General features: G+C 43.2%; 1 protein-coding gene across 1 annotated transcript; it reads right to left on the bottom strand.

Moving 5' to 3' along the window:
- Positions 1-40,533: 40,533 nt before the first annotated feature.
- Positions 40,534-60,673, bottom strand: NYX (nyctalopin). The gene is made up of 2 exons (XM_047843246.1): positions 60,607-60,673; positions 40,534-43,546 (listed from the first exon to the last, which is right to left on the bottom strand). Exons 1-2 carry the CDS (start codon positions 60,671-60,673, stop codon positions 42,150-42,152), a joined length of 1,464 nt encoding a protein of 487 aa, XP_047699202.1. The 3' UTR covers positions 40,534-42,149.
- Between the last annotated feature and the right edge of the window lie 11,416 nt (positions 60,674-72,089).

Genomic DNA, 72,089 nt, shown 5'->3' with positions numbered 1-72,089 from the left:
TTGGTTAAGCAGGCGACTTTGGCTCAGGTCATGATCTCACAGTTCACAGGTTCGAGACCCGCATTGGGCTCTGTGCTGACAACTCAGAGCCTGGAGCCTGATTAGGATTCTGTGTCTCCCTCTCTGTCTCTGCCTCTCCCCCACTCATACTCTGTCTCTCGCTCTCTGTCTCAAAACTAAACGAACATGTAAAAATTAAAAAAAAAGAAAACATTAATGGTAAAAGGATGCCATTCTCAACTGTAACAAGATGTTAAAAACCAACAAAATCCATGGGATGTATATGAAAAGAAAGAAAACAAAGTTGCACTGAGAATATATAAGACTTGCATAAACAGACAAATATTCTTGGATAAAAGAACTAAATATTTTAATGGCATCAGGTTTTTCCAAATTAGCATGTAGGTTTAATATAATACCAAATCAAAATCAAATCATTTTTTGACCTTTATGAAATGACTATTCATTGAGAAGAACAGTGATTTTTATAGTAATTTTAATTAAGGGAAATACTTGGGAAACAAGAGTAAATGAAAGATGAGTAGCCCCTCCAGATTTTGATCTTTTCTAATGCCAAGACAACTAAGACATCACACACCAAAATTAGTTTCAGACAAACAGTTCAATATAAAAATGAAAGGACAGGCAATGAAAATACAGAAGTAGTCAGTAAAACTCTGGAAGAGAGTAACTTTTTAAGTTTACAAAAGACAAAGAAGTCACAAAGCAACTGAAAGATGTGATCTCATTAAAACATACATTTTTATATGAACAAATTATAGACCACAAATTCACAATGACATTTTGTAATAAAGAGGACATACAAAGAGTTAATTATATAATGAACTTACAAAACTGGTTAAAAATACTAACGTCCCAGGGGCGCCTGGGTGGCTCAGTCGGTTGAGTGTCCGACTTCGGCTCAGGTCATGATCTCACAGCTCGTGAGTTCGAGCCCCGTGTCGGGCTCTGTGCTGACAGCCCAGAGCCTGGAGCCTGTTTCTGCTTCTGTGTCTCCCTCTCTCTCTGCCCCTAACCCACTCACATTCTGTCTCTGTCTCTCTCAAAAATAAATAAACATTAAAAAAAAAATACTAACATCCCAGTGTATAACAAAGGACATTTAATTGACTCTAGGTAAAAGTACTATTAAAAAACAAACATTGGGGCGCCTGGCTGGCTCAGTCCAAAGAGCATACGACTCTTGATCTCAGTGTTGTGAGTTCGATGTGATGTGAATTCCCCATGTTAGGTGTTGAAATTACTAAATAATTAAATAAAAACTTTTTTTAAAACACTGAAAATTATCTCAATGATCAAGGAAATACAAGTTAATTTTTTTTAATTTATTTCTTTTAGCTGTAAAATCTCCATCTATTTTTTTCTTTGTTTTTTATTTTTTAAAATTTCCATCCAAGTTAGTTAGCATATAGTGCAACAATGATTTCAGGAGTAGATTCCTTAGTGCCCCTTCCCCATTTAGCCCATCCCCCCCTCCCCCAACCCCTCCCATAACCCTCAGTTTGTTCTCCATATTTATGAGTCTCTTCTGTTTTGCCCCCTCCCTGTTTTTGTTATTTTTGTTTCCCTTCCCTTATGTTCATCTGTTTTGTCTCTTAAAGTCCTCATACGAGTGAAGTCATATGATTTTTGTCTTTCTCTGACTAATTTCACTTAGCATAATGCCCTCCAGTTCCATCCACGTAGTTGCAAATGACAAGATTTCATTCTTTTTGATTGCCGAGTAATACTCCATTGTATGTATGTGTGTGTATATATATATATATATATATGTACATATATGTGTATATGTATATATATATATATATATATACACACACACACACCACATCTTTATCCATTCATCCATCGATGGACATTTGGGCTCTTTCCATACTTTGGCTATTATTGATGGTGCTGCTATAAACATGGGGGTGCATGTGCCCCTTGGAAACAGCACACCTGTATCCTTTGGATAAATACCTAGTTAGTGCAATTGCTGGGTGGTAGGGCAGTTCTATTTTTAGTTTTTTGAGGAACCTCCATACTGTTTTCCAGAGTGGCTGTACCAGCTTGCATTCCCATTAAAATTTTTTTTAATCTTGAGATGTTAGGGGTGCGTGGGTGGCTCAGTAGGTTAAGCCTCTGACTATTTCAGCTCTGGTCTTAATCTCATAGTCTGTGAGTTTGGGCCCTTTATTGGGCTCTGCACTCACAGCACAGAACCTGCTTAGGATTCTCTCTCCCTCTCTCTCTGCCCTTTCCCTGCTTCCGTGTACTCCCTCTCCCTTTCAAAATAAACTTTTAAAAAAATCTTGAGATGTTAAATGAGTGCTTAACTGCTTGAAAAAAATCTTGAGATGTTATATTTACTTATTAATTAGCAGACTTTAAAAATATAATACCCAAAGCTAATGTGTGTTGATGAAACTAGCATTTTTTTGATGTTCATTGATTTTTTAGAGAGTATACAAGTAGGGGAGGGGCAGAGAGAGAGGGGGCAGAGGATCTGCAGTGGGCCCTGTGCTGACAGCAGAGAGCCCAATGCGGGGCCAAACTCATGAACCATGAGATCATGACCTGAGCCGAAGTTGGACACATAACTGACTGAGCCACCCATGTACCCCAAAACTAACATTTTCAACCATTTCTCAGAGCACTGTAAATAATTTAGTGACATTTACCAAAAACCATATAAATTAAAGTTCATATTTTTCATACAATTACATTTCTCTGTACCAGTTTTCACAAAAAAAAAAATCTAAAAATAATAAAGGCAATCGGTGACATTTACTGAGTAGTTACTCTCATGTTCAAGCACTAAATGCTTTGAATGCCTTATTGTACCTCCTTCCTCAGGCATCTGAGAGTTCTTCCTCATAAACAAATATCCCCAAATTCAAATAGCAGTCGCATTATGAAGGTCAGATAATAAATGAATTTTTCTTTATTTTGCAATTTTACTTGATATGTAAGTTTTTTTTTTTAACATCTCTCAAACTCATTCCCTTGCTCCCTTAGCTCAGGTGATGGTTGGAGCCACATACCAAGGACAATTTCATGGCTCGGTCTCCACATCTATACACTGTGTTCCCCTCCTGCACCCCACCCCAACCCGTGTGGAACTGGGTGGCATGCGGTAGTAACAGAGCCAGTCCAGGCCGTGTTTCTTGGGCACCTGGCTTAACCCCGCATGCTCAGTTTATGCGAGGAGCGCACATAACTGCTGGGAAGCTATTTAGCCACCTTCTTCCTCCCTGAAAGCCCTCCTCATTACCCTTCCTCAACCTCACTACACTTGGGCCTAACACATATGCTCCTGGTGGTCCTAGACTATTTCATTTTATTTTTTTTTATATTTATTTTTGAGAGAGAGAGAAAGAGAGCACAAGCAGGGGAGGGGCAGAGAGAGAGGGAGACACAGAATCCAAAGCAGCCTCCAAGCTCCGACCTGTCAACATAGACCCAACGCAGGGCTCAAACTCACAAACCACGAGGGCATGACCTGAGCCGAAGTGGGCCGCTCAACAGACTGAGCCACCCAGGCGCCCCTTGTCCCAGACTATTTTATGAAATAAAAAAACACAGATGACTTGTGTTTCATAGTTTACGGTAATGTCTACATGATTACATGTATAAGGATTACAGCTACCATTGCTCAAGTGAAGCTAAGGTAGATAGAATCTATTCACGGGTTTTTTTTAAGTGAATGAGCTGAGCAAAAGCTGAGCATTTTGCAAATGGCTGTCTGATGTGCTCATATTAGAGGATGCAGCATGGCAGTAGCTAAAGGCTAGGAAGTCGCACTTGCCCTCTGACTAGGCCTGGCCACCGCCATCAGGCCCTGATTCCTAGAGAGCCTCCCACCCAGCTGCAAAGGCAGCTTTCTCCAGCTTTCTCCAGACAGACCTGGAGGTTCAGATAGTGGCAAAGAGGGGAAAAGAGGCAGCACAGAAGTCAAAAGACACCTCGTAACAGGGCATGAAATTCAGTCAGAATAATTTATTCCCCTAATAAGCATTGGATTTCTGCCCGAGCACTCAAGCTGCCAGCTTCAGCTCTCTGCACTACATGGGTCATTGGTCTAAAGAAACTACAATGGAAGGGTCGTACCAGGTCAAAAAGAACAAACATCTTACGCAGAGGGTTGCCCAACCAGAAAATAGAACATATTAGAGAGCTTAATTGAAGTAATAATGACAGTGTGCAGGGAGAGACAGACAGACCCAGGCAATGAAACACAGATCTCAGATCCACAAGTATGTGAAAAATTGAATGCGATGCAGACAGGACTTCAGTGCAGTGGCGAAACCACGGACTATTCTATTGGATTATCCATATGGAAAACACTTCAATTAGATCCATACCTCATCATATATAAACAATAACATGCTTGATGGCTAAACAACATGTGAAAAGCAAATCTTCAAAAAAATACCATAGGGGCGCCTGGGTGGCTCAGTTGTTTGGGCATCTGACTCTCTCTCAAAAACAAAAAAATAAAAAATACTATATAAAGAGGCATCTAGCTGACTCAGTTGAAAGAGTGTGCAACTCTCAATCTCAGGGTTGTGAGTTCAAGCCCCATGTTGGGCATAGAGATTACTAAAATAAATAAAAACATTAAAAAATACTATATATAAATATATATAATATTATATATGTGTATGTGTGTGTTTGTATATGTATAAAATATTTTACAACCTCAGGCTAAGGAAGGATTTCTTAAAACTCAAAATGTATAAACCATTAAAGAAAAGTATTAATAGGGGAACCTGGGTGGCTCAGTCAGTTAAGTGTCCGACTCTTGATTTCAGCTCAGGTCATGATCTCCCAGTTCGTGGGTTCAAGCCCCACATTAGGCTCTGTGCTGACAGCTCAGAGCCTGGAGTCTGCTTCAGATTCTGTGTCTCCCTCTCTCTCTCTCTCTCTGCCCCTCCCCCACTCACGCTCTGTCTTTCCCTCTCTCTGTCAAAAATAAACAAACATTAAAAAATTTGTTTTCATCAAGTAGTTTAGCAGATACAATGTCTGACAACACAAAATAGCTAGGCACAGGAGAAAATAGGTAAACAGATGAATACATCTGGGTAAACAGATAACAATGATGTTTTGGGAACCTGGGAAGATGGCGGAGTAGGAGAACCCTAAGCTCACTTCATCCCAAGGACACACTTAAATAACAGCCACATCAGTGCATCCGGCCCAGAAAACGACCTGAACACTGGCAGAACTGACTCTCCACTGTTAATTGTAGAGAGGAGGCCACATTGAAGAATGTAGGAGGGGCAGACATGCTGTTGGGAACCAAACTCAAGCTGGACTAACCACAAATGGGAGGGATACCCCAAGTACAGAGAAGGAAGAGGAATCTATCCCACAGCAGACACCCCAGACATGGGGGACCCACAGTGGGAAGACAAATCCTCATAATATTTGGCTTTGAAACCCAATGGGCCTTAACTTTGAGGGGTTTTTTTAATGTTTATTTTTTTATTTGTGAGAGAAAAAGAGCATAAGCATGTGAGAGCCATAGAGAGAAGGAGAGAGAGAATCCCAAGCAGGTTCCATGATGTCAGCGCAGAGCCCAACATGGGGCTCAAAGTCATCAACTGCGAGGTCATGACCTGAGCGGAAGTCAGATGCTCAATTGACTAAGCCACCCAGGCGCCCCGTACCTTTGAGAGTTTTTATAATCAGTGGGATTTAACTCTTTAAAAACCAGCAAGCTTGGGGTGCCTGGGTGGCTAGTTGGTTGAGCGTCCAACTCTTGGATTCAGCTCAGGCCACAATCTCACGGTTTGTGTTCAAGCCCCACATCGGGGTCTGTGCTGACAGCATGGAGTCTGCTTGGGATTCTCTCTCTTCCTCTCTCTCTGCCCTCCCCTCCCTCCCCTCCCAAAATAAATTAAAAAAATTTTTTTTAATCAGTAGGCTCAGCTCTAGGAGGTGGGGATGGATAGGAAACTGAGTCCCTGCCCTTAAAGAGACAGCACAATAAACAGTCCCACTAAAATACAACATAGAAGCAGCAGTTTGAAAAGTGAGTGCCTAAGATGTATGTATGGGAAGGAGATTTATTTGCTAATCTCAGAACATGCACTGGAAGGGCAGGGATCTCTTGGAGATTTCTCTAAAAATGAGGGAGCTGGCAGGTGCCATTTCTCTCCCCTCCTCCCCAGGCCTAGATAGAGGGACACCTGCAGGAACCAGCACGAACACTCACCACCTATCTTGCTAATGCTGCATGCTCCATACCTTCCCTGCACTCTCCTGCAGACTTGCCCCACCCAACCCACCACACTCCACCAGGAGTCCCTCCAAAGTGGCTCCTGTCACATCTCATTCTGCAAGCAACCCTGACAGTGACCAGCAACCATTCCAACATGACTCCTGCCCTTTGGAGAGGGGGAGATAATCACACACACACACACACACACACACACACACACACACACCATTTAAGCTGCAGCCCCAGCAGCAGGCAAGGAAAAGTCATCTGATCTGAATGCCAGCCCAGCTCACCAACAAAAACCTCACAGGGAGCAGCAGCACAAGAAGACAGCCCTGTAGTTCAGGGTCACTCCAACCTCAACAGATGAGCTGGTTTGACTACAGGTCTACCCCCCCCCCAAAAAAGCCTCTCAGGGAACAATGCAAGTAAGGCACCCTGCAGGGCAGTGTGACTGCAGTTCTGGCACACTAAGGGCAGGCATCTAGTCTGACCCAAATCAAGCCCAAGGTGGTCCCAGACTGGCCCACCAACACCACAGGGACCAAACACTGCCTACAATAGGCAAAGAGACCCATTGTAGCCAACTGGACTGAAGGCAAAGCGGCTCAGCCATAACAGCAGGACACATGTGACACACATAACAGACACCCCTGAAGTGCCACGCTCTGGTCCCCCAAGCAGGGGACACTGCACTTCAGGGCACTATAGGACCTCTGACTTCATAAGCCACTACTTTCAAGAACGGCAGACATAGCTGACTTTCCTAACACAGACAGACACACAGAGTTAGACAAACTGAGGAGACACATTGGGAATGTGTCCCAAATGAAAGAACAGGACAGAACCACAATAAAAGAGCTAAATGAAACAGAGATAAGCAAAATGTCTGATAAAGAATTCAAAGTAATATAGTCATAAAGATAGTCACGGGACTTGACAGAAGAGTGGAGGACCTCGGTAGAGACCCTTGACAAAGTGGTAGGAAACATAAAAAAGAACCAATCAGAGATAAATAACTCAATAGCTAAAATTTAAAACACACTGACGGGGGGTGGGGGGAGGCATCTGGCTGGCTCAGTTAGTGGACCATGCAACTCTTGATCTCAGGGTCAGGAGTTTGAGTCCATGTTGGGTGTAGAGATTCCTTAAAAATAAAATCTTTAAAAAAAACACACACTCGAAGGAATCAATAGTGCATAAGAGGAGACAGAAGATGGATCAGCAACCTGGAGAACAGAGTAATGGTAAAGCAACCAAGCTGAACAGCAAAAATCAAAAACAATTTAAAAAATGAGAATAGGTTAAGGGAACTCAGTGACATCAGCAAGCATAACAACATTCACATTATAAGGATCCCAGAAGGTGAAGAGAGAGAAAAGGGGGCAGAAAATTTATTTGAAGAAATAATAGGTGAAAACTCCCTAATCTGGAGAAGAAAACAGACATCCAGATCCAGGATGGACAGAGAATCCCCAACAAGATGAGCCCAAGGAGATCCACACTGAGATACATAATAATTAAAATGGTAAAAAGTGGTGATAAAGAGAGAATTTTTAAAGCAACAAGAGAAAAGAAAACAGTTTCATGAAAGGGAAACCCCGTAAAGCTATCAGTTGATTTTTCAGAAGAAGAAATATCAACTTCCAGAAGGGAATAGCATGATATATTCAAAGTGCTGAAAGGAAAAAAACCCACAGAATACTTTATCTAGCAGGGCTAGCATTCAGAAGAAAAGGAGAGATAGAGTTTCCCAGACAAACAAAAGTTAAAGAATTTCATCACCACTAAGCCAGCCATTTAAGAAAAGTCAAAGGGAGGGGCACCTGGGTGGCTCAGTTGGTTGAGTCCAACTTCAGCTCAGGTCATGATCTCACAGTTTGTGGGTTCCAGCCCTGGGACAGGCTCTGTGCTGACAGCTCAGAGCCTGGAACCTGCTTCAGATTCTGTGTCTCCCTCTCTCTCTGCCCCTCCCCCACTGACACTCTGTCTCTGTCTCTCTCTCTCTCTCTCTCAAAATAAATAAACATTAAAAAATGTTTTAAAAAAGAAATGTTAAAGGGAAGCCTTTGAGTGGAAAGTAAAGGCCATAATCATGGGTAAGAAAATTAGGAAAGGAAAGGAAAAAACTTCACAGTTAAATACAAACATAATAAAAGCAGTAGGTTAATCACTTATAAAACCAGTATGGAGATTAAAGCACAAAAGCAGTAAAATCAATTATATCTAGTCAACGTGGTGGGGGGTAGGGGATGCCTGGGTGGCTCAGTCAGTTAAGCATCCAACTTTTGATTTCAGCTCAGGTCATAATCTCACAGTTCGTGAGTTTGAGCCCCATATCGGGCTCCACACTGACAGTGTGGAGCCTGTTTACAATTTTCTCTGCCTCTCTCTCTCTCTCTCTCTCTCTCTCAAAATAAATAAATAAACTTAAAAAAAATCAGTCAAGGTATTCACAAAATAAAATGATATAAAGTATGACATATACATAAAACATAACAAGGGAGAATAAAAATTTAGGCCTTGTAGAATAGGTTCAAACTTAAGTGATCGACTTAATATAGGCTGCTATAAGCATAGGATGTTACATACAAACCTAATGGTAATCACAAATCAAAAACCTATAATAGATATGGAAAAAATAAAAAGGAAGGAATCCAAGTATACCACTAAAGAAAGCCGTCAGACCACATGCAAAGACAGGAACACAAGAAAAGAACAGAGAACAACTGCAAAAACAACCACAGAACAAGTAGGAAAATGACAATAAGCACACACCTATCAATAATTGATTTGAATGTAAATGGACTAATTGCTCTGATCAAAAGACATAGGGTGACAGAATGGATAAAAAGCAAGACCCGTGTATATGCTGCCTATAAGAGACTCACTTGATACCTAAACACACATGCAGATTACAGTAAAGGAATGAAAAGCATTTATCATGTAAATGGAAGCAAAAAGACAGCTGGGGTAGCAATACTTATATCAAACAAAACAGACTTTAAAACAAAGACTATAACAAGAGACAAAGGAGGACACTACATAATCATAAAGGGAACAATCCAAGAAGATATACCAATTATAAATGCTTATGCACCCAACATGAAAGCACCCAAATACATAAAGTGACTAGTTACAGACATAAAGAAAGAACTTGATAGTAATACAATAATAGCAGAGGACTTTAACACCCCATTTACATCAATGGACAGATCATCCAGTCAAAAAAAAATCAACAAGGAAATAGTGGCATTGAATGACACATTGGACCAGGTGTATATAACAAATATATTCAGAACATTTCATCCAAAAACAATGGAATACACATTCTTCTCAGGGGCACGTGGAACACACTCCAGAATACATCACACAGTAGGCCACAAAACAAGTCTCAACAAATTCAAAAAGACTGAAGTTATATCATGCATCTTTTCCAACCACAAATCTATGAAACTAGAAATCAACCACAAGAAAAAAAAACTGGAAAGACCACAAATACATGGGAGTTAAATAACATGCTACTAAACAATGAATAGGTCAACCAAGACATCAAAGAGGAAATTAAAAAAATACATGGAGACAAATGAAAATGAAAACACAATGGTCCAAAATCTATGGGATGCAGCAAAAGCTGTTCCTAAATGGAAGAGTATAGCAATACAAGCATACCTCATGAAGCAAGAAAAATCTCAAACAACTTAGCCTTACACCTAAAGGAGCTAGAAAAAAGAAAGAACAAACAAAATAGAAAACCACTAGAAGGAAGGACCCAATAAAGACTGGAGCAGAAATAGAGACTAAAAAAACACAATAGAACAGATCAATGAAACCAGGAGTTGGTTCTTAAAAGATCAATAAAATTGATAAAACTTTAGCCAGACTCATGAGAGAGAGAGAGAGAGAGAGAGAGAGAGAGAGAGAGAGAGACTAAACAAAATGAGAGGAAATGAAGGCTAAATAACACCACAAAAATACAATAGATTAAAAGAGAATATTATGAAACTGTATATGCCAACAAATGGGACAATCTAAAAGAAACGGATAAATTCCAAGAAACATATAACCTTCCAAAACTGAATAAGAAAGAAATACAAAATTTGAATAGACCAATTACTAACAATGAAATGGAATCAGTAATTAAAAAAAAAAAAAAACACTCAACAAACAAAAGTCCAGGATCAGATGGCTTCACAGCCATTGAATTCTACCAAAAATTTAAAGAAGAGTTAATACCTATTCTTCTCAAACTATTCAAAAAAATAAAAGAAGAAGGCAACATTCCAAATTCATTCTACAAGGCCAGCATTAGCTGATACCACAACCAGATAAAGACACTATAGGTCAATATCTCTGATGAACATAGATGCAAAAATCCTCCACAAAATACTAGCAAACCAAATTGAACAATACATTTTAAAAAGTCATTCACCATAATCAAGTGGGATTTATTCCAGGGATGTAAGAGGGGTTCAATATTTGTAAATCAATCAATATGATACATCATATTAACAAGAGAAAAGGTTTAGAAAATGATTATTTCAAGAGATGCAGAAAAAGCATTTGACAGAGTACAATATCCATTCATGATAAAAACTTTCAATGAAGTAGGTTTAGAAGCAACATACCTCAACATAATAAAGGCCATATATGAAAAACCCACAGGTAACATCACACTTAATGGTGAAAAACTGAGGACTTTTCCTCTAAGATCAAGAACAAGACAAGGATGTCAACTCTCACCTCTTTTATTCAACATAGTACTGAAGTCCTAGCCACAGCAAGAAATAAAAGGCATCCAAACTGGTAAGAAAGAAGTAAAACTTGCACTATTTTCAGATGACATGATACTATATATAGAAAACCATGGGGCGCCTGGGTGGCGCAGTCGTTAAGCGTCCGACTTCAGCCAGGTCACGATCTCGCGGTCCGTGAGTTCGAGCCCCGCGTCGGGCTCTGGGCTGATGGCTCAGAGACTGGAGCCTGTTTCCGATTCTGTGTCTCCCTCTCTCTCTGCCCCTCCCCCGTTCATGCTCTGTCTCTCTCTGTCCCAAAAATAAATAAACGTTGAAAAAAAATTTTTTTTTAAAAAAGAAAACCCTGTAGACCACCAAAAAAACTACTAGAACTGATAAATGAATTCAGTAAAATCACAGGATACAAAATCAATGTAAAGAAATCTGTTGCATTCCTATACACTAAAAATGAAGCAGCATAAAGTGAAATTAAGAAAACAATTTCATTTACAATTACAAAAACAATAAAATATCCAGGAATAAACCAAAGAGGTGAAAGATCTGTACTCAAAAGCCCGCATCAGGCTCTGTACTGACAGCTCAGAGCCTGGAGCCTGCTTCGGATTCTGTGTCTTCCTCTCTCTCTGCCCCTCCTCTGCTCACGCTGTCTGTCTGTCTGTCTGTCTGTCTGTCTGTCTCTCTCTCTCTCAGAAATAAAAATAAACGTTAAAAAAAAGAAATTCAAGTTGACACAAAGAAATGGAAAGAAATTCCATGTTCATGGGCTGGAAAAACAAATATTGTTAAAATGTCTATACTACCTGAAGTAATCTACATATTTAATGCAATCCCTACTGAAATACCTATAGCATTTTTCACAGAACTAGAATCAACAATCCTAAAATTTGTATGGATTCACAAAAGACCATGAATAGCGAAAACAATCTTGAAAAGAAAAGCAAAGGTGCCTGGCTGGCTCAGTCAATAAAGCATGTGACTCCTGATCTTGGGGTTGTAAGTTTGAACCCCACATTGGATGTATATATTACTTTAAAATATCAAAAAGAAAAAGAAAAGCAAAATTTGAAGTATCACAATTCCAGATTTCAAGTTATATTACAAAGTGCTAGTAATTAAAACAGTATGGTAGTGGCATAAAAAGAGATACATAGATCAATGGAATAGACTAGAAAACCCAGGAATAAGCCCCCAGATATATGGTCAATTAATCTTTGACAAAGGAGGAATGGATATACAATGGGAAAAAGACAATCTCTTCCACAATTGATGTTGAGAAAACTGGACAGCTACATGCAAAAGAATGAAACTGGACCACTTTCTTACACACACAAACTCAAAATGGATTAAAAACCTAAATATGAGACCTGAAAACATAAAAATCCTTGATGAGACCATAGGCAGTAATTTCTCTGACATCAACCACAGCAACATTTTTCTAGATATGTCTCTTGAGGCAAGAAAAATAAAAGCAAAAATAAACTATTGGGACTACATCAAAATGAAAAGTTTCTGCACAGCAAAGGAAATAATCAACAAAACTAAAAAGTAACCTTTTACCTTTAGAAGATATTTGCATGTGACCTATCTGATAAAAAGTTAGTATCCAAAATATATAAAGAACTTATACAACTCAACACTCAAAAATCAAATAGTCCAATTAAAAAATGGGCAGAGGATATGAATAGACATTTCTCCGAAGAAGACATACAGATGGCCAACAGACGCATGAAAAGATGCTCAACATCATTCATCATCAGAGAAATGCAAAACAAAACTTACTGAGATATCACCTCACACCTGTCAGAATGGCTAAAATCAACACCACAAGAAACAACAGATGTTGGGGAGGATGTAAAGAGAAAGGAACCCTCTTGCACTGTTGGTAGGAATGCAAACTGGTGCAGCACTGTGGAAAACAGTATGGAGTCTCCTTAAAAAAATAAAAACAGAAATACCCTACAGTCCAATAATTGTGCTACTGGGCATTTACCAAAAAAAATAAAAAAACACTAATTCAAAGGAATACATGAACCCCTATGTTTATTGCAGCATTATTTACAATAGCCAAGCTATGAAAGCAACCCAAGTGTCCATCAACTGATGAATGGATAAAGAAGAAGTGGCATAGATACACAATGGAATATTATTCAGCCATCAAAAAGAATGAAATCTTGCCATTTGCAACAACATGGATGGAACCAGAGTATATAATGTTAAGTGAAATAAGCCAGTCAGATAAAGACAAATACTATATGATTTTACTCATGTGGAATTTAATAAACAAAACAAACAAGCAAAGAAAAAATAGAGAAACCAAGAAACAGACTCTTGACTATAGAGAACAAACTGATGGTTACCAATGGGGGGGGGGGGGAGGGAGGGTAAAACAGGTGATGGGGATTAAGGAGTACATTTGTCATGATGAGCACTGGGTGTTGTACCCAAGTGTTGAATCACTCTGTTGTACACCTGAAACTAATATAATACTGTGTTAACTAGCTGGAATTAAAATAAAAACTTAAAAAAAAAAAAGAATAAGAGTGTGTTAACTTCTGGGGCACCTGAGTGGCTCAGTTGGTTAAGCATCCAACTCTTGGTTTCAGCTCAGGTCATGATCTTGTAGTTCATGGGTTTGAGCCCCATGTTGGGTTCTGTGCTGACAGTGCAGAGCCTGCTTGGGATTCTCTCTCTCCCCTCTGTCTCTGCCCCTACCTCACTCACACTCTCTCTCCCCCCAAAATAAATAAACTTAAAAAAAAATTTTTTTAAGCATTACTAGAGGGGGGCCTGGCTGGCTCAGTTGAGTGTACAATTCTTGATCTCCAGGTTGTGAGTTCAAGCCCCACATTGAGTGTAGAGATTACTTAAAAATAAAATATTTTTTTAAAGAAAACAAAATAAAAGCATTATTAGAGAGCATTTCATCATGATAAAAAAAGGTTCCATTTACCAGGGAGATACAGCAATTCTATACTGGCAATCACCTAATAACCTAGCTTCCAAGAAAAAAAATTGACACAACATCAAGGAGTAATAGACAAATAAATATAATAATGGTCTATTTTAACATGCCTCTCTCAGTAATGATAGACAAGCAGACAAAAAAATCAGTAGGAATATACAAGATTTGAACAACATCAAACATCTAGGAATAAGTCTCACAAAAGACACGCAAGACTCCTATGTAGTTTATAGTTTATAAAACATTGAAAATCTTGAAAGAAGATCTAAATAAAAGCAGAAATATATGATAGTCATGGGTGGGATGATGCAATATTGTAAAGATGTAAACTCTCCCCCCAAACTGGTCTACAGATTCAATACAATCTAATTCAACATTCCAACAAGATTTTCTGTGTTTTGTTTTGTTTGTGGAACTCAAGCCAATTATAAAAGCTACGTGGAAATTCCAAGGACCTAGAATAGTCAAGACAATATTGAAAGAGAAGAACAAGGTGTGAGGACTTCCTTGAACAGCTTTGAAGACTTACCATAAGGCTATAGTAAGTAAACTAGTGTGGTATTGGCACAAAGATAGATATATAGACCAATGGAATGAAACAGAAATCCCAGAAGCAATCCCAACATATTTGGACACTGGCAGAGCTGTGGGCAGTGGGTGAAAGGACAGTCTTTTCAATAAATAATGGAGGACATTCAGATAACCATGTAAAAAAAAAAATCTTAATTTGTACTTGACATCATACACACAAATCAACTCTGGTCAGAGTATAGATCTAAATGTGAAAAGGCATGTAAGTGATGAATCACTAAATTCTAGTTCTGAAACCATTATTACACTGTATGTTAACTTGGATTTAAATACAATTTAATAAAATAAAATAAATATGAAAAGGCAAAATAATAGAGCTTCCACAAAATAGCATTCTAGAATATCCTCAGAATGTAGGGTAGGAAATGATTTAAACAGGACGCAAGAAGTACAAACCATAAAGAAAGAGACGGATAAATTAGACTATTCAGTTTAGGATCATAAGAATGAATTAAGACTATCAAAAGATAGGATTACAGCTGAAAAGGTAAGCCACAGAATGGGAGAAAATATTACAAGGTATATGTATCAAAGGGCAGTTTCCTATAAATCAGGAAGACAGAAAAAACAGTGGAAAAATGTATGAGACTTGAACAGGTACTTCACAAAAGTGAATATCCAACTAGCCAATCAACATATGAAAATATTCTCAACCTCATTAGTAATCATAGAGATGTTTATTAAAACATCAAGATACCAATATACACTCAGGGCGCCTGGGTGGCTCAGTCAGTTAAGCGTCCAGTCATGATCTCACTTTTCAGGAGTCCGAGCCCTGCGTCGGGCTCTGCCCTGACAGCTCAGAGCCTGGAGCCTGCTTAGGATTCTGTGTCCCCCCTCTCTCTGCCCCTCCCCTGTTCTCACTCTCTCTCTCTCTCTCTCTCTCTCTCTCTCTCTCTCAAAAATAAACAAACATTAAAAAATTTTTAAAAAGATACCAATATACACTCAACTGGTGGTGTCAGACAATAGTAAGTGCTGATCAAGATGAGGAACAATGGGGACTCCATACACCAAGGAAGGGAATGTAAGTTGGCAAACAGTCCAGCATTATCAACTGAAGTTGAAGATACGAATACACCATGACCCAGTTATTCCACATCGACATATATATCCAACTGAAATGCATGCACTTCTACACCAACAGATATGCACAAGACTATTAATAATGGCAGCATTATTTCTAAGAACTCCAAAGCAGAAATATGCCAAATATCCATCAGTAGTAGAATGAATAAATAAATTGTAATATAGTCATACAATGGAATACGATATAGCAAGTATGATGGGCAAACTATAGCCACACAAAACATGGATAAGCCTCACCAAAATAATGTTTCACAAAAGAAACCAAGACATAGGGGCTCCTGGGTGGCTCAGTTAGTTAAGCGTCCAACTTCAGCTTGGGCCACCATCTCACAGTTTGTGAGTTTGAGCCTAGCATCAGGCTCTGTGCTGACAGCTCAGAGTCTGGAGCCTGCTTCAGATTCTGTGTCTCCCTTTCTCTCTCTGCCCTTCCCTCTCTCACATTTGGTTTCTCTTTCTCTCAAAAATTAAAAAAAAAAAAAAATTAAAAAATTAAAAAAAAAAAGAAGCCAGACACGAAGGAATACACACTGTCTGATTCCATTTCTATAAACTTCCAAAACAAGCAAAACTGTAGTGTTCAAAGCTGCATGCTATAAAGAAAAGCTGGGAAGTAATTACCAGAAAAGCCAGGATAGTGCTTACCTCTGGCGGTGGGGAGGGGAAGATGGAGAAAGATTGCAGGAAGCTCAGGGGAGATGTAGGTTTTAGATCTGGGTGGCGGTTGCAAGAGTATTCATTTTGTGGTAAACTGTTGAGCTGCACATCTTCTGTGTGCATTTTTTCAACAGGAGGAGACCTATTACCTTTGGGGGGCTGTGCCGGTTATTCAGTTATTGTGTCTAGGCTCCAAACCCACCCCTTCTACACTCTGCTTTGTGGTCTAGGGCCTGGGGCTCAGCAGTTTTGCAAGCTGGTCTTTGTTAAGCTCTGCCAACAGTGGGTGCTAGAGGGAGATTTTTGGCTGGAGGAGGAAGAGGAACATGCTCAGGCCCGTTTGTTTCCCGCTCCTGTGAGCAACACCCAGCAATGCTTCTTCAGTAAGGGCAACAGCACCTCTTGTAGCGGCAGCTAAATGCAGTTTACGGTTTCTCCAACACCTGCAGAACCAGTGTCGTTGTGCCACCTCCCTTGGCAGTCTGGTGGCCCCTCCTGAGAGGTCTAAGTTTTATCTTCATGGGGTCCCTCCTCCAACTTTCTAAATTATAATGATTCCATCATCTTCCCTTTGCTCCTTCAGCCCAAGGGGTGGTAGCTGCTTCCCGCAGTTGCTACCTCTTTGATGCCTTGGTGTTCATCTTCTTTTAATTAGAAATTCCGTTGGGATAATTATAGATTCACACACAGTTGTAAGAAATAATACAGAGAGATCCCTTGGACACTGCCCAGTTTCCCCCAGTGGTGACATCTTGCAAAAACTATAGTGTAATCTCACTGCCAGGACAGTGACATTGATACAACCCAACATTCTTACTCCTATTTCCTCAGTGTTACTTGTACTCATCTGTGTGTATTTCTATGTGTATATCATTCTGTACACTTTTATCACATGTGCCAGTCTGTATATCCACCACAATCCAAAATAGCGTAGTTTTATCACCGCCAGGATACATCCTGATGTCCTTTTATGACCACAGCCACCTCTTCTCTCTGATCCCCACCACCCCTGGCAATCACTAATCCCTCTGAATTTCTAAAATTTTATCATTTCAAAAAACTACTGTAAATGGAATCGTATAGTACATAAACTTTGGGCATTGGCTTTTTTTACTCAACATAGCTCCCTGGAGATTTATCCAAGTTGTTGTGTATATCACTAGGCTGTTCCTTCTTTATCACTGAGTAGTATTCCTTTTTTTAAGTTTATTTATTTATTTTGAAAGAGAGACAGAGCACATGAGTAGGAGAGGGGCAGTGAGGGAGAGAGAGAATCCAAAACAGACTCCGCACTGCCAGCACAGAGCCCGGCACAGGGCTCAAATCTACGAACCTCAAGATGATGACCTGAGCCAAAGTCAAGAGTCAGTTGCTCAACTGACTGACCCACCCAGGCGCCCCAAGTAGTGTTCCTTAGTGTGGATGTACCACAGTCTGTTTAGCCACTTACCACTGAATGACAAATAAGGCTTTATTTGTAAGAGCCACAAGTGTATAAAGGCTTTTGTGTGAACATTAAGTTTTCATATTTTTTTACATTATTTTCACTTTTATTTATTCAGTTTCCAAGTCTAATATTTTCTTAAGTAAACTCTATGCCCAACATGGGGCTTGAACTCAAGTGACCCCAAGATCAAGAGTCACATGCTCCACTGAGCCAGCCAGGTGCTCCCCTGAGATTCATAGTTCCCTTGTTCTAACTTTTCATTTCCTAGGGATAAATACCTAAGAGTCTAAAAGCTAGATCATATGGTAGTGGTATGATTAGTTTCAGAAACTGCCAAAGTGTTTTCCAGAGAGGCTGCACCATTTTGCAATCCCACCAGCAATGTATGAGACATGCAGTTTCCCTGCACCCTCACCAGCATTTGGTCTTGTCACTATTTTTTATTTTAGCCAATTCTGATAGTGGTTTAGTACTATCTTGTGGTTACTTTGTATTTTTCTAATGGCTAATAATGTTGGGCAAGCGTTCCTTTTTTAGCTTTTCAGGTACCTACTGAACAACTTTATAGCTAATTCATAAATGTCTTATATTAAATGCTTTCTGTTAAGTCCATACTGGTGAAAATAAATAAGCATGTAAATACACAAATAACTCAGTAGGGGAAAAGGGGATCTTTTTTCTTATGGTAGAATTTCAGTAAGCAAAAAAATGATAGAGGGGCGCCTGGGTGGCGCAGTCGGTTAAGCGTCCGACTTCAGCCAGGTCACGATCTCGCGGTCTGTGAGTTCAAGCCCCGCGTCGGGCTCTGGGCTGATGGCTCAGAGCCTGGAGCCTGTTTCCGACTCTGTGTCTCCCTCTCTCTCTGCCCCTCCCCCGTTCATGCTCTGTCTCTCTCTGTCCCAAAAATAAATAAACGTTGAAAAAAAAAAAATTTTTAAAAAAAAAAAAAAAATGATAGAAAATCACCATTGGGCAAACACTACAGTAATAATTGTTGCAAGTAAGAACTGATGCTAATACTAGTGAGTAAAAATACAATAACACAAAATTTGCAAAGAGTCAAAGATCCTAATTACAAAGATACTCATTGATTACAAGAGAGAAATCATAACTTTATAGTGGAGAAACCTGACATACACCACCTTAATGTGATCGAGGTCACTATCACCAGTATAAGACATATTGACATCACATGTCTCCTTAGAAGATGCAATGAGAAAGGCACAGCCACCACTTCTATGACACTCTTGCCAAAAATGCATGATCTCCACGTAATCATGGGAAAATATCAGACAAACAAATTGAGAGATACTCTTGCAAAGTAATTGGACAATACTCTTCCAAAGTGTCAGGATCATGAAAGACAAAAGAAACTGAGGAAACATGAAAAGTAAATGAAATGTGAGATCCTGCTTTGGAGCCTGGACCAGATAAAGGGACACTGGTGAGACAAATGGAGAAATTGCAATGAAGTCTGTAGTGTAAAGTATTATATTAATGTTAATTTCTTGGTTTAGAACATTGTACTCTGGCGATGATTATGTGGGGTGTGAATATTATGGAAAGCTGGGTGAAGGGTATATGGGAATCCTCTGGACAAATTTTGAAACTTTTCTGTAAGTCTAAAATTATTTCAGAACAATCTCAAAAAAAAGTAAAATAAAACAAGTTCTCTCTGATGACTGGTGTGTTTTCTGTCTCCTGATTGGGCCCCGACTGGCACCAGAACAGACAGTACAGCTGAGGGAGCTGTTCCCTAAATGCCACATCATCCGAACACAGTCTCAGAGCCCACCCAAACCCAGAGAGGCAAATCCATCCAGACACGCTGTGCCTGAAGTTTCTGAAAAATAACCAACTTAAAATAATCCTTATGCCAAAGAGGCATATTTTGAGGTGGTATATTTTGTTCCCCTTCATAATAAACTGGTAATCTAGTAAGTAAACTGTCTTCTGGAGCTCTAGGAACTGCCCTAGAAAACTAATTAAACCCAAGGACGGGTTGTAAGAACTGATTTATAGTCACTCAGAAGCACAGATGACAGCCTAGACTTACAACTGATATCTGAAGGGGGTCAGAAGACTCGTGGGACTGAACCCTTACCCTGTGGGGTCTGACACTGTCTCCAGATAGTGTTAGAATTGAGTTAAACTGTAGGACATCCAGTTGGTATTACCTAATTGCTTGGTGTGGGAAACATCACTACACATTTGGTGATCAAAAGTGCCAGGAGTGAAGTATTAAGTAGAGGAGGAACACACAGGAGAGTATTTTTTTTAAGTTGATTTATTTATTTTGCAAGAGAGGCAGAGAGAAAGCAGGGGAGGGGCAGAGAGAGAGAATCCCAAGCAGGCTCTGCACCATCAGCGTGGAGCCAAATGCAGGGCCCAAACTCACAAACCATGAGATGGTGACCTGAGCCAAAGCCAAGAGTGGGATGCTCAACCAGCTGAGCCACCAAGGCGCCCTGTGAGTGTATTTTTCCTTGGAGTTGAATGGTGCTCTGGCAGCTCTCTTGGATCAGAAGGTGATTATGGGACTAGAAACCACACACCGTGGACCAATAATATAGGAGGAATCTAAGTCCTTATGAGCTTTGTGGGGCAGAGCTGCCATGCATGCTCCAGATTTTGAAAGGGAGCAGAATATGCCACCCCAAAATACTCCTCTTTGCCATAAGGATTTTGAGAAACAGGACACACCAGAGAAGCTTTGAAAACAGAAGCTACCCTTCTGTAATGGCCATTGTCATGTATGAGGGAACTCTGCATTTGTAACTGGTGTCTCCCTCCCTGTACAGGAAGAGAAGGACGAAATCACAAGAAACTATGATCGGTGCAGAAGGTACCAACTTAAATCCGCGTAACAACCTTACCCGAGTTTACCCGTGTCTTTCCTGCTCACCCCTCACAACCGCCCCCCGGTATACATACACTCACGCTCACCATGCCTTTCTTTTGTTTTTAGCTGCAGACGGTGTTTCAACTGGTTAAGCCAATTCAGAGTCACTCAGTTTTCCTGGGTCTCCTCACATGCATACAGGAGACAAACATGTTAATTAATGGGGGGGGGCAGATTCTCCTCGTTGATCTTTTATTACAGGGGTCTCAGCTAAGAACTCAGACAGGTAAAAGGAAAATTATTTTTCCTCCCCTACAACTTCCTTTGGATTCTCTCATGAGAGAAAAATAAACCTCTACCCTGTTTAAGCCACGGGGATTTGGGGAGTTATGTCACGGCTGAGCCCAGTCCTACCGGAGACTCTGGTGGTGACTCACATATCCTTGGTGGATGCAAAGCCCTTCACAGCTATTTCTACTTTTCATTCCTCACAATAGATCTTTGAGGTAAAAAGCATTTTCCCCAATGAGCGAATGGAAGCTTCAGCACTCAGTGACGAGGTGACACTAATGATGCTGGCCCTCTCTTTTCAGGAGGCTGTTCCTGTGTTAATCACAGTGAGTAAGCCCTGTGATGTCAGCCATGTGCCAGGGAAACCAGAAAGCACAAGTCGTTCTTGGTTGGCCATAGCCTGAAATTAGTGCAGTGCTGTGGTGGATTCGTCTATCTGGAGACCAGCTCTTAACCAGAAGATGCTAGCTTCCAAGGCCAAAAAACATGCCAGGGAAACACGCCATGCCAGTTCTCAGCTTGGGAGACAAACGTTTCAAACCCCCAGGGTTAGCTTTTGATGATGCTCTGCATAATAGACAGTGTTCTGTTTTGCTAATGAACGTATTTTAAAACTAGAGAAAGCAAAAAATATCAGCAAAGAAAATTACTAGTGGGGAACATGGGGAAGCCAAAAAAAAAAAATACAACCACGTTTAATAATTAAGGTTGTTTTTGTTATTAGTAACATTTGTTTGAAAGATGTGGTGGGACAGAGGACCCATACCTAAATGATACTTTAGGGGTAGAAAAGCTTACCCTTTTTTCCTTCTAGGTGCTTTGGCTAGTCTAATAAATTACTAGAAGGTGGGCCAACAGGTGAAAAACAGAAGTTTAATAACAGGTATATCTCCTGTATGCATGGGAGAGACCCAGGAAAACTGAGGGACTCCCCAACATGGCCCAAGCCATCATCTTAAATACCATATTCAGCTTGTGACTGATGTCAGCCTCCTGTGGCCATCCCAAGTGACCTCAAGGAGAAACCAAGAACAAGTACCGAAAGCCAGTTAAGCAGAAGCATGCAAACTATATTTTTGAACCATCCAATATGATAGAAACATCCTGTATTAAGATAGCCTAAGGGTCTTTCACGAGTCTATGTGGAAATCAGTAAACCTTAATTTCTACAATCAAACAAATTATACCTTGTGACGCGCAATTATACCTCGGAGAACTGCTTGCAAGCACGCGTACTGCTTCCCCCTTTTGCATATAACCCCCTGTAAACCAACAAGCTTCTGAGCAATTCTTTCCGAGCAATCTGAAATACTGTCTCCCGGGCCATAATCCTCAATAACATAACGAATAAAGCACTTACTAACCTATTTTGAGGCTGGATTTTTCTTTTTCAGGCGACATTTTGGCAACCACGAGGAGACCCCAGAAGAGATGCCATCTCCTCGCCTGGACTCAACGAGGAACTAGAGCCTTGGTACCAGAACAGGCCCTTTGTGTCCAACTGATCTCCTCGGATGGCATACAGACAACTGGGTGAGGCCTTCCTGGGTGGGATCCAGACCTCCCAGTTTGGTAGAAAATCCAGAGCCTTATTCCTTGTTGTTTCTTTTCTCTTGCAAAGTCAGGAAAAGGGCGGTATTCTGTGTATGACACAGGTTTCAGGTCTTATCCATTGTCTGTTTTCTTCTTCGTAAGTCAGAAGGGGCGCCATTCTGTAGAGCACAGGTTGCAGGTCTATTGGAGAGATGAATCCTCATCCCAGAAATTTAAAATCCTTTGCAGCTTTGCCAATTTGAATGTTCAATACTACAATCATATACATGAGATTTTGAATGAATCTGAAGACAAGGGACACTAGCTCTTCTCATTAAACAGTGACAGAGGTTAACCTCACACTGTGCAGCAGTCCCAGAGGGATCCCCATTCACAATACAAATAATTTAGTCGCTCTGCCGGGGGGGACTCACGTAAGAGTTGGCTACTCAGCTTTCCAGCTTTCTAGCACTTTCGATTTAGCTAGGCTAAACCAAGAGAAAACCGAGACACAAAATATGATCAACCAGCTCCAAGGGAACACCTACAAGAGCGAGAGCCCTCTAATCAGCACACGGGTCCACAATAAAACCCCTTAGGTAGTGCCGAGCATTCAAACCACTTGGATGAGAGGTAAACCATCACAATTGGAGAAACGTGATGGAGAACCACCTTCCAAGACTCAGGTGGGACTCGTGTTTAATGCACATGGATCATATATTTGCAAATTCCTAAATGAGAAAAGTATACTAAGGATGATCTTAAACGCTCAGCTGGCCTAAATGGGGGTCCTTTGGAATGCCTAATTCATTTATCTGCACACCCAACTCAAGAGAGCCGGCTACGAATCTAAACAACCGGAGTGGGATGCATATTTTAATTGGTATCTAGAAGCTTCTAAAAGAAACACTGACCAGATACTATCCACGCAAGAAACTAATAAGAAACTATCTGAAATAATCACAAAATTGAGCTCAAAACGGTCAACTCCGGAAGTACTTCCACCTGCTCCACCTCCTTCTTATCCTTTAAATGAGCTGCCAGGGAACTAGGCATTAAAATCAAAGCCTCCTTCTCCTCGCCATGCTAAGGCAATTATGGCTCTAGAGTCAACAGTTGGCCAGATTGAAGCTGAAAATCAGAGCCTGATAGAAATTTTTTTAAGGCCTTCTCCCCTAAGTTAAAATTAGAATATGCACCCAGAGGGGAAGAAATAAACCAGATGGATAGATCAACCTAGAATGTCATTTAAGTTGCAACTGCTTGAAGGGTTAAAAGCAATCATCCTGGGTGCCTGGGTGGCTCAGTCAGTTAAGCGTCTGACTTTGGCTCAGGTCATGATCTCACAGTTCGTGGGTTTGAGCCCCACGTCAGGCTCCATGCTGACAGCTCAGAGCCTGGAGCCTGCTTCGGATTCTGTGTCTCCCTCTCTCTCTGCCCCCTCCCACTCACGCTGTCTCTCTCTCTCTCAAAAATAAGTAAACATTAAAAAAATTTTTTAAAAAGAAACTGTCCTTATTTTATAAATGTTCGCAACTAGAAATATGGAAACAATGAAAGATCCTTCAATCTGTCCTTTAGGCCAATCTCCAGATCTCCCCTATTTATGTCAAAACTCTTACAACCTCTCTGAGAACTTTTATCTAGATGATTTCCTATTTCTAAGACTGAAAAGAAAAAGGAAAAATGTACTTTTAAAAATACAAATGGCTACAGAACCACTCTTGCCCAAAGCGGAGCCCACTGCTTCCATAAGGTTACTTCTCAAGGATAAATACAAATCTTACGTGTCCTCTCCTCCAGTGTTAATAGAAAACAGCTTTGGCCATCTGAGCAGGTGACCTTAACTTATTCTATCTGCCAGAAAACCAGTCTAGATCCAACTGTTTTTTTATAAACTAGAGTTCTGCATTATCATACATGCCTCATGGCTGAAATTTTTAAAACAATAATTATAAGGTTTTCGTGTGTGTCTGTATGTGTTGTAGATATGTGGCATTTCCTACCACCGGATGGTATCACCAAAACTAATTGGTAAAAGACCTCTATTTAGGGACGCCTGGGTAGCTCAGTCGGTTAAGCATCTGACTCTTGATTTCAGTACAGGTCATGACCCCAAGTTCGCAGGATCAAACCCTGAGTCAGGTTCTGCACTGAACGTGGAGTCTGCTTGGGGTTCTCTGTCTCTCTGACTCTCTCTCTCTCTCTCTCTCTGCCCCTTTCTACCACTGGCATGTGCTCTCTCTCTCTCAAATAAAAAGGTAAATAAAAATAAATTTAAAAGAGCTCAGGACACCTGGGTGGCTCAGTCGGTCAAGCATCCGACTTCAGCTCAGGTCATGATCTCACAGTTCACGTGTTTGAGCCCCACATCGGGCTCTGTGCTGACAGCTCGCAGCCTGGAGCCTGCTTTGGATTCTGTGTATACCCCTCTCTGTCTGCCCCTTCCCTGCTCACATTTTGTCTCTGTCCCTCTCTCAAAAATAAATAAACATTTAAAAAAAATTTTTAATAAAATAAATTTAAAAGAGCTCTATTTAATTGCCTTAAAGAAAATTAAGTGTTTATACAAATTAAATTCTCAGAAATAGAACTCAAATAAGTTTCAAGTTCACATGATCTAGAAAAATATTCAGTATTAAAGCCAGTTTAAGTTTGTTGGTCTAATTAAAATAGGCACGTCTTTTGGAGTTATCAATATCAAACACAACACAGGTAATCAACTTTTTATTCTAACTGAATTTATTAGTTAAATTCATGTTGTATCTGTTGTAATTTGTCAGCAAAAATGATTTCAAATGATGGTTGATTTTGTCTGCCTCATGAAGTTTTCATGGGTAATTGTTAAGAATAAGTAGGTTAGGGGCACCTGAGTGGCTCAGCTGGTTAAGCATCTGACTTCAGCCCAGGTCATGATCACACAGTTCGTGGGTTTGAGGCCCACATCAGGTTCCATGCTGACAGCTCAGAGCCTGGAGCCTGCTTCAGATTCTGCATTTCCCCTCTCTCTCTACCCCTCCTCCACTCACATGTGTTCTCTTTCTCTCTCCAAAAATAAACATTAATTTTTTTTTTTTAAAGCATCTGACTTCAGCTCAGGTCATGATCTCACAGTCTGTCTCAAAAATAAATAAATATTGAAAAAAATTTTTAATTAAAAAAACCTGTTATTTTTAACAAATTTCCCAAAATTCTAATTCTAAATGAAGTCTAAGACTGACTTTATGGAGCTGAAAAAAATCAGCCTCTTACCTTGCTAACAGTGTTCCCAAGAGCCTTACCAGGTGAGCCTCCTGGGCGGGCTCAGGAATCTCAGGATATTTGGGAGACCTCAAGAAGAGAGAAAGTAACCTGAATCTATAGATACTGCAGGAGAGTCTGATGGTAAGCATTTGGCTTGGCTTCCTAGCCCTAAGAGGCTGTTAAAAGTTCAATCTGAAATTCCTTATGAAAAGTTCCAGCAAAATGGATTTTAAAAAGAACCTATATGGTCAATCACTATTCTTGTTGCACTTATGTAAATAATCAGACCAACCTTGGTGAAAGTGGACTTATTTCTTAAACAAATTAGTGTTAATTTGGCTATCTTTGGTGGAAATGAAGGTGATTTTAGAAAAATTATGCTTAAGTAGCATACCTTTGTGGATGTTAGACTCTAGTTCTTTTTTTTTTTTTCAGTTTATTTATTTTGAGAGACAGAGAGAAAGCATGAGTGGGCTGGGGGGGTGGGCGGAGAGAGAGGGAGAGAGAATCCCAAGTAGGCTCTGCACAGCCAGCAGGGCTCAAACTCATGAACCATGAGATCACGACCTGTGCGAAAACCAAGAGCCAGATGCTTAACCGACTGAACCACCCAGGTGCCAAGTTAGACTCTAGTTCTGATTAACTATCTTTGAGTGTTTTTTATTTGCCAACAAAACTGAACTGGGATCAGAATTCTTCTGATTTCCTTGAAAAGCTGGCTATGACTCTCCAGACTAAGGCTTCCAATTTTCTCTCATTCTTTTGACTTGGCATCATTCAGAACAAAAACTGTCCTTTTTCCCTGAAGCCCTGCAAACTAAAGCTACACAACTTGAGTTCAGCTTCAGAGAAATTGCCACAACAGTCCATGTTTACATGATCTTCATGCCTATTTCTGTTTGGGTCACTCAGAAAGCTCACCAGAGACATTCAAACTGCAGACCTGGAAAATCTGTCAGATTGTCCTGCCTGCCCTCACTCTGTCTGAAGATGCTTTGAACCTGACATCTAGAAATCTCACTGGCAGCACTCAGACTGCAGACACTAGGTTTATAATTTGCTCCAACGATTAGCCTGTATTTTTCTTTTGTTTCCACAAGACATGCCTCTCATTTTCTGAACTTTGAGAGCCCACCTGTGGGACCACCTCCTAAAATAAGACACAACTGTTTGAACTGACCTATTCTCAAGACTAAGACTGGTTGACAAGATACGGAGTACACTTCTCTTTTTTTTTAATGCTTGTTTATTATTGAGAGAGAGCACGCACACAAGCAGAGCAGGGGCAGAGAGAGAGGGGGACAGGATCCGAAGCGGGCTCTGTGTTGACAGCAGAGAGCCCAACATGGGACTAGAACTCATGAATCGTGAGATCATGACCTGAGCCGAAGCTGGATGCTTATCCGATGGAGCCACGTGGGCACCCCAAAGCAGAAGCCTTATCTAAGGTCCAGAACAGAACAGTTTAACTCCAGCTACTAGGGAACGTTGGAACAAAGTTGTGTGATATTTTACTTAAAAAAAATTTTTTTTGTCAAAAGGATAGAATGGTAACTTGCAATGACACTACAAGGACATTGCGTGAAAATTTTTTCCAGCTGTGGGACAAATTCATGTGGGTAACTCCCAGTTACAACAGATTAAGTGAGAAGGCTCCATTATGCTGGGAACAAGCTAATTATACCAAATATCAGCCTTAAGTGACTCGATACTCAGCCTTGAGGAAATATTTGCTAAATGTTCAGAAATTCTTGGCTTAAATCTATTCCAATGATTCTAGCTATGATATTAGCCTTTTTACTGTTAACATACTTACTATACAAATTGTTAGCCTCTTGTCGCATGCAATGATCTAGACAGACTCACACTAAGCTAATGATGGCAAAACGTCTAGACACTATAAATTACATGTACTCCTATATAAAGGTTGACGATTTATACCTAGACATAATGAAATACTTCAGGCTATAAAAATCCTAAATGAGCAAATTTACATGGTTAGAGATGGTTATCCTTTGTAGGACATGCTTGTCTCATTTGTATCAGAGCCTCATATGAGGCTCATAGGAATGAGCCTTTCTAGTACCGTGAGACAAAGAGATACTTGGTCACCATTGTCTCCTATAGGTCACAATTTGCCCAAAAGGGGGTGGGGACTGTGCACTAAAACTACAGTAGGTGACTGTCTCAAGTGACCTCAAGGAGAAACCAAAAACAAAAAGAACCAGAAACCAGTTAAGTGGAGGCATGTAGTCAATATTTTTTCTTTCTTTTCTTTTTTTTAATGTTTATTTATTTAGAGAAAGAGAGCGCAGACACACACAAGGCGGGGGGGGGGGGGGGGGGGGCGGGGGGGAGGGGAGGCAGGGGCAGAAAGAGAATCCCAAGCAGGCTCCACCCTGTCAGCGCAGAGCCCAAGGGTCTAGATCTCATGAACCGAGCCAAAATCAAGAGGCCAGCACTTAACCGATTGAGCTACTCAGGCACCCCTGTGGTCAATATTTTTGAACAATCAGACATGATAGAAACATAATGGGGGTGCCTGGCTGTCAGAGTCAGTAGACTGTGCAACTCTTGATCTTGGGGTTGTAAGTTTGAGCCCCACGTTGGGTGTAGAGATTACTTAAAAATAAAATCTAAGAAAGAGAGAGAGAGGAAGGAAGGAAGGAAGGAAGGAAGGAAGGAAGGAAGGAAAATGTATTAAGATGACCTAAGAATCTTTCACATGTCTACGTGGAAATCAGAAAACCTTAATTTTTACAACCAAATTATACCTTGTAACATGCAATTGTACCTTGGAGAACTGCTCACAAGCATGCATACCCCTTCTTCTTTTTGCATATAATCTGTAAACCAACAAGCTTCAGAGCAGTTCTTTCAGGGCAATCTGAAATACTGTCTCCCAGGCCACAGTCCTCAGTAAGATAACGAATATAACATTTACTAACCTATTTTGAGAGTGGCTTTTTTTTTTTCAGTTGACAAGCTAAAGCAAATAAGATGTTGGGGGTGGGGAGCCAGTTAAGGGAGGTTACCAGGAAAAGCACAGTAAGGTTATTATGCAGATTTAAGTCTTTGGCTCTTCCATTGATAAGAGTTTTTAGAGACTGAGTCATCCTGGTACAGCAAGGGAGACACGCTTGCAAATGGAGATTTCCATTATACATCTAAATGTCTCTTACAAAAAGGTAACTTCTATTCAGTTTTCAGAGCTGCTTCTGTGTCTGCTGTTTCTTAAAAATAATCAGCCTAGGGGCGCCTGGGTGGCTCAGTGGGTTGAGCGTCCAACCCTTGATTTCAGCTCAAGTCACGATCTCATGGTTCATGAGTTTGCGCCCTGCTGACAGTGCAGATGGGATTCTCTCTCTCTCCCTCTTTCTCTGCCCCTCCCTCGCACTCTCTCTCTCTAAATAAATAAATAAACTTAAAAAAATAATAATCAACCTAAAATAATCTTACACCAAAGAGACATATTTTGTGGTGGCAAATTCTGCCTCCCTATAGTACCATGCCAGAAATACAAAGAGGTCTCAGAACACCCTTCACCTTGAAAATCAAGGATCCAAATGTTGGCATATTTAAAAAAAATTTTTTTAATCTTTATTTATTTTTGAGAGAGAGAGAGAGACAGAGTGTGAGCAGGGGAGGGGCAGAGAGAGAGGGAGACACAGAATCCGAAGCAGGCTCCAGGCTCTGACCTGTCAACACAGAGCCTGAAGCAGGGCTCCAACTCACGGACCGCAAGATCATGACCTGAGCTGATGTCGGACGCCTAACTGACTGAGCCACCCAGGCATCCCAACATCTTTTTTTTTAATTCAAGTTTTTTACTGAGATCATTGTAGATTCACATGCAGTTGTAAGAAATAACACAGAGAGATCCTCTGTGTGTTTTTCCTAATTTCCCCCAATGGTAACGACAAAACTACAGTATAATATCACAGCTAGGATACTGACCTTGATACAGTCAACCCCACCAATCTTATTCAGATTTTCTGTTTTACCTGTATTCATTTGTGTGTGTGTATGTGTGTGTGTGTAGTTAGTTCTACTGGGTTTTTTTTAATGATTTTTTTTTTTTTTTTGAGAGAAAACACCAGCAGGGAAGGGGCAGAGGGAGAGGGAGAGAGATAATCCCAAGCAGGCTCCACACTCAGCACAGAGCCCAATGTGGGACTTGATCTCATGTCTGTGAGATCATGACCTGAGCTGAAATTAAGAGTTGGACACTTAACCAACTGAGCCACCCAGGCACTCCTAGTTCTATAGTTTTATCACCTGTGTAAGCTCACATATGCATCACCAGTGAAGATACTGAACAATTCCATAATAAAGATTCCTCCTGTTGCCTTTTTATAACCACACCCACATCTACAACCCAGTCCTTAACCCTGTGCAACCACTGGTTTAGAAGTTTTCTATTTCTAAAATGCTGTTGTTTCTCTCTCCTTCCTTCCTTCCTTCCTTCCTTCCTTCCTTCCTTCCTTTTTAAGAATTTATTTAAGTAGGGGTGCCTGGGTGGCTCACTCAGTTAAACAGCTGACTTCAGCTCAGGTCATGATCTCGAAGTTCATGAATTCAAGCCCCACATCAGGTTCCATGCTGACGGCTCAGAGCCTGGAGCTGCTTCAGATTCTGGGTCTCCCTCTCTCTCTGCCCCTCCCCCACTCATTCATTTTCTATCAAAGACAAACATTTAAAAAATCTTTAAAAAATATTAAGTAATCTCCTCTCTATACCCAACATGGGACTCAAACTTACAACCCCGAGATCAAGAATCACACACTCCACTAACTGAGCCAGCCAGGTGCCCCTAAAGTGCTGTCATTTCAAACATCTTATATAAAGTATGTAAACTTTTGAGATTGGCTTTTTTCACTAAGCATAACTCCCTAGAGATTCACCAAGTTGTTGTGTATATTGCTAGTTCATTCCTTTTCACTGCTGAGTAGTATCCCTTGTTACGGATATACACAGTTTGTTTAACCACTCAACCACTGAAGGACATCTAAGCCAGTTCCAGTTTTTAGCTATTATGAATAAAACTACTATGAACATTCATATACAAGTTTTTGTGTGAACATAATTTTCATTTACTGGGGTGAACAACCAGGAGTACAACTGCTGAGTGGTATGATATAGCTGCATGTTAATTTTTGAAGAAATTGCCCATCTTTTTCCAGAATGCCTATATGCTTTTATGTTCCTACCAGCTATACATGAGTAACCTAGTCTCTCCCCAACTTTTCCAGCAGTGGTGTTGTCACTGTCTTTTATTTTAGCCATTCTCATAGGTATATGGTATTACCTCATTGTGGTTGAAATTTACATATTTCTAATGGCTATGGATGTTAAACATCTTTTCATGTGGTTATTTGCCATCTGTATATCCTCTTCAGCAAAATGTTCATACTTTTTGTCCTTTATTTTTTTTTTTTAAAGTAATCTCTAGGCTCAGCTTGGGACTCAAACTCACAACCCCAAGATCAAGAGTCTCATGCTCTACCGACTGAGCCAGCCACGCACCCCTGTCTTTTTTTTTAATTGAGGTATAATTGCAATACATTATATTAATTTCAGGTGTACAACATAATTTGATATATGTATATATTACAAAATTATTACCACGATAAATCTAGTTAATGATGGTCACCATACATAATTTTTTTCTTGTGATGAGAACTTTTAAGATTTACTCTCTTAGCAACTTTCAAATATGCAATATAGTATTAACTATAGTAGCCATGCTGTACATTACATCCAAGGACTTATTTATTTTATAATTGGAAATTTGTACCTTTTAATTCTCTTCACCCATTTCACCCACTCCACGCCCCATACCCAACCTCTGGCAACCACCAATATGTTCTCCATATTTATGTGCTTATTTTCTGTTTGTCTTTAAATTCCACATAAGTGAAGTCATATGGTATTTGTCTTTCTCTGATTTATTTCACTTAGCATCAAGCATTCAAGGTCCATCCATGTTGTCACAAATGACAAGATTTCATTCTTTATCACAGAATACTTCTTTGTATGTGTGTGTGCATGTGTGTGTATACACACATACACATACACACATCACACATATATACAACATTTTACTTATTCATCTATCAACAGACACTTGGGTTGTTTCCTCATCTTGGCTCTTGTAAGTAATACTGCAGTGAACATGGGGGTACAGATATCTTTCTAAGTTAGTGTTTTTATTTTTGTCAGATAAATACCCAGAAGTGGAATTGCTGGATCATCTGATGGTTCTATTTTAAATTTTTAAAGAAACCTCCCTACTGTCTTCCATAGTGGCTCCCTAATTTACATTCCCAAGAGTGCACAAGGGTTCCTTTTTCTCCGCATCCTCACCAACACTTATTTCTTTTTGATAACTGTCACTCTGACAGGTGTGAGGTGATAGCTCATTATGGTTTTGATTTGCATTTTCTTGATGATTAGCAACATTGAGCATCTTTTCATGTGTCTATCGGCTATCTATATGCCTTCCTTGGAAAAATGTCTATTCAGGTCCTCTGCCCATTTTTTGTTTTTTGTTTTTTTTTTTTTTTTTTTGCTTTTGAGTTGTATGAGTTCTTTTGGACACTAGCCCCTTATAAGATATATGATTTGCAAATGTTTCTCCCACTTAGTAGATTACCTTTTCGTTTTATTGATGATTTCCTTTGCTGTGCAGAGCTTTTTGAATTGATGTAGCCCTACTTATTTTTGCTTTTGTTGCCTTTGTTTTGGTGTCAAATCCAAAAACTCATCACCAAGAACCAATGTCAAGATGCTTACTTACTGTCTGTTTTCTTTGAAGAGTTTTATGATTTTGGGTCTTATATTCAAGTCTTTAATCCATTTTGAGATGGTTTTCATGTATGGTGTAGGATAGTGAGTGGTCCAGTCTCATTCTTTTGCATATAGCTGTCCAGTTTTCCCAGCACCACTTATTGAAGAGACTGTCCTTTCCTCATTGTATATTCTTGCCTCATAAATTAATGGACCATATATGCATGGATTTATTTCTGGGCTTTCTATTCTGCTTTGCCCATTTTCTAATTACACTGTTTATATTTTTACCATTGATATGTGGAATTCCTTGGTAGGATATGTGGTTTGCAAATATTTTCTCCCAGGCTGTAGGCTGTCTTTTCATCGTCTTCATATGGGCTTTTGCAGAACAAAACTTTTTTAATTTTAATGAGATATAATTTATCCATTTTTCCTTTTATGTATTGTCCTTTGGCATCAAGACTAAGAACTCTCGGGGCGCCTGGGTGGCGCAGTCGGTTAAGCGTCCGACTTCAGCCAGGTCATGATCTCGCGGTCCGTGAGTTCGAGCCCCGCGTCAGGCTCTGGGCTGATGGCTCAGAGCCTGGAGCCTGTTTCCGACTCTGTGCCTCCCTCTCTCTCTGCCCCTCCCCCGTTCATGCTCTGTCTCTCTCTGTCCCAAAAATAAATTTAAAAAGTTGAAAAAAAAAAATTAAAAAAAAAAAAAAGACTAAGAACTCTCTTCCTAGTCCTAGATGCCAAAGATTTTCTCTTTTCTTTCTCAAAGTTCTATAATTTTATATTTTACATATAATTCCAAGATTCATTTTGGGTTAATTTTTCTATAAAGTATGAGAGTTAGGTCAACGTTCATTTTTTTTGCCTATGCATGTCCAATTGCTCCAGCACCATTTGTTGAAAAAGTTACCCTTCCTCCATTGAAATGCTTTTGCACTTTTGTCAAATATCAGCTGAGCCTATTTGTGTGGGTGTATTTCTGGATTCTCAATTCTGTTCATTGATTTATGTTTCTTTTTTTAGTGTTACTTATTTACTTTGAGAGACAGAAAGAGAGACAGAGAGCATGTGTGAGCAGGGGAGGGGCAGAGAAAAAGAGGGAGAGAGACAATCCCAAGCAGGCTCCATGCTGTCAGTGCAGAGCCCGATGGGGGGCTCAAACTCATGAACCATGAAATCATGACCTGAGCCAAGATCAAGAGTCGGATGCTTAAACAACTGAGCCACCTAGGCGCCCCTCATTATGTTTTTATGCTCCTATCTGACAATACTATACTGTCTTCATTACTGTAGCTATATAATAAGACTTAATATCACATGGATTTCCCCACTTTATTCTTCTTTGTCAAGATTGGTTTAGCTATTCTATGGCCTGTATCCTTCTGTATAAATTCAAGCATATGTCTACAAATAACTTTGCTGAAATTGTGATAGAGACTGCATTACCTCTACAGATCAATTGAAGAACTGACATCTTTACTATGTTGACTCTTCCAATCCATAAACACAGTATGTCTCTCCATTTATTTAAATCTTTTGTTTTAAATGTTTATTTATTTTTGAGAGAGAAAGAGAGAGAGAGAGAACATGCACACACAAGCAGGGGAGGGGCAGAGAGAGAGAGGGAGACAACAGAATCTGAAACAGGCTCTAGGCTCTGAGCTGTCAGCACAGAGCCCAATGCAGGGCTTGAACCCACAAACCATGAGATCATGAGCCGAAGTCAGTCGGTTAAGACCCAGCCACCCAGGTGCCCCTTATTTAAATCTTCTTCGGGAGTGCCTGGATGACTCAGTCAGTTGAGCATCCGACTTGTGGGACCAAGCCCCACATCAGGCTCTGCACTGAGCATAGAGGCTGCTTAAGATTCTCTCTCTCTCTCTGTCTTTCTTTCTCTCTGTCTCCTCTCCCCCTGCCCCTCTCCCCTGCTCACACGGTCTTGCTCTAAATAAAAAAATAAAAATAAAAATAAAAAATAAATCTTTAATTTCTTTTATCAGCATTTCATAGAGATGCTGTACATATTTTGTTAAACGTATATGTAAGCATTTCATTTTCTTTAGAGTGATTGTGTAAGGTATTGTGTTTTTAATTTTGGCTTCCACGTGTTCATTGTTAGTATACGGAAATAGAATGGATTTTTGTGTATTGATCTTGCATCCTGTGATCTTGGTGAGTATTATTAGTTCTAGGAATTTTTTTGTATATTATTTGGAATTCCCTATATGGGAAATTACATCATTTGCAAATAAGGACAATTTTATTTCTTCCTTTCAAATATGTATGTGTTTTATTTCTTCTTCTTAAGTTACTAGAAGTTCCTAGCTGGGACATCTAGTACTACACTGAACAAAAGTGGTGACAGCAGACATCCTCACCTTGTTCCTGATTTTAGGAGAAAACATTCAGTCCTTTACCAGGAAGTGTGATATTAGCTATAGATTTCTTATAAACGCATTTTTATCAAGTTTAGGTCATTCCCCCCATTTGTAACTCACTGAGCATTTTTAACCATGAATAGGTATATTTTGGTGAATGCTTATTCTGCACTAATTGTCATGATTATATGATTCTTTTTTCTCTAGTTTGTTGATATGGTAGATTACATTGATTTTCAAATGTTAAAGCAGACTTGCATACCTGGAATAAATCCCACTTGGTCATACTGTATAATTCTTTTGGAATTTTCTTTCAGTCATTTTTTCTGAACTTCAATTACTAGCTTCAGAAGAGAAAAATTCCCAGAGATGAAAGTGTCATATCACTATCTAAAGACAGGGAAGGGGCGCCTGGGTGGCGCAGTCGGTTAAGCGTCCGACTTCAGCCAGGTCACGATCTCACAGTCCGTGAGTTCCAGCCCCGCGTCAGGCTCTGGGCTGATGGCTCAGAGCCTGGAGCCTGTTTCCGATTCTGTGTCTCCCTCTCTCTCTGCCCCTCGCCCGTTCATGCTCTGTCTCTCTCTGTCCCAAAAATAAATAAACGTTGAAAAAAAAAAATTAAAGACAGGGAAGTTTACTCTGGGTCTAGAGCTTTGAAACTCAGATTCAAATCCCAGTTTTCCCATTTACTAGCCGTGGACCTTTGGCAAGATCCACTTAATTCTGTTTCCACATCTATAAAATACGGATAACAATGCCTAAATGAGAGAATTAATTGATTAGGCACAGACTATCAGATACATAACAGGCAGTTAATAATGGTTACCATTTGAATTCCAGGGCAATAAGCATTTTAAAGAAGAATTAGAAACATTTTAGAAAGGCAGTTATAGGAGCACCTGGGTGGCTCAGTTGATTAAGCGTCTGACTCTTGATTTCAGCTCAGGTCATGATCTCGTGGTTCATGAGTTCAAGCCCTGTGTCAGACTCTGCACTGACAGTGTGGAGCCTGCTTGGGATTCTCTCTCTCTCCCTCTCTCTGCCCCTCCCACCCTCTCAAAATAAATAAAAGCATTTAAAAAATCTTTCAAAAAAGAAAAAAAAAAGAAAGGCAGTTATATATATATTAGGAATAGGGCACAGAGGTGACATAGCAAAATTTATCCTAAATGATCATAATCTCTGTAATCATTTACCCTTGGGGGACTTTTTCATGTTATTAGATGTTTTAATAATAGATATCAGTGTGAGACACCAAGAAGGTCATTCAAAGATGTTCTCATTATTAGCTATTAACTTATTAAACGAAACAGCCATTAGTGCTCTGCAGGCCTCTACAGAACCTCACTGCAGGAGCCCCACAGTCATTAGCCGCCTGGTCTGCACACACTTCAACCCGACTCTTCCCGTGATCAAAGAGCACCTTGATTCTAATTGCTCAGGTGCTCTTCAAAACACCCAATCTTACTTCTTTTGATCTAACTAGGTTTATAAATAGGGTATAAATAACGCAAGTCTACTTTCTGGTGGTGATGCAAAAAAATGAATTGGCAGGAAGAAGAATAACCAACAAATGAAACAGGCTTGCATTTTACCTTCAACCCCAAGCTCTTTGAAAACAAGTAAGGAATCAAATTGATCTATGACCCTGGCTTACAGATATTCATGATCATGACCCCATGACCCCATCACAGTGACAGATATGTGTTTTTAAATTTTTTTTAATGTTTACTTATTCTTGAGAGAGAGACCGAGACAGCATAAGCAGGGAAGGGTCAGAGAGAGAGGGAGACATGGAATATGAAGCAGGTTCCAGGCTCTGAGCTGTCAGCACAGAGCCGGACATGGGGCTCGAACTCACGAACTATGAGATTATGACCTGACTGAAGTCGGATGCTTAACCAACTGAGCCATCCAGACACCCCAGTGACAGATATATTTTTATGTCGTGTTCTGGTGCATGCGCACACACACACAAACATATATAACTGAAGCCACAGTTTAGCGAAATAAGACTGTTGTTACTATCAGTGCTACATGCTAAAGTTTCCCCATCTACTTTGTCACTATCATTTAATGCTGCTTGCCACTACCAATGCCATGACCTACTAAGTGGATCCTGAGTGAGCCATGAGTGGGCCTCGGCCACGAGGTCATATACGCCCAGAGAGAACTCCAGCTAGGCTGCTGCAAACCACAGAGATAAGCCCTCCACAGGCTTCCCTTGCATGCTGGAGTCTCAATCTGGCTGAACAAAAACTCTCTTTTTCTCCTCTCAGCATCACAGGTGTAAAAGTCAGCAACATTTCAAGGGAATTCCCTTAAACATGGCAAATGTCTGTTTAAGTGCTTCTAAATTTCCTGTGCCTGAGATACAACGAGAAGGAATAGAAGTGACGTTCTTTCAGCAACTGAAGTTGGCCAGGCACCTGGTAGAGGGGGCCATGTTTCACTGCAGCCTTTTACCTCAGGCCACAGGGAGACAACAGATGCCAGAGTGTTCTTCAAGACCAGAGGCTGCTTATGACTCCTTCTCTGATCAGCGCAGCCCCTGGGGGGGGGGGGGGGGGGGGGGCAGGGTGCAGGAAGGGGAGGAGAGCCAGTTATTACTGCCACCTAAACCATAAAAATACCATCCCCCTGATATGATTCCTATCCCCCTAGGCCTTTCCTGACCACACTGGCAGAGATGGAGCTTTCAGACTTCTGGAACCCAGAAAAATTTAATGTCACAAGCAATTTCTGGCCCCTGGGATGGAGACTTGGGCAGGCTTCTGGGAAAGACTGCCCTCTGCTCTGTGAAGCCATCAGGTCACGTGCAAATAGAAAGGCCCACCCCCTCACTCTTGGGGGCAAATCTGAACACAGTGTGAGAGAGGGAAGTGAAGAGTCCTATTTCAGAACAGAAAAACAGAGTGTCTTTCAAAATATAAAAACAAAATACTAGTGTGTGTGTTTTTATAGTATTTTATATATATATATAATATGTATTATTATATATATATACTTAAAAAGGAGGGGGCTGTTGTATCTTTTATCAATGCTATGTCTCCCAGTCTCTCAGATGTGGGGGCTTTGCAGAGAGAAATGTTAATTTACTCTGTGCAACTTTAGGCTAACGGGTGTCCCCAGAACTGTTGTTTGTTCTTTTGAGCTCTGAGCCACAGTTTCTAGCAACATGGCACCGGGATGAAGAAGGGGCTGGTGGCAGGCAGGTGGGTGAGGTGAAAATCTGGACTTGACTAACGCCTTCAGCTCTGTTAGACCCCGCTGTGGGACTTTGTGTGACATCTTATGGGGAGTGCTGCAGAGGGCAAGGCTGGCCACTATCTGTAGAATGCGGAAGTGGGCCTTACAAGGGACAAGAAAAAAGTCCTCCCTGGGAGTTTGGTCTCAGAAACACAGTAGGCCTGGGTATTTCTAGGGCGGGTGGGGGGAGGTGCAGAATTAAGCCAGCCCAGCCACATGGGCCCCTGAGAGGTTTGAGGTCTGTGGATTATACCAACAGCCACATCTGACACTAGTAAGAGGGGCTACTTACTTCTCTTCCATTACACCCAACCCTTTGGAAAAATTTCCTTCACTTTTGTCCCGTGAGGGATTAAGGGGGAGGACCTAAGCTGCCCTTCGGCCAGAGGATCAAATCGGGGTGAAGTTGGCAGAGGGAGCCAATGGCCAATGACAGCTGTGACCAGCAGACAAGTGCCCTCTAGAGGGCAGCATTTTGGTAGCCTGACAAAGAGGTGGGTGGATGGGGGCTTTGATCATCCTCATAAAACGACAGGTGGCAGGGGGACCTCTTAGAAATAGCCAGGGAGCTTTCTGAGAGGGAATTTTCCAAAGATCAAGCTTCTAAAGATTTGGATAGTGTAAGTTGAATATGCGGAAAACATTTTTTAAAGAGGAAAAGATGAACCTTTTGTCTCTACATTTTCTCTCTCCTTTAAAAAAAATTTTTTTTAACTTTAAGTAGGCTGCACATCCAACATGGGGCTTGAACTCATGACCCTAAGATCAAAAGTCACACAAAGTTACCAACTGAGCCGCCCATGGACCCTTCTCCCCTTTCTGAAAGAACCAATACAATGAGGCCACAGCCTTCCTACTGGCTAGAGGAATACTGGCAAATATTGTATTCAAAGCCCAGCTGGGGTGCTGGGAGGGGAGAAAGAGTGAGCCTAGTAGGGCCTTGCCCACCAGATTTCCCTCTCCAGCCTCTATTGCTTCGAACAGTGCTGACAAGTCCAGGCTTGACTCTATCGGGTGAGCTGTCCGGAGCACTGCTAGGGTTCATCAACATCCCCAGTTCTCCTCTCTTTCTGGGCACACAGGAGGACCACACCTCCTTGCCTGGCTGGAGTTAGGTGTGGCCTGGTGACATTTTTGGCCAATGAAGGGTGAGAAGCAACACATGTCACATCTGGGTAGAAGCATTTAAGAGTGGTGCATGATTCTCCCAAGCTTTCCTTCTCTGTTGCAACAAACCCTAAAACTCGTGTTTAGATAACAGTGTCCGAAAACGGCAGATCCTTCATCAGCTTGGGTCCCTGAGTGACTGCAAAGAGCAGAGCCCCCCTCACGAGCCCATGTTGGACATGTGCATAAGAAATAACCCTCAGGAAACCACTGAGGTTTGGAGATCGTTTGTTGCCACAGCATAAAATGGTCCATCCAGACGGCGACACGTAGTTTTGCTCAGCAGAATCCATAGCACCTTGGCATTTCTCAAGGTACTTTCCGCCAGGGATGGGGTGGGAAACTTCATGAACTCAAAATTGGGAACTTCACTCCCCGTTCTCTCATGAGAGCTCATAATGGCCACAATTCACGGGGAACTTGTTCCAGGCAACTCTGGATCTGTTTGGCAGTAAGTAACTCCCACGTTCCCAGAATTCTACTGGGCTGGGTAGTTCTATAAAAATCTGTCTCCCCGGAGGCTATTTCAGTGTTGATACTTGTTCAAAAACATTCAGCCAAACAAATGTTCATTAAAAAGCTGGCCATCTAACCACTGGGCAGAACTGAAGGAGTATTTTGAGGCTGACTCTTAGGAACCTGCTCCAAATGAAAGGAAGGACATTCCTCCCCAGGCAGCATCTTGTTCCTCAGTAACACAGGCTGCACGTGTGCTGCGGACTTCCATGGTTACCCAAACGCAGAGGTCTGGTCTCCAGGATTCTCGTGATCCTTACTCAGTTACCATAGCCACGATACATGGTTTGAACAAACAACATTTCTGACCTCATCTGGTTCTCACATTTGAAAAGTAAGACATTTGGAGAACGAATTCATTGTAAAACATTAAAGTCAGTCAGAGGATTTAGAATTTTGAGTACTGTGATCAAGTGAACACAAGGAACCTTTTTTTTGCGACTAATAGTAAAATAGAGTGACTGCCTAGGAAATCATTTTGACAACTGTTGAAATTTCACTATAGAGTATATTTTAAATAATACTATTCTATCAATGATAAAGTTCCTGACTAGGAAATACATACTATGGTATTTAGGGGTGAAGGGCTGTGATGTTTACAACTAACTCAAACTATATACCTCAAATACAGTAAAATGTTAACAACTGGGAAACCTAGGTGAATAGCCAAAGTGTTCATTCTATTATTCTGGCAACTTTTCTGTAAGTTTGAGACTTTTCAAAATAAAAAGTTTTTAAAAATCATGCAGGCTCCAGATTAGTGACTTTCAAACTTTCTTAACAATAGCCCACAAGAGATAAAAACAACAGCCTACAATAAAATATAAATTGTACGCAGCAATCCAGACACAACATACATACATACACATATAATATGAATAAATGCATACAAATCAAGTTTTACAAAACAATACTTGTTACATGTGAGACTCTCTGTCTTTTCTGTTCTATTCTACCTTGGTTGGGTTTGTTTTTTTTTTTTTTTTTGAACGCTGGTTGTGACCCATTAAATTGAGTTGATTGACCACTAATGGTCACAGCCCGTTTGAACACTCCTACCCTCAGAGGTCTTTCTGCAACATTTCTAATGTTTACTATCACCTACAGACACAGAAGTACTATCACCATGAAGACCTGACAGCTTGGTGCACCCTGAATTATGTGAGCTTTGAAAACCGAGCTCTGTAAATATAGACAGAGGAATTCAGGACATTAAAACTGCGGATTTCCAGCAAGTTGACGAATGAAGTCATCATTACTTGTGCGTGGAGAACTGCTTGAGCAAGTATTTAGCAGACATACAGAATTTGCCCTGGCACTCAGGCCTGGGGGCTTAGAGTTGGCCAACTCCCACCCTGGGAAATCTGTCAGGCCCCCTTCCCAGCTATTGGCTGCCTCCTTTCCTCCTGGCCATTAGTCAGCCCCAAAGTGTGTCGCCCATAATGATTTCCGCACCTAATGGGATCATCCAAGCTGAAGACTCCCTGCCCTACTAACAGCATCTCTGTCCTCCGGACACTCTTCCCACAAAACCTAAGAAAAGAGGATTTTGTGGCCTTCCTGGAGATTCACAATGCATGTTTGCATATGAAAGACTCTAAAAAAAACTCCTGAGGTACAAAAACTTGTTTAACGTTTTTCTTTTTTTTAATCTTAGGATTTTACCCATTTATTTGTATACAGAAACCCGCTCCCCCTCTTTTTTCCCCTACCCTGCCCTAAAGTTGCTTTGTGGCTAAGGCCACCCCTGGGAATAATTGTGGAGTAAGTGAAACGGGTCTTTGTTTTCAATGCCTCTTAACACATTCCAGACCCCAGGAACCATGGCCACCTCTCTCGAGTCTAAGTCCCTCTCACATCCCCCTTCTCTCCTGTCCTGTCCATCTTTCTGGATCCTAGTGGCCCTTGCCCCTAGGGGAGGGGGAGGGCAATTGTGGTAGAAAACAAAGGGACTGGGCTTAATGGGCTGTCCTGCCAGGAAAACTAGCACAGTTCTTAGTATTTAGCCACTGGATTGACTCTAATTCAGGCACTGCAGTCTCTGTGTCCTGGAAGATGGGGGCAAGGGATGGGGGTAGAGCCCTGTAGCCCTAAGAGCTTCCAATTCCTAGTCTTCTCACTGGAGGGCCCATGTTCACTCTTGCTTCTCTTGTCCAATTGATGCCCAGGTGACATGAGCATAAATCCATTCTTCTCCCCACCTTCACCCCATCCCGGTGTGGCACTGCCCAGGGCTCTCCTCCTCCTAGGACCATCTCTGGAAGTAAACTGTCCCTTCCATCCTGGGCTGAAATTTTCACCACCTGCCCCATCCAGTTCCCCTCTTCCCCCACCACAAACACCTCAAGCCAGTTAACGCAACTTTCCTCCGCTGGTCAAGGCAATCTGGGCCACCCCAGTGAGGCAAGGTCAGTCCATGTGTAGGACAAACACCACGATGAGCAGGAGACCAGAGCCGAGGAGAAACCAGGTGCTGTGGCCCAAAACAACGACCCCACCGGAGAGAAGGCTGTCAGACAGAGAGGTGTTGAGCGTTCCCTCGGTGGTGTTGGCCACCTCCTCCACCGGGGCCCTTGGGGCCAGCAGCTTGGAGAGGAGGCTGCTGAACCTACTCACGGTGGTGGCCGCAGGCTCTGGGGATGGGCCTGGACTGGATGCGGTGAAGTTCAGCTCCTCGGGATCCACACAGAGGCCATCGGAAGTGCGCGCAAAGGCCACCTGGCTGAGGTCCAGGCCGGCCACGGAGCCTGGGGAGGCGCACGGCACGTCGGCCACGCGCCCGGAGCTCTCCATCCAGTCCCGCAGCCACTCCAGGCGGCAGTCACAGCGCCACGGGTTGCGGAAGAGAAAGAGGCGGCCCAGGAAGAAGCCAGGCTGGAAGGCAGCCCAGGCCAGCACGGTGAGGTGGTTGCCATTGAGGTGCAGAGCAAGGAGGCCCGAGAGGTTCTGGAAGGCGCCCTCCTCCACAAAGGCGATGCTGTTGCGATCCAGGTAGAGCAGCTCAAGCTCCGCCAGGTCGGCGAACCAGGCGCGCCCCACAAGGCCCAGCGCGTTGCCGCCCAGGTTGAGCGTGCGCAGGCGGCGCAGGCCTTGGAAGGCTTCGGCAGGCAGCTCGGCCAGCAGGTTGTCATTGAGCAGCAGATGCTCTAGGGCGCCGCAGTCGCGAAAGGCGCCTGCGTGCACGGCGCGGACGCGGTTGGCCTGCAGGCTGAGCGAGCGCAGGCGCCTCAGGCCCTGCAGCGAGCTAGAGGCCACCGCCTCGATGCGGCTGCGCTCCAGATGCGCATGCGTCAGGTTGGCCAGGCCGCGCAGCGCGCCGGGCACGCGGCGGAACAGGTTGTCGAAGGCGGCGAGCTCTCGCAGGGCGGGCAGCTCGGCCAGGAGGCGCTCAGGCACCGTGAAGAGGCGGCAGGAGGCCAGGTCCAGGCGGCGGAGGCGGCTGAGCGCGGCGAAGGTGCGCGCGTGCAGGTAGCGCAGCTCGCCGTTGTGCGCCAGACGCAGCTCGGCCAAGCGCGGCAGGCCCTTGAAGGCGCCGGGCGTGATGAAGGACAGGTTGTTGTGGCGCAGCGACAGGCGGCGAAGCGACGGCAGCGTGCCGAAGGCCCGCTCGCCCAGGAAGCGCAGGCCGTTCCGGTCCAGGTCGATGGAGGCTGCCTCGCACGGAAACTCGGCCGGCACCCGCAGGAGGCCGGCGCGGTCACAGCGCACGGAGCAGCCGCGCTCGGTGCTGCTGCAGGCGCAGGCGGCCGGGCAGGTGCGCGTGCACGCCTCCTCGGCCCAGGCACTGGGCAGGCCGAGGACTACCGCTGGCAGGTGGGGTGGGGGGGCGAGAAGACAGAAAAGGAACAGCCGTCAGCTCAGGGGTCACCCCAGGTAAGGTCCCACCTGTCCGTGTGGCTGGGTTCGGCCCTCCACCAAGTTCTCGTACCTCCTGCATAACCGTGCCCTTCGAAGGGCCTCCTCCCAGTTCTCAGACCTTAACACACGTTCCCCACCCACGCCGCCCTACCCTTTGCTTTCCAGTTGTCTTTATCAGCAAAACCCAGCTGGGATTCCGGCATCTGACCCCATTCTGAACCCTCTCCTGCCTGTAACATCACTGGGTGCTCTCCTGGAATTCAGCCTAGAGGGATCATTGCATGCAGAGGGGGGACCTGGAGGGCTTCACCAGGGCCTGTGCTCTAGCCCTGCACTGCCCAATACCGTAGTCACCAGCCACATGTGGCTACTGAAGATTTGAAATGTGCCTATCCTGAATTGAGATGTGCTGGAAGTGTGAAATACACACCAGGTCTCAAAGACTTAGTACCAAAAAAAGAATGATAAATTGTTTCATCAATAATTGTTGTATTGGTTACACGTTGAAAAGATATTTTAGATATATTTGGTTAACTGAAATATTAAAATTAATGTCATCCTTTTCTTTTTACAGTTTTTAATGGGGCTACTTAGAAAATTTAAGGGGCACCAAGTGGCCCAGTTAGTTAAGCGACGGCCTTCAGCTCAGGTCATGATCTCACGGTTTGTGAGTTTGAGCCCCACATGGGGCTCTCTGCTGTCAGCACACAACCTGCTTTGGATCCTCTATCCCCCGTCTCTCTGCCCCTGCCCCGCTCACTCACTCTCTTCTCTCTCTCAAAAATAAATAAATAAACTTTAAAGAGAAAAGAAAATTTAAATATATGTGGCTTGCATTATATTTTTATTGGTGCTGCTCTAGTCCCTCCCACCATAAGAATTCAATTCCTGAAACAAACCCCACTGAGTAAATTAAGCCTCATGAAGAAGAGAGAGTTAGGGAACAGGAGGTTGGGAAAGAAAGAGAAGCCTATCAATCTTTTTTTTTTTTTCTTTTTAACAGTCACTAAATTTAAGCCCTAAGGACAGCATCTAAATAAACTAACAATGACCTTCTTACATATCTCAGAAAATAATTGTGGACACTGTGAAGTTAACTTTTATTCACCATCCCTTGCCCTCTAAAGGCTTTTTTTTTTAATTTTTTTTTCAACGTTTATTTATTTTTGGGACAGAGAGAGACAGAGCATGAACGGGGGAGGGGCAGAGAGAGAGGGAGACACAGAATCGTAAACAGGCTCCAGGCTCTGAGCCATCAGCCCAGAGCCCGACGCGGGGCTCGAACTCACGGACCGGGAGATCGTGACCTGGCTGAAGTCGGACGCTTAACCGACTGCGCCATCCAGGCGCCCCTCTAAAGGCTTTTATACGTTATCACGGGAAAGAATGGTGCTTATAAAATTAATTCTGTTCTGAGCATTTGAATGGAGGATCAGATAAAGACTTCAAAAGCCGTCCAGTAGGCTTGCCACCTGCACCAAAACAGAATGGTAGCCAGGGGTCCCAAGCCCCATCTTGAGTTCTAATGGAAAAGGCAGCAGGGAAGATGAGCAAGTTTTATTTTCTGGCCAAGGGAGGCTCACAGGTGGAATGTGCTCGATCTGAAATTCCTGCAGAGGAACAAAGGTACCCAGATGTAAACCTGACCACTGATATTCATAATTTCTGTTCCTCCTCAGCAGTATTCCCAAATTGCTAACAGACACCCCTGACCTACCATTCAGTCCCTCCCACTGTGTACACATTACCCTGCCTTGCCAGTCCCAGCCCCTGTAGGAACCTGAAGGTGTAGCCACACAGGGAGTGCGCAGAACTCTTGCTGCTGCCTCTGTGGTTTTGTTCAACTTCCGGTGTCTTTTCGGCACATTTGTTGTGGACACGGCGTGTTTTTACAGCTGCTAGGAAGGGGTTCAGCTCTTTCAGACTTGGCTGGAGAACACTCAGCCCTTTGAGCAGCCCTTCTGTTGTAAACTGTAGCTAGTTCAACATTCTGAAGTTACAGAGGCTTGACTTAGCTTTTTCCTCTCCCTAAGAACTGTGAACTAGACACCAAGCTTCCAGCAAGGTTCTTGGACCCTGTGCTGAACTTGGCTGTAAACAGGGCAGCAGTTGGGCTAGAGAGACACCCTGTTAGAGAGACAGGGCCAAGAATATAACCTTAACTCCAGGCGTCAGCTGGACAGGGGTGGGACCTTTTTCTATCAACTCTTCCAACTGGGTCAAGAAGAAGGCATCAGATTTCCTTACAAATAGTCCTTCATTCTACTCTATTCTCCTTTCTAATTAAGAGAAGTGCACTCTCAATTGTATGACTCACGTTTCTACTCCACAATAGCTAACATTGTTCCGGGCACACGAAATGTTTGCAGAAATAAATGGAATTGATGCCTTCCTCTGTAATGATTCCTGCTGGAGGATATCATTTATTTATGAAACAAAACAAAACAAAACAAACTTCTTTGTCAAGGAATTCCTAGGATTATGACAGGGATTAGATTAAAAAATGGAGCTGACAATTTTTTAAAAACACACGCAAGAGGGGTGGGACTAAAGCTTTTTATGGTGTATCTTTTTTACCTCTTAAATATTGAACCATGTGATTGTATTCCCTGTTTCAGAAAATAGATTATAAAGTGTTTTTTTTGAAGTTTACATACTCAAGATGTCGTCACTATTACAGACCTATTTTCAACCTCTGGAACTTTGATAGACCATTAGGAATTACTAATTTACTGGATTATTTAGTGAAATTTAAGTCAAGTAAGTTCTCAGAACAGACAAGCAAAAGCCAGTATTGGTTTACTCAATATAAAGACTAAGTGTATGAGTTCTGCTTGCAATAATGGCAGGGTAGCTTGTATCAGACTAACATTCCTGCTGATCGCTAGTGTAAACTGTGGGAAAATATTTAAAGAAAAAATATTTAAAGGCACTGGAGAGCAACCTAAATAGGCAACCAGAGTAGATACAACCCTTAAGAGAAGTAAACTAGGTGGGGCGCCTGGGTGGCTCAGTTAGTTAAGCATCTGACTTTGGCTCAGGTTATGATCTCATGGTTCTCAGATAGAAGCCCCACATTGGGCTGTCTGCTGTCAACACAGAGCTGGCTTCAGATCATCTGTCCCCCCCCCACCTCTGCCCCTCACGTGCTCTCTGTCTCTCTGAAAAATAAACATAAAAAGAGAGAGAGAAGCAAACTAGGTAAAGACACAATTTATCTGAGTTTTCCTCTTATACCTGAAACTAATATAACATTGTATGTTAGCTATACTGGAATTAAAAAAAATAAATTTTAAAAATAAAAAAGAAAATGGCCTTTTCCTCTTAGGGAGGGCATTATGAGGTCCATGCTGCAGATAGGGAATAGAGCTCAAGCAGAAAGCAGGAGTCTTATCAGGCTGACAGGTTAGAAGTCAGAGTATATAGCTGCCACAGTGGCTGGAAATTGAGGAGGGAAAACATGGAAAAGAAGGAGCCACACAATTGGCAAACATACTCCCCTTAGATCCTTGTTTCAGTCCTCAAGTGCATATATGTGGGGTGACTCCAAGGAGCCGAGAACTCAAGGCCAAAAGAACTACATGAAGATTTCAGCAATTTCCCAGTAATGGGAGACAGATTAAGAGTTCAAGGTCCACCAAGTTAGACGGGCTTGTAAAATACCTCAGGCTTTCCAGTGAAACCCCAAAGGGCCACACCTTAGGAGTGAAGACCATTTCTCAGGACAAAGGGCAAAACTGAACTAGGTAGGCCTACCCTAACAAAGCCTAAATCTAAGCCTCCCCAGTATCAAGGTGATCTGCCAGTAAATTAACTGAATGCCACACAAAATTCAACACTCTTCGAAGGAAGATATGAGAATCTAGAATTTCTTATAACTACTATATCTTATATATAGTCAAATAATACTAGATATGTGAAGAAGTAGTAAAATGTGACATTTTTCAAAAGGGGGAAAAATAGTTAATTACAGGCAGACCCAGAGACTGCCCAGATGTTGGAATTACCAAACAAAAATTTAATATTAATATGTCAAGGAATTTATAGGAAAAGATGGATATAATGGGTGAAGACATGGGGAATTTGAATTTTAGAAGACATATGGAAACTCTAAAAACGAACCCAATGTGGGGTATCTGGGTGGCTCAGTTGGTTAAGCATCTGACTTTTGATTTTGGCTCCGGTCATCATCTCAACAGTTCATGAGATAGAGCCCTGTGTGGGGCTGTGTGGGGCTGTGTGGGGCTCTCTGCTCACAGCATGCAGCCTGCTTGGGATTCTTTCCCTCTTTCTTTGCCCCTCCTCTTTTCATGGTCTCTCTCTCTCCTTTCTCTCTCTCTCAAAATAAATAAACATTTAATAAAATTTTTAAAAATTAACCAAATGGAAATCTTAGTACTGAAATAATACTACAATATTTGAATTTCTTAAAAAATCATTGAATAAGAAAAATAGCAGATTAGAGATAGGAGAAGAAAACATTTCATGTACTTTAAGAGATGTCAATAGAAATTACCCAAAATGGGGGCACCTAAGTGGCTCAGTCGGTTAAGTGTCTGACTTCTGCTCAGGTCATGATCTCACAGTTCATGAGTTCAAGCCTCACATCAAGCTCTGTGCTGACAGCTCAGAGCCTGGAGCCTACTTCAGATTCTGTGTCTCCCTCTCTCTCTGCACCTCCCCGGCTCACACTCTGTCTCTCTCTCTCAAAAATAAAATAAAAACAATAAAAAAATTAAAAAAGAAATTACCCAAAATGAAGCACAGAGAGAAAAAAAAGATTGGAAAAAATATGGTGGGAGCTTCAATGACCCGTGGGATATCAAGCAATTAGACTAACATGCATGTATTGGGAGTCCCAGAGGAGAGAACACAGCAGGTAAATAATTGAAGACAATTTTCAAAATTCAATTAAAAACAAGAAGCCCAGCAAACCCCAAATAACATCACACACACACACACACACACACACACACACACACACTCCTATAGGGACATCATAGTCAGACTACTGAAAACCAAAGACAGAAAATTCGTTAAAGCATCCAAAGAATAAAGACATTATATAGAGTACACAACAATAAAAATGATGACTGACTTCTTATCGGAAACAACAGAGACCATAAGACAATAGAATTACATATTTTTACATTTTTTTTAATTAGGTAAACTCTATGCCTAATGTGGCACTCAAACTCATGACCCCAAGATCAAGAATTGCATGTTCTACCAACTGAGCCAGCTAGGTACCCCAAGAATTATATCTTTTAAAGTGCTGGAGGGGTGCCTGGGTGGCTCAGTTGGTTAAGTGTCTCTTTTTTTTTTTTTTTCAACGTTTATTTATTTTTGGGACAGAGAGAGACAGAGCATGAACGGGGGAGGGGCAGAGAGAGAGGGAGACACAGAATCGGAAACAGGCTCCAGGCTCCGAGCCATCAGCCCAGAGCCTGACGCGGGGCTCGAACTCACGGACCGCGAGATCGCGACCTGGCTGAAGTCGGACGCTCAACCGACTGCGCCACCCAGGCGCCCCAAGTGTCTGACTCTTGACTTCATCTCAGGTTATGATCTCACAGTTGGTGAGATTGAGCCCAATATTGGGCTCTGTGCTGACAGTATGGAGTCTCCTTGGGATTCTCTCTCCCTCTCCCTCCCTCCCTTCCTCCCTCTCTCTCTCTCTCTCTTCCCCCTCCTCAACTTGCATGTGTGCACGTGCTCACATAAAAATAAATAAATAAACTTTTTAAAAAATAATAATAATAAAATGCTGGGGGGCACCTGGGTGGCTCAGTGCATTAAGTGTTCAACTTCGGTTCAGGTCATGAGCTCACGGCTCATGAGTTCGAGCCCCATGTAGGGCTCTATGCTGACAGCTTGGAGCCTGGAGCCTGCTTTGGGTTCTGTATCACCCTCTCTCTCTGCCCCTCCCCTGCTCATTCATGCTCTCTCAAAAATAAACATTAAAAAAAATTTTTAATTAAAAAAAAAAGAAGAAAGTATTAACTTAGGCTATATTAAAATAAAAACAAATTCTACTCTTTGAAAGACATTGTTAAGAGAATGAAAATACAGACCACAGACTGGGAGAACACATCTGTATATTTTCTCTGTATGTATCTCATAAAGGACTTGTACCCAAAATATATAAAGAACTCTTAAAACTCAATAAGAAAACAGATAACCTCATTAATAATTGGCAAAATAGGTGAAGAAACACTTCACCAAAAAAAAGATATACAGAAGGCAAATAAACACAAGAAAATATGGTCAACATCATTCATTGTTAGGCAAATCCAAATTAGAATTGCATCCTATTAGAATGACTAAAATTAGAAAGACTGACATAACAAGTGTTAGAGAGCATATGGAATAACTGGGACCCTCTTACACTGCTGGTGGGAGTGTGAAATGGTACAACCACATTGGAAACAACGTGGCAGTTTCTTTAAAAGTTAAACATACACCTACCTTCTGATCCATCCATTCTAAGCCTAGGGAAATAAAAGCATATGTCCATACTAAAGACTTGGGGATGACCGATCACAACAGCTTTATTCATAACAACCCCAAACTGGAAACCACACAAACACCCACCAAGGTTGAACAGGTAAACAAATTATGATGTATCCACACAATGGAATACTACTGGGTAATAAAAAGAAATGGACATAAAAAGAAATGCAACATAGAGGAATCTCAAGTTAATTCTGCTGAGTGAAAGAAGCCAAACAAAAAAAGGTACATACTATATGATTCCACTTACATAAATATTATTCTATAGTAACAGAAAGACCAGTAGTTGCCTGGGGATGGGTCAGGAGGTAGGGAGGGGGCAGGAAGGAGAGGTTATACAGGGGCATGAATCTTGAGGGTAATGGATATGGTATTTATCTTGATTGTGCTAATGGTTTCACAAGAGTACACTTTAAATACGTTGTTTATTAGATGTCGCTTATATGTCAATAAAGCTGTTTTTAACATTTACTTATTTTTGAGAGAGAGAGTATGTGTGTGTGTGTGTGTGTGTGTGAGAGAGAGAGAGAGAGAGAGAGAGAGAGAAAGAGAAAGAGGGAGACACAGAATCCGAAGCAGGCTCCACGCTCTGAGCTGTCAGCACAGAGCCCAATGCGGGGCTCCAACCCATGAACCATGGGATCATGACCTGAGCTGAAGTCGGACACTCAACCAATAGAGTGGGGGCCACTCAGTCGCCCCCAATAAAGCTGTTTTTAAAAAAAGAGATTAAGTGCTACAGTTTGTGTATGTGTGTGTGTATATATATATGTATACACACATATACACATTATATATGACTTATATACAGAATATAAAAATAACTACAAATGAATAATGAAAAGACAACTAGATAAAAATGGGTAAAAGACTTGAACACTTTACAAAAGAATATATTAAGTAGCCACCAAGCACATGAAAAGGTGCTCAATATCATTAGCCATTAGGGAAGCGCCAATTAAAACCACAATGAGATTCTCTAGACGCCCACTAGAATGGCTAAAAAGACTGACAACCTTTGCCAAATGGTGGCAAACATGTAGAACAATGGGATTCTCCTACATTGTTGGTGGGAGTGGAAAAGAGTTCAATAACTTTGGAAAATTTTGGCAGTGTCTATTACCGTTAAACATATGCCCACCCATGACTCTGCAATTCCATTCCTAGGTATTCACCCAAGAGAAATAAAAGAAAGGTCCACATAAAGATTAGACAAGAATGTTCATGGTGGCTTATTCATAATAGATAAAAATTGGAAATTACCCAACAGTAGAAAAATAAATTACAATATATTCATACAGCAGAACACTACTCAGCAATAAAAAGGAACAAACTATTGATACAAATAAAAACATCATGTCGAGCCAAAGAAACTTGACACAAAAGAGTACATACTTTAGGGGGCGCCTGGGTGGCTCAGTAGGTTAAGCATCCAACTCTTGATTTTGGCTCAGGTCATGATCTCATGGTTCGTGAGACTGAGCCTTGTGTCGGGCTCTGTACTGACAGGGCAGAGCCTGCTTGGGATTCTGTATCTCCCTCTCTCTCTGCCCCTCCCCTGCTTATGCTCTAATTCTCTCTCTCTCTCTCTCAAAATAAATAAATAAATAAACACTTTTTAAAAAGAGAACATACTATAGGATTTTACTTCTCTGCAGTCCTAGAACAGCTCATGGCAGTGGCCCTGGAAGCTCAACAGAACAAGTTATCTGGATGATATGAGCATGTATAAAGCAATTCAAATTAATCAAATTTTATGGGTCTCTTTTGGCCTTATAACACCTAACTTTTTAATTAGTGTTTGCTCAAAACTAAGCCTGCTACATTTTTTTTGTTTTAATATGACAACCTGCAAGGTATTATTCCCTTTTTCTCCCAAAGGAGGAAACTGAGTTTCAGGGTGGTTAAATAACACCACGCTTTGGTTTTTGTCTTTCCGCTATGCAGTGCGATCCCCCACCCCACACACCTAGCCTCTCTGAGCTTCCGTCTCTTTAACTGTAAACTGAAGGGCCGGCACTTCCTGACCTTTGGGGGCCCCTTCTGGCTGGCATTTTCCGTGACTGGACAGCAGCTGTTGCCAACCACCACCTCTTAGAAAAAAATACCCCAGTCAGAGCCCCATGTGTCTCTGCCGCTTCCTCCCAGACACAGCTGTTTGGACTGCAGATAAACATTTGACCTAAGCAGAGCCAATCAGATGCATTCAACAATCCCCACCACCACCCCCACCACCTTCAACGAACATGGAACACGCAGTGAGATCATGTGAGCACCAACCTGTATAGCACTGGGGCTAGGGTTTATACCAAAGCCACGTGCAGGTCAAAGTTCTAAGGGAGCAGTAGTTGAGGGCAAGGGGAGGAAGCTGGTGGGCCGACAGAGGATGAAACCCAAGGTGAGAATCACAGAAATGGAGAGCAGGAAGAGTAGGAAGTTGCTAGCCAGCTCTCTAGTCCCGTTAAGACCCTGCTATAGCTGTTTCTATGAGATTTCCCTGTGTCCATTTCAGAAACCCATTCAAACCACCTACGTGGACAAGTGGATTTCTGTTCCCTGCGACCAAACCACCTCTGCTAGTAGTGATACCGTTTCTAGCTACCTGCCACCTTTTAAATACTCTTTCTACACTTAGGGAATTTCCTACCTTGTAAGTCCTGCCTCCTGAAGATAGAAGCCGGAGATTCTCTTTCCTTACTTCCCTTGCAGTTAGGGCCCAGGCATGTGACCTAGTTTCGTCGATCAGACACACACAGGGACACTTGGATTCAGAAGTAAATGCCAGGCAGAAACCATTTTCTGGCCAGGATGATGGCAGAGGCGTCTGGCTTGCAGGCTCCCATGGTGGAATTTCTGGCACCCAGCGCCCAGCATGATGCCCATGAGCCGCTGCATGTGCCAACCAGTGGTGGTTGCTTCAGGGTCTTTGCTAGAGCTGCCCCACTCCCTTGTTGAGGAATGCTCTGGGCAGTGGGCCTCCAACCAGGAAGACTGGGAATACTATCACTGAATAAACCCTTTCTTGGCTCCAGTGATACCTTAGGCAGGTTCTGTGCTTTGCACTAAGATTCCTAAACAACATCCTAAGTAAAACAGGTCCCCTAATCTCTCTAGTACCATCTCCTCCTTTCCCCAAAGAACATCATGAATTCTTAACCTTAAAAGAGAAAATCCAGGGGCGCCTGGGTGGCTCAGTCGGTTAAGCATCCGACTTCGGCTCAGGTCATGATCTCGCAGTCTGTGAGTTTGAGTCCCACGTCGGGCTCTGTGCTGACAGCTCAGAGCCTGGAGCCTGCTTCAGATTCTGTGTCTCCTCTCTGTGCCCCTCCCATGCTCATGCTCTCTCTCTCTGTCTCTTAATAATAAATGTTTTTAAAAAAGAGAAAACCCAAAACAAAAGACAGAAAACCGTTCAGGGAGCCTGGGTGGCTGTCAGTTAAGCATCCGACTCTTAATCGAGTCCTACATCAGGTTCTGCGCTGTCAGCGCAGAGCCTGCTTGGGATCCTCTCTCTCTCTCTCTCTCTCTCTCTCTCTCTCTCTTAAAATAAATAAATGAATGTGTTTTTTTTTTTTTTAAGAGAAAGCTACTCAAATTCAGGACCAGGCAGTGAGCCTCAAGAGCCAAAAGGAAGCTCCTTGCTATTCATTGCCATGATATGTAGAAAACATAATGAAAATTTGTTTAGGCCATTCCTGATTTTTCCACATGCAAATGAAAAGAGGCCTCTCCTGGAATCAGCAGTGATTATTCCAAAGACAAATCTCCTCGCTGTCTAGAGCTGAGTTCCATGGGGATACCTTGGTCAGAAAAACATGTGCCAAATTAAAATAAAGATCACAGTTTGTGAGAAGAGAAGGTCAAAACTCATTGGCAGTTGCTCAGCAATTTTTCTTCTCATGCCAGTGTTTCTGGGAAGGATCCATGTGGAAATCTGAAAAGGTTTCGCTGCCTTCATTCCCAGTCTGAGGTTGGGAGAGGAAGATGAGAAATTCGGTGAAACTGCCCTGAGCTCAGGACTGGGCTCTGCCCAGCCAGCCTCCATCACAGCCCTGGGATACACATGTGGGGCTTTCCATTCAGTCTGGAAACACTCATCCTGAGGGCACAGCCTCTCTAGTTCTCTCATAAATTTTGATGACACTGCCTTTCATCCCTGGTCTCTCGTACTGCTTTTTTGGAGTGTCCTGTTTTGCTTTAACCTCAGACAAGCTTTCTGCATCTCAGCTTCCTCATCTGAAACGGGCAGACCATTATGAGGAACAGATGGGCCAATTAGCTTGCTCCCATGTTTTCACAGCTGTTTCAAACATTTCAACTCATCTGTTCCTCATAATGGTCTGCCCGTTTCAGATGAGGAAGCCGAGATACAGAAATAGTGAAGTTATTACAAGTAGACTTCAAGAAGAGTCTAGAATGGTTCTCCACCTGGGCTGCGCATCAGAATCACCCAATGAGCTTTCAACTAACTCGCAATACTCAGGCTGTACACTATACCAATTAAATCCAAATCTTCAGCGGGTGGAAACAATCATTGGTGCTGCTAAAGCTCCACGGATGATTCCAATATACAGCCCAAGTCAAACAACCAGGGGTCTGCGTGGACCGACTTTACAAAAATGGGATTTATCTGCGTGGTATATAAGATGTTGCAAGGTGTAACCTAGAATGACCGTATGCCCCAGCAATTCCACTCCTGGGTATATACCCAAAGGAATTGAAAGTAGGCGTTCTAACAAATACTTGCACACAAATGTTCATTGCAGCATTATTCACAATAGCCCAAAGCTGGAAACAAACGTCCATCGACAGATGAATGGATAAACAAAATGCGGTCTATCCACACAGTGAAATATTATTTTGCCATTAAAAGGAATGAGGTAGTGATACACACTACCTTGAAAACATTATGCTAGGTGAAAGCGGCCAGATGCACAGACCACACATTGTATGATTCCATTTACGTGAAATACTCAGCATAGGCAAATCCACTGAGACAGAAAGTAGATTAGTGGTTGCCAGGGGCTGGGAGGCGGGGGGTGGGTTCTACCACTTGTAGAGTGGGAGTGGCTGCTTAATAGGTATAGGGTTTCCTTTCACAGTGATGAAAACGTCTTGGAAGTAGATAGAGGAGATGGTCACACAACACTGTGAATGTGTTAAATGCTGCTGAACTGTACACTTTAAAATGGTTCATTGTTAATTTTATGTTCCGTGAATTTTAGTTCAATAACGGAAATGGAGCGCCTGGGTGGCTCAGTCAGTTGAGCGTCCGACTTCAGCTCAGGTCATGATCTCATGGTTTATGAGATTGAGCCTCGCATCAGGCTCGCTGCTGTCAGCCCACAGCCTGCTCTGGATCCTCTGTCTCCCTCTCTCTCTCTGCCCCTACCCTGCTCCTTCTCTTTATTTCTCTCGCTCTCGCTCTCTCATAACTAAATAAAAACAGGTTTTTTTTTAAGTTACAAAGTGTCCCTGAAACTGGGCAAATACCAGAAGGGGGTCCCTGCTTTTGTGTCATGGTCTGACGTGCTGGCCAGCCCCCAAGCTGCAGGGAGCCAGTGATGGCTGGGCTCGGATGGCCCACAGAATGATGTCTTAATGCAGGCCAGCTGAGGAATTTCTCCTTCATAGGTCCTCGGCTTTTCGGATATGCGCTTTTCCCCCTCGAGGTTTGCTAGGAGAACAGTTACTCATGGAGTTTCCAACCACAGGCTGAGTTGGAAGCGTTTCTTCATTCCCATTGTTTTCAAAGAACTTGTGCCTCATGAAACCAAAATAGCAAGGGAAAATATGGTCAATTTTCTGCTTTCAGCAAAATCTAGTCAGCCACTTTGGCTCCAGAAGTCATTTTCATCCTACTCCCGGCCAATGCTCCTCAGGCCAGGACCCAGTGCTGGATTTTCTAATTTTTGAATGTTTATTTATTCTTGAGACAGACAGAGAAAGAGAGACAGAGTGCAAGTTGGGGAGGGGCAGAGAGAGAGCAACACGCAGAATCAGAAGCAGGCTCCAGGCTCTGAGCTGTCAGCACAGAGCCTGACGCGGGACTCGAACTCACAAACCGCAAGATCATGACCCGAGCTGAAGTCAGACGCTTAACCGACTGAGCCACCCAGGCACCCCCAGTTCTGGAGTTTCAAAACAAAAGGGGTGGGGGGAACCAGAAAGGCAAGTGGGGGAGACCATCACGTGGCCTCTGATCTCACAGTAACCCCAGAACTTCCTTCTCATACTGCAAAGGTACCCTTTGTGGCAGTAAAGGAAGGATCGTGGATTCACCCTGCACTTTGCTAACTAATGAAAGTCCTGGGAGATGGAGAAACCAGTTTGTCTCAGGAAAGGTGGTCTGCTGACAGCCTCACAGGCCCTGTGGATCCTAGGGTAGAGAGCTGTCCCATCTGAGTTCTAGAACACAAGGCCCCCACAGAGGCCTCCGTGCATAAATATTGATGATCGCCCCAATATTGATAACTGAAAACAAATGCTCAACAACAGGGGAATGAGGGGTACCTGGGTGGCCCAGTCGGTTAAGGGTCTGGCTCTTGGTTTCAGCTCAAGTCATGATCTCACGAGTTGGGTGTTCAAGCCCTGCACCGGACTCTGCGCTGTTAGCAAGGAGCCTGCTTGGGATTCTTTGTCTCCCCCTCTCTCTGACCACCCACCCCCCGCTTGTGCTCTCTCTCTCTCTCTGTCTCTCAAAATAAATAAGTAAACATTTAAAAACAAAACAAAACAATAGGAGAATGAATAGTGAACAAACCAGTATCCCCATCCAGAGACCACTACTCTCCACTCAGAACCTCACACGCATACTGCCCTACACCCTACAGCACCCGAGTCTCATTAGTGAAGGATTTGTTCTCTTTGGGGTGCAGGTGTCCTCCCCCTACAGACTTCTTTTTTCTTTTAAGCCAACTTGATTGAGGTATAATTTACTTACAATAAAATCTACCCATTTTAAGTGTGTAACAAATATATCCACCCATGTAACCACCACCCTGATCATGATTTAGAACATGCCTACAACCCAGAAAGTTTCCTTGGGTCCTTCTGGCAGCGGTCCTCTCCCCATCCGCAGCTCCAGACAACCACCGATATGCTTTCTGAATGATAGATTAGTTTTGCCTATTCTAGAATTTCATATAAATGGAATCAGGGGCACCTGGGTGGCTCAGTTAGTTGCACATCCTACTCTCTACTTCGGCTCAGTCACCCCAGGTAAAGTCCTACCTGTCCACGAGTGACTAAAGCTGATGGAAGGGTTTGTGGGCCAGTCTTGTTGTGGACTTGTGTTTTCATTCAGCATTTGCCTGGGAGTGGAATTGCTGGGTCATATGGTAGGTGTATGCCTCAGTTGCCCCACATCCTCACCAACACTTGCTATTGTCTTCTTAACTCTAGCCATCGTCCTGGGTGTGAGGTGGTATCTCATTGTGATTTTGATTTGCATCTCCCTAATGACTAATGATGCTAAGCATCTTTTCATGTGCTTATTAGTTATTTGTATATCTTCTCTGATGAAATAGCTATTCAAAATGGGTGTCCCATTTTTTTCAAAATGGGTTGTCTCAGGGGCACCTGGCTGGCTCAGTTGGTGGAGTATGTGACTTGATCATGGGGTCGTGAATTCAAGCCCCACGTTGGGCATAGAGATTACTTAATGAAAAGAAAAAAATTTTTAATGAGTTGTCTTATTATTGAGTTTGAAGAGTTTTTGAAATACATACAGATTTTTTAGGGGCAAGACCTCTATCAGGTATTGTAATGGTTCTAATCTGGGAGGCTTCACCCATTGAACAAACAAATCCTTATTAAGCACCTACTGCATCGTAGACTCTAGAGACAGCAGAGTAAATAAAACAGAAACCCTGGCCCTTGTTAAAGGACCGTGGCTTAGAGCACGCCATTGGTGAAGAATCCCGTAAAGTGAGTTAAGGAATCGGGATATTAAGCTGTGGACAGCAGGAAGACCCTGAAGGGTGTCACATGGGGGAGGGGAGAGGCCCTTCCAGGCAACCCTCCTGTCCAGAGAATTTCTGTTTGGGTTTTGTCCCAGATTTACCCTGCTGTGAGCCCCTTCTGATTCTACCACGACCTTGTTTTGTCAGGCTCATTTAATCATTTTTTTTTTCTAGCTGAGGAGGTAGAACCCTATCCCTGCCTGCATCTCGGGAACACGTCGTTCATAATCCTGTGACTTGTAGTCAGAGTAATATTGTCTGTGCTGCTGAGTGTGTTTTAAATTAAAGCGCCAGGGGATGTGGAGAGGGTCATTAATTTTAAGTGCATCTATTGTTAGCAAATGATGTCACCGCTAAGCTCTCCAACTTGTCACAAGAAGTCGGGATGTATTTCGGGTTTCTGCGGCAGCAGGAACAGTTCCTGTTTTGCAGTGCACAGGCTATGAATACGGTCTGCATTCTGTCAGGAACAGGAGAGCTTTCGGTACACATTTAAAATCATATTGGCTCTTAGAAGCAAACATTCTGTCCCAATGAGTCAATCAAACTTCATATCCTTTCTAGGTAGGAGAAATGGCAAGGAGCTGGCTGTTCGTATTTATATAAATGTCAACCTCTGTCCTTTGGAGGCTCCTCGAGGTAGAGAGTCATGTCCTATTTATCATAGTGTTCCCTGCACCTTGTTCCAATTTGTTTTCTCATTTATTTATTGGATCTCTCACAAAGGAATAGAAGTTTCTCAAGGACAAAAGCTATGCAGTTATAGCCTTCATAATATCCCTTGAGTGTATTGAAGATACAGACAATATGTACCTGTTGATTCCATTGAATAGAGCAAGGTCTACTTTTTGAAACAGTGAACTAAAGGGTAAGAAAATTCTATTGCTACCATTTTAGAATTATCTGGTAAATTTTCTCTGCCAGCGCTGCACACAGAAGTCTATTACATAGGTAGTTGTGACCTCAAATAATTACATTCACCCGAGGGTCAGAAAAAAACAGATTGTTTGTATAGGATTCTTTACTGCAGAATTTATCAAGGGATTTTTTCCTTGGGCAATCTCAGATTTGAGCAGTTGGGGCTACAGAGGTGGGGAAAAAATCTTTGTGATGAGTCTCCTGGTTATATTAAAACCCACATAACAATAGGAGTAAAAAACTTGGGCAAAATGTTTCATCACCCATAATCCCACAATTCCAACATACTCTCATTTTTTCTTTTTTTAAATTTTTTATGTTTAATTCATTTTTGAGAGAGAGAGTGTGTGTGATCAGGGGAGGGGCAGAAAGAAAGGGAGACACAGAATCCCAAGCAGACTCCACACTGTCAGTACAGAACTTGATGCGGGACTTGAACTCACGAACCGTGAGATCATGACCTGAGCTGAGTCGGATACTTAACCAACTGAGCCACCCAGGCACCCCTATTTTCATTTGTCCTTCTTCCTTTAGGAAGATGGTTTAAGAGATTTTTTCTTAACTAAATGAGCTTAAAATAATATGATTAGAAAACCACTGCACTTTTTGGTGATTACACCAATGAATTCATATCTGAAATTGAAAATCACCAAAAGGCTATTTTATATATACGGCTCAGGAATTTTGTGGGGAGTTTTTAATGTTTATCTCTCTTGAGAGAGAGAGAGCGTGAGTGGGAGAGGGGCAAAGAGAGAAAGGGAGAGAGAGAGAGAGAGACAGAGAATTCCAAGCAGACTCCACACTGTCAGCACAGAACCTGATGCAGGGCTCTATCCCACAAACCGTGAGATCATGACCTGAGCCAAAATCAAGAGTCTGACACTCAACCTACTGAGCCCCCCAGGTGCCCCAGGAATCTTTATATTTAAACAAACAAAACCCACCGCCTGCTCTGTTTTATCTCATTTTCCAATCCCTCCCCCATGATCACAGTTCAGTGACACCTAATCAGAACTGGTGTCCATGTACATCTTCCCTGGAAGCCACTTGAAGACCAAGCTCCTTGGGCAGAAGCCCTGTGGTCTCCATGCATCTTCTAGAATCTTCTATGGGCTCGCCAACCCCTGCACCCACTGGCATCTGTCTGCTGGGGGTCAAGAAGGAGCAGGCCTTGGAACTCACCATGCAGCAGCAGCACCAGCATCCCGTGGCCTTTCACGCACCTGGTGGCTTAGAGCCACCCAGCTGTGGAAGCCCTACCTGAGGGGAGACAGCACAGGTCACCGAGTGCCCATGAGGGTTCCCTTGAGAACCAGGACACACAGACCCCTCCCCACACCTCCACCCTTCCTCCTGAATGCCCTGCCTTTGCCCTCTTCTTCCTCACACTCATGTCTCCCCATTCACCTTGGTGTCGAGTTAAGAGAAACCAGTAACAACAGCCAATCAGAAGCTCCCCCCGCCCTGACAGCTTGGATCTGTTCGGAAACCCTTGGTCAGACTAAAACCCTGACAGCAACACAGATGGACTCACTGACAACCCAGCAAACAAATGGCCAGAGCGGAAACCTCTGCAAAGAAACATTTGTGAATAGTCCCCAAATGTTGCTTACTGTCCTGGGGGTCTGCCTGGTCCTGCTCCTCCTCAGAGGTGCCCTTCGGCTCCCCCAGCCCATCCATCTCCGGAGTCCCGCAGCCACAGTGCTAAAAATGGTCCAACAGAGTAAAGGGGGGTGGGGTGGTGAGCAGGAGTCGAGGAGGAATACTTGCTTGTGCAGGTTTGAGCGCTTATTTTTCTGTCTCCAGATTTAATGGCAGGAAAATCCTGTATCAGAGGAGGATCAACAGAGATGAAAGAATGTGTCTGCCTTTCGAATCACCAAAGCCAGTGACAGATTTTGCTGACACACCAATCGGCTTTATCCCCAGGCCTTGGCCTCTCCATCTGCCTGTCCCCTTTCTCTCCTTAAACCCTCCACAGACCCCACCTCCCACCCTGACCCCAGCCCCAGCCCCCAAGCGACATGCAGCCAGAAATTGGCTCCCTGCCACCCAAATAGCATTATCAGCATTTTCAACAAGGACGTGTTATATAACTTAGAGAGGTGGGGAAGGGACAGGACAGCTTAAAATAATGATGTTTTTCCCAAAATGCAGGCTGCTCACTTCCTTCCTTTGGAGTGGCTGATGGCAGATGACCCAAAAACAGACTGTGGAGAGAGGGTCTTTCACTACAGTAAGGCTAGAATCCTGGCTTTGGGGTTGAGGCTGTGATAGCCACCAACTCAGACAGCATGTCTGTAGGTCATTTCCAGAACCTGGCTGAGGTTTCTCAAACCCAGCAGGACTCAGGACTCACTACTCAGGAGTGTCTCCCAGTACTAGAGAGACCACCAGGAACAGTAGCCTCAGGGAGCTGGTGGAATGTGGAATCTCAGCATTCTCACCCCCACCACCAGAGTCCTATGCTCGAAAGTAAAGCTCGGGGGGCACCTGGGTGGCTCAGTCGGTTAAGCGTCCGACTTTGGCTCAGGTCATGATCTCACAGTTTGTGAGTTCGAGCCCCACATCGGGCTCTGTGCCAATAGCTCAGAGCCTGGAGCCTGCTTCGGATTCTGTGTCTCCTCCTCTCTCTGCCCCTCCCCCACTTTGTCTCTCTCTATCAAAAATAAATAAATGTAAAAAAAAATTTTTTTTAAAAAAAGGAAAGAAAGTAAAGCTCGGGGTGTGAATCTAGGCATCTGAGGCTGCTGTGCTTGGGAAATTTTTTTCTTCCACCTGGGCCTTGTAAAACCAAAACATGGCTGAACTTGTCATAACCTCTACTGAAAAGGAAACCATACTGGGGATAGGGTAGAAATGTGGGTGGATGAAGCCCTCCAAAGGAAGCCTCTGCCCAGGCTGGCCCACTCTGCACAGACGGGATTGGTGGGCAGCACTCCCTTGGTGACCACTGGTGTTCAAGGTGTCCTTCCAGCCTTCCTTCCGGACCTTGGCCCAATGAAGCCTCTTCCCCCAGCAGCAGGCCAGAGGCTGAAACGTGGCTGTGAGAACAGCCTGTCTACACCTCCGGTCCTTGCCCATGGCTTATTGGATCCACCTTGCCTTCGGTCTTCTCCAGGCTAGTGGGCTTGTTGCCCTGGGCCAAGGACCTCCCTGAGGAAGACCTTCTCTGCCTATGAAATCAGACATTTCTCACAAGTGGAAAGGAAGGAACAGAGACTCATCAGGGGAGGAAGGAAGGGACCCAACCATGGGGCCAGCTAATACCACTGACTCCAACTGGGGGACAAGCAGCTTTGTCATCATCAAAACCTTGTTCCCAAGAGGTTAAAAGCAAGAGGGGGAAGGGCGCCTGGGTGGCTCATTCAGTTGAGCATCATGATCTCAAGGTTTGTGGGTTCAAGCCCTGCCGTCTGCTGTCAGCTCAGAGCCTGCTTTGGATCCTCCGACCCCTTCTCCCTCTGTCCCTCCCCAACTCGTGTGCATGCTCGCGCACGCACACATGCACACTGTCTCTCAAAAATAAAGAAACGTTAAAAAATAATAAATAAAAAACAAAAACAAAAGCAAGGGGGGAGGAATTGCCACGGGAAGTGCAACTGACTGGCATGCGCTCAAGCAGAACCCTGTTTTCCAAAGATCAAGATAGCCTGACCCTAGCCACTCTGTGGCCACCAGGGCAGTGGGCCCCCCGTGCTGACTCTGTTGCGATACAGTTCGTAGCTGATAAGAAGGGACAGGAAAAGGGAGAAGGAGTATGTAAGCAAGCATGTGAAACAGAAGTGGCCCAGGATGCAACACTCTGCATTTTGCAGGTGGCTTTCTAGAAAAGCTTCTGTCAGCAGAGGAGGGGTGGGAAGCCCAGGTGTTCTTTGTAGTTCCTGCTGCACCGGTTTGGGGGCAGCCAGCAGGGACACAGCAAGGAGCCACTCATGAAAGGAAAAGACAAAATCCCTCCTGCGGATTTGTGGGTTCTACGTTCAGCGGCCTCCTGTGGGCACTCTGAGAGGGGGTTTGGATACTAAGCCAGATTCTTTCTGTTTCTCTGCCTCCAACCCTCCTGCTTGCACAAGCACACACACACCACACAGAGACAAGACCATCCTGCAGGGACAGAAGGCAGGGGCATGTTAAACTTGACCCCAGGAAAACAAAGCAAGGTGCCCTCTTTTTTTTTTTTTTTTTTTTTTTTTTTTTAGTTCTTATTTTTATTTACGTAACCCCTATGCCCAACTGAGGCTCAAACTCACAACTCCAAGATCGACTCCAAGATCAAGTGTCAAATGCTCTCCCTACTGAGCTGGCCAGGCACCCCAAGGTGCCCTGTTTCATTTCATTACGAGGCAGATGAGACAAACTCAAACTCCCGGCAGAGCCCTGGAAGGAACTGGTGATCACTTCATTCAATGCCTTTATTTACAGATGAAAAACCACAAGCCCAGCTGCAACATGAAATGTCCTTATGTTTGGTTCGAGATCCCCCAGAAACAGATCCTGAGACCAAGATACAAATGGAAGTGCAGTCAAGCCTTGAAGAACGTGGGTTGGAAACGCACAGGTCCATTTATGTGAGGATTCTTTTCCAACAAACAAAGTATAGTACTGTCAATGTATTTTCTCTTCTTTATGATTTTCTTAACATTTTCTTTTCTCTAGCTTTATATGGTAAAAATACAGCATAGAATATATAGAACATATATATATATATATACACATATAACATATATATATACATAGAACATATAGATATATATTCATATATATCTATATATATCTGTATATATATATAGATATAACTGTTTATATTATCGGCAAGGCTTCTGGTCAACAGCAGGCTATTAGTAGTTAAGTTTGGGGGGAGTCAAAAGGTATGCATGGATTTTTCAACTGCCCTAACCCCCATATCATTCAAAGGTCAACTCTCCTTGATTTGGGAGGTGATTCCTGGAAGCACCAACAGGAGAGTGGGGAATGGTGTGGGGTTTTTTTGTTTTTTTTTAAGTTTATTTATTTATTGAGAGAGAGAGAGAGAGAGAGAGAGGGAGAGAGAGAGGGAGAGGGAGTGCAAGCATGAGCCAGGGAGGGGGAACGGAGGGAGAGGGGCAGAGAGAGGGAGACCGAATCCCAAGCAGGCTCCTGGAGGTCAGCACAGAGTTCTATGCAGGGCTTGAACTCAGGAACCATGAGATCACGACCTGAGTTGAAACCAAGAATCGGACGCTAAACCGACTGAGCCACCAAGGCGCCCTGGAAATCAATGGTGTTAACAAGCTAGTTGGGCACTGTGGGCAAGCAGAACCTAATCCCGTGCCCAACTCTGGGAAACAGCATAGAGCACCCATCTCAGAATTGTCTCAACTGCAGGGCAGGGAGCTGGGGCATTTATTCACCAACACCCACCCTTGGTAGAGGGCTGCTTCCAGAGGAGATAAGGGGCTGCTTATTCTCCAGCAACCTCTGGCTACCAGGCAAAATGATGGAGATGCACTGATTCCTAAGGAAACTTCTTTCCAGGGTCATTTCTTACAGCAAATCAAGGGGCAGCTTATGAAAGCTGGGAGTAGCTAGCTTCCCCAATTTGGAATTACCAGGGCACCTGGGTGGCTCAGTCAGTTAAGCGTCCAATTTCGGCTCAGGTCATGATCTCACAGTTTGTGGGTTCGAGCCTAGCGTCAGGCTCTGTGCTGACAGCTCAGAGCCTGGAGCCTGCTTTGGATTCTGTGTCTCCCTCTCTCTCTCTCTCTGCCCCTCCCCGACTCATGCTCTGTTTCTCCCTCTCTCAAAAATAAAATAAACATTAAAAAAATATTTTTAAAATATTAAACATTAAAAAATATTTAACAACAACAAAAGAAGTGCCAATTACGAAGATGGCATTCGGGGAGGCATGTTGGGGTTTTTTCCTCAATGCAGAGCTGCTATGGGATGAGCTGGAGGGTGTCTCGTTCTGTTCTGATGGGTGAGGTTGCCTCTCAGGGGCTCCGCAGCTGGTGGGGGCACCCTATGTGGTACCGTGACACTGGAGGCTTTGCCTGTTATTCGGAGGACCCAGATTCACCTCCAGGCTTTCTGCACTGTAGTCACAATTCACAGACACTCTGACCCTGGATGGCTGGTCCCCCGGCCTTTGCACCTTTCCTCACTTCTCCATCCACTGAAGTTCCAACCTTCCTGGCAGGCTTAGCACAAATGCTACTTCCTCTAAGAAATGAGCCCCTTCCTGGTACCCCACCACCACCACCTTTTTGCCCACAGGCCTTGCCATTTATAGTATATGGTCCAGGGCTATGCTTGATCCAAGTCTGTGCTCCCACAATGCCAAGATCACCCTTAGACTGGGCAAGACGGAGGGAGACTCAGGGTGAGGAGTCATGGGGCCCTGGGCCCTCAGAACTCCATGTCCAACAGATTCTGAACCCACTTCTCTTAGTCCACCCTCCTGAGGGTGGAGTCTGCCACTACTGTGTATACTCGAGAAGTGGCCTCTTAAGGGACAGGCAGCTGATTGCACATGAGGACATGTGTGGGAAAGGGCCCTCGTGGTGTGGGATGGACCCGGGCTGGGAACAGAAGGAAGTCACATCACAGGCCTTGAGCTGGCGCCGCTCTCTCTGCCACCATGTTCCAGCTCAGAATGCTGAGGAACCTAAGAATCCCAAACTTGAACCCGGCTTTCCAGATTGTTATGGAGGTGTATCTGTCAAGATAGGAGGATAGGATATATTTAACAATTGTACCTTGATTTGTAACTTTTTAAAACAATGTTTACTTATTTTAAGAGAGAGAGAGAGAACACAAGCAAGAGAGAGGGGCACAGGGAGAGAGAGAATCCTAAGCAGGCCCCAGGCTCAGTGCTGAGCCCAACTCAGAGCTGGATCCCACGACCCTGGGATCATGACCTGAGTGGAAAGCAAGAGTCCCACACTCAACTGACTGAGCCACCCAGGAGCCCCTGATTTGTAACTTTTGAATATTTAGACATATGGAATGTGGTCCTCTATACACACTCTGGTTTCAGGTCCCACAAACATCAGGGATGAGCCTCTGTCTGGCACACAGGTGGAGGTGTACAAATGTTTATTAATGAAGTCCATGTGAGAATTTGTGGGGAATCTATAGGAAAAAGACTGGGCTGACAGCCTTGGCCCCTGGCCCTGACTCTCTCTCTGACTTACTGGGTGGTCTCAGGACAGGCTCTCTCACTTCCCATGCCTTATAGGACTTGAGACATTCCATAATCTAGTCCAGACCATCATTCTCCAAGAGTGGAAACTGAGGCCCACAAAGGTTAAGTGACCTGCTCTCCAGGGTGATAGGTGGAGGTGAAGCTAGGACCCAGTCCCCTTGCCTCCCAGTCCCTGGGCTTCTCTGGGACCCCCGCAGGACAAGGAAACAAAGGATCCCTATTCCCTGGCCACTCCCGCTGCCTGTATGAGGACGGGGAGGTAGCCCCTCCACTTCTTGCCAGGCACCCCTAAACTACCTTGACTGAATATATTCTGTGGCTAAAGCACCTAACTCCTTTGTTCTCTCCTAGCAAATTCCCCCTGTACTTTCACTTCCAGCCTTCCCATTAAACCCAGCTCGGCGATCAGCTGAGGCTCAGGGGGTGGGGGTGGGGGACAGCACGCAGCGAGTCACAGGCTGGACGTTTCAGCCCCAGCCCCTCCCCGAACGTCAGAAGACTTGTTTAGCTCGCTAGCCCTGGTTGGCAACCACGCGTGACACAGTGGTTTTTACCCCTTAAGGTCACGTCCTTGCGAAACCTAAGCAGCTTCTGCCTGCGTCCACGGGCCCGGCCCCACCCCGGGGGCGAAAAGGCGGGGCAGCCGGGCGCTGAGCCCCGCCCCCGACGAGTCCCGCCCCTCCCAGCGTGGCCGCTAGAGGGCGCCGAGGCTCCTGAGCCCGGGCGGGGCGGCTCCCAGCCTCAGCCCCCACCTGCTCCCCGCCCCCGCCGTGCCACTCTCAGCAACAAGGCCAGCCAGGCGGGGGCCCGGGAAAGTCCCAGGGTGCGTCGGTGCCGGAAACGTTAGTCACGCACCTGGAGCCGCAGAGGTGTCCTGCTGGAAGGGATGCCAGAGCAAGGGCCTGGCTTGCCAAAGGTCACACCCTGGGGATGGTCTCCCAGGGCCGTACCCTCGTGACTCGGCCACGTAAGCTCTGATGGTGGCTGATACCCTGTTTGCTTATCTGTGAATGAAGAGCTGGCCCAGCGTCCCTTCCTGCCGGTTCATCCAACAAACGCTGCCCACTGCCCAAAGATACACTTCCTTGGAGCTTCTTTTGAAATCATTGCCCTTTACATTACATCAAAAGTGGTATCTCTTCATTTCCCATTACAAGGAACCAGAGCTCCTCGAAGAAAAGGTTGCTTCCAAGGCCAGGGGCAGGCAAAGTGCAACACGATCCTGGAATGTCTTATTATTTCAGAAGACAAGTCATCGAAGATACTTGGGTAGAATGAAAATTAAGTGGTTCCACTGGCCAAAGATGGGACAAGCATCAGTAAGAATACTGACTGTAATGAAGCGAAATGTGTCAAATAAACTAAATGTTTGTTACATACACGAGTTTTCTTAATTTTTTTTTAACGTTTATCTATTTTTGAGACGGAGAGAGAGGGAGACACAGAATCTGAAACAGGCTCCAGGCTCTGAGCTGTCAGCACGGAGCCCGATACTGGGCCGGACACTGGGCCGAACTCACTGACCGCGAGATCATGACCTGAGCCAAAGTCGGACGCTTATCCGACTGAGCCTCCCAGGTGCCCCTATATCCACGACTTTTTTTTTCTTTTTTTTTTTCTTTTTTTTTTCAACGTTTATTTATTTTTGGGACAGAGAGAGACAGAGCATGAACGGGGGTGGGGCAGAGAGAGAGGGAGACACAGAATCGGAAACAGGCTCCAGGCTCTGAGCCATCAGCCCAGAGCCCGACGCGGGGCTCGAACCCACGGACCGTGAGATCGTGACCTGGCTGAAGTCGGACGCTTAACTGACTGCGCCACCCAGGCGCCCCTGCACGACTTTATAATGATACTTAAAGAAGGAAAACTTTTCATCAGTAGACTTTGGAGGTTACTAAAGCATTATTCTGAAAGGTGATAACTAAGGGGAAAGAGGCATTTATCTTGCCTTTCCTTTATGGACTATATTTTAAGGTAACCAAATACACTAGTTGATGAGGGAAAGTTTTTCTTCGTAAAAGAATCACAGCTAATAAATACAGAAGTGATAGACTGAGGAAATGACTATGTTGCAGTGAAATCATGGACCCTACTGATCATCCTTGACATGCCTCCAAAATGGCACAACCAGAAAGTAGGTGCCTTCTGATGTGACCTAATAGAAAGTACACAGCACTATCACTGAAGTATCCGGGGCCAAAAAAGAAAGAACCTGAAGCTAATCAAGCCTCTAGATCTAGCTACTATTTAGAGAAATACGAAGGATGGAGAAATATGTGAAAAGACACCAAAGATGCAATCAGCTAAATATATACTGTGGAAAGTTCTACAGGGCAAATGATGCAAGTTTTCCAACAAATTAATGGAATGGGGGAGGAGGGGAAAGAAAGGAGATCTGTTACGTAAAAGAAACCAGACGTCAAACAATGCAATCTTTGGACAATTTTGAAACAGTCTGTACAAACAAAATACAGACTGATTATTAGGTAACATACAGAATTAGTTTTTTGGTTGGTGTGACAATGGTTTTATGTCCTATTTTTAAAGTTCTTATGCATTAGGAAAAAATATAGAATTATTTATCGTGAAATGATATGTCTGAGATTTGCTTTAAAATATTCCCATAAACGGGGCACCTGGGTGGCTCAGTCGGTTAAGCGTCCAACTTCGGCTCAGGTCATGATCTCACAGTTCCTGAGTTTGAGCCCCGCGTCGGCCTCTGTGCTGACAGCTCGGAGCCTGGAGCCTGCTTCCGATTCTGTGTCCCCCTCTCTCTCCACCCCACCCCTGCTTCTGCTCTGTCTCTGTCTTTCAAAAATGAATAAACATAAAAATTTTTTTTTTAAATATTCCCATAAAATAAGTGGCAGGGGAGAATGGAAACAAAAAAATAGTAAGTATATGTGGTGAGAAGAAAATTTTTTATTTTTCTCTGTTTCCTTCCATGCATTCCTATCAACTGTCCTACATTTCCTTCATTTGAAAATGAAAATTTCCTATGAAAAGTGGAATAATTAGCAATCATCCCTTCCTTTTTTGATCTAGAATAGTTCCATATATAACCCAGAACTCCAAAGGCTAAAGAGGAAACAGAATCAGAACTTCTGAGCTTTATGGCCCATTTGAGTTACTGTTTTGGTTTTCTTCTTTGCTGTTGTTTATTGCAGACAGCCTTAGGGGATGGCTTATAACAAGCAAGAATTTCTTATGGACCCCAAAATGTGCTGTTTTGGCTCAGGTGTCCAGCATGTCAAGGTACGATCAAATTCCTGCTCCTCATTTAAAGCCTGTGGATGTCAATTCTTGGTTGAAGCAAAGGAGGAAGGCTGAGCTCATTGTTGAGCTTTATTCTACCAAAATCCTTCCCCAAACAGGACCCTTCGCCTTATATTTCACTTTCCTTTTCTGTAAAATGGGGCTGATTTACTTCTTCCTAGTAGAGCTATAAGAGCTAATTAAAGCTTGTGGAAGCACTTTTAAAGAAGATCCCAAGATGTTCCATGCTAGGGAAGTGAAAACTATCATTAATATATTTTAATCATCACATTAAATACCCACATAGACACACCCACCTCTTCTCCATTCAGGCAGATTTTTGCAAAGGGGTAATTAACTGCAATGATGTCATAACCACAGATCCCTGCTTTCATCCTGAAAGCTGCAGTTCCCAAATGCTTACTAACTCCTCATTAGACTTTTAAAACATGTTAACAAAGTACAGATTCTCTATATCTGAGTGAAAGCGCGCTGGGAAGAGAAACCTTTTGCTTTGTAAATAGGACTGAATGAACAGTAAAAGTAGCCATCTTTTCGGCGAGCCTGCCAGAAACCCAGAGGGCAGCAGTAATAAAACAAAATGCTGAGATTACATGTTTGGAAAAATCAACTTAATTGCTTCCAAAAATGACCCCCCAGAAACCTCTGCTTGCCTTTTAAGTCCTCCCCAGGAGGTGAAGAGGTACAAGATTCCAGTGTCCTGACACCCAGCAAGGAATGACTGGCAGCTTTTCAGCCATTAAATGCCAAGCCTTCTGCGAAATAGCTGACCAGTGCATTGCTAATGCGGACACCAGCTACAGTAATGCAGCTCTTTGAAATGTTAATACAATGGTGTCAAATTCCGTGGCTGTGGGAAACCCTGTGTCCCTTTCCAGTATCTGCGGGGGAATCACCGGATAGTGGGGTAGGGCAGGAGAACGGTGCCTTTTTACCTAGGGACTTCCGGTTTGGATTTCTGGCTTGTTCAGATTTCTCTGCCACCCACATTTCACCTCTTGTTTGTTCTCCACTCCATATCAATCCTAATATGTAACAAAGCCCCCTTTCCCCAACCTCCAAAAACTCTCCTCACCAAGACTGCTGGGAATAGGTGAAGACTTTCCGCTCAGGATTTGGAGGCAGCAATGGGGTGCTACCTCACAGAAGAACACAGAGGAGAGTTCACAACAGAATGGCAGATACCCCCCAGCCATACATCTTCCCCTCACCCCACTCACCCCTTTCCTGCCGGGGACCCTTCTGCTGGCCAGGTCTCCCACTCAGCTCCACCTCCAGCCATTCTGAGGGCCTTGTCTTTCTCCTTTGTTCCTCTCCTTAGCAAACACCTCAAATCCCTCAAATTCTCATTCTTTTCTTATGCTATGCTAAGCAGTCTGGCTCTCTTTGTCTCATTCCCAGGTGGCCCCAGCCCAGCTATCTTTCTACAGTCACAGTGGCCCATCAATCAGTTTGCTTTTCTAAACAAAGACAGTTGAACCCCAAAAAGAATTCTGTCCTGTATCACTCAGGAATGCTTTTCAGAAATTAACCATTTCTGCAGAAATTACCCAAAAAATCAGCCTAATAATGCTTCATATCAGCCACCAAGTCGGATGATAGTGCGGAAAAGCATTGTTAGTTTTCAAATATTAAGAGGAACCTTCAATTGAACACGAAAATCCTTCATCACGTAGATTCTCCAAGGCCATCTCTAAAGTCATTTTATAAATAGCATATCAGATGAGGCGTCTGGGTAGCTCAGCCGGTTAAGCGTGCGACTTCAGCTCGGGTCATGATCTCATGCTTTGTGAGTTTGAGCCCTGCATCGGGCTCTGTGCTGACAGCTGGAGCCTGCTTCGGATTCTGTGTCTCCCTCTCTCCCTGCCCCTCCCCTGCTCTCGCTCTGTCTCTCTCCCTCGCTCTCTCAAAAATAAATAAAAACATTTTTAAAATTTTATATAAATATCGTACCAGAAACGAGTTCTCTGTGGTTTCCTGGAACATAAGGCTTTTGTGGAAAGAACAGAACTCCACACTGAAGATTGTTATAAAGATTGAAGAGTATTATTTCACTTAAGTGGATTATCAAGCAAAACTACAGCTCTACATAGTTCTAGTGCAGTGGACGGGCCACAGGTGATGTGCCACAAATTGGGAGATGCTTAGCCACCCTTTCAGGAAATATCCATTTAGCAGATATGGAATATATATAAATAAGAACATTATCATTTGTTTTTATTGGAAACTGATCTCATTCCAAAAGAGATCCTAGTAGCATACAACACCAAAAATTAAAATAAAATAAAATAAAATAAAATAAAATAAAATACATTGGCTAGCTACAGTAAGAATTTTTTTTTTAACATTTATTTATTTTTGAGACAGAGAGAGACAGAGCATGAATGGGGGAAGGTCAGAGAGAGAGGGAGACACAGAATCTGAAACAGGCTCCAGGCTCTGAGCTGTCAGCACAGAGCCCGACGCAGGGCTCGAACTCACTGGCCGTGAGATCATGACCTGAGCCGAAGTCGGACGCTCAACCAACTGAGCCACTCAGGCGCCCCAGTAAGAATTTTTATAACTAACATTTTTTTCTACCCAAAGAAGAAATTGGACAGAAAGGAACATAAGACAGGAAAAATAGAATGA

This window comes from Prionailurus viverrinus, chromosome X (assembly GCF_022837055.1).
Source record: "Prionailurus viverrinus isolate Anna chromosome X, UM_Priviv_1.0, whole genome shotgun sequence".
Classification (NCBI taxonomy): domain Eukaryota; kingdom Metazoa; phylum Chordata; class Mammalia; order Carnivora; family Felidae; genus Prionailurus; species Prionailurus viverrinus.
This window is presented reverse-complemented; position numbering and strand designations above follow the sequence as displayed.

Coding starts and splice junctions, on each gene's coding strand:
- NYX (XM_047843246.1), bottom strand. CDS start 60,673: ATGGATGGGCTGGGGGAGCCGAAGGGCACCTCTGAGGAGGAGCAGGAC. Junction 43,547..60,606: donor CCAGGCAGACCCCCAGGACA/GTAAGCAACATT, acceptor CCCACCTGCCAG/CGGTAGTCCTCGGCCTGCCC.